This window comes from Lathyrus oleraceus, chromosome 5, assembly GCF_024323335.1.
Source record: "Lathyrus oleraceus cultivar Zhongwan6 chromosome 5, CAAS_Psat_ZW6_1.0, whole genome shotgun sequence".
Classification (NCBI taxonomy): domain Eukaryota; kingdom Viridiplantae; phylum Streptophyta; class Magnoliopsida; order Fabales; family Fabaceae; genus Lathyrus; species Lathyrus oleraceus.
In genome coordinates, this window is record NC_066583.1 from 541396004 (window position 1) to 541468092 (window position 72089).

Below are 72089 nucleotides of genomic sequence, written 5' to 3' on the forward strand. Positions count from 1 at the left end.
GTGGGCCTCTTAGGAACCATAACTAAGAAGGGTATGGTCTTGATGGACTTTGTGACTTGACTTTTCATCTATATAGCCCTAAACCTTAATTGCACCCATTGCTTTATCCTTGACAAGTTAGGTGCCTTTGCTTGATCCTTGTCCCCCATAACCTTTTGTCTTGGGTCAAGCCTATAGTCCCATAACTTCCATTTATCTGATCATCTCAAGTACATGGTCCATTCTTGGTTGATTTTCATTTGGTTATTGGTCTTGAATCTGATCCATCTTAGTCTCAACGTCTTGTTCTTTTGTCCATGGATTGTTGGTGCATTCACGACATTGTCTATCAAAACCACTAAAACCTATTGTATTACAATCCAAGTGGTGTTGGTATCTATTGATTCATGGTTAGTGTTTCATTCAAGCTTTAGCCTTATTCCTCAATTTATAGCCTTGTTTATAAACTATTCCATTTACAACTTTGTCCATGTTCATTTCAATTCAAATTCAAGCATATACATGTACAAAAAAAAACAATTTTGAAAACTAATTGGAAACCAATCTAACTCCCATTCAATCCATTAAAAATCATTTACAATCCATTATAATCTAGTACATTAATCATTACATAAAAAGTTACAAGTTTTTAGCAACTTCGACCAAGTGTTGACTTTGGTCAACAATCACTACAACAAACAAGACCTTAGACAGCGCTTTTTTTAGCCTTAGACAGCGCTTTAAAGCGCTGTCTAAACCTCCGCTGCTAAAGGTTTAGACAGCGCTTTTTTAAATCTTAAAAGCGCTGTCTAAGCCCCCCCCCCCCCCCTTAGACAGCGCTTTGGCCAAAAGCGCTTTATAAGACCCTTTTATTTTAAATTTTTTAGGTATACCTTAGACAGCGCTTTTGAAAAGCGCTGTCTAAGCCCCACCCCCTTAGACAGCGCTTTGGCCAAAAGCGCTTTCTAAGACCCTCCTATTTTAATTTTTTTAGGTATACCTTAGACAGCGCTTTTCAAAAAGCGCTGTCTAAGCCCCCCCCCCCCCCTAGATTAAAATTTATCCTATGTAAGCTTTTCTAAAAAGCGCTTTCTAAAAAATATGTGCATCATTCACAACAGAATAGGAACCTTAGCATAAGGTAATGCTCCATATAGCTTGTCTGTATTCCATGGAGAAATTTGTTTTTGTACATAGTTAGAGAGTATTATGCGGCTTTAAAAAAATAGAAAATGTAACACATGATAGGAAATAATTGTAGACAGTTGTTGAATAGAAAAATAGATTATTAAATTAGATAAAGTGTATAGAATCTATCATAGATATGGATATAATTAGCTCAATATTGTGCCAGCTACTGAAAATATTGAACAAAGTTTCATTTATGTCATAATCCCTAAAAACATAAAAGGCACAAATATGTATTCATCAGCATTCACCAAGAATCCATATATTAAAAGTTAGAACCAAAACAAAAGCTCATCTATTTCACTTCTAAAATAATTCCTAGAAAGCTCTCTGACTTGATTACCAAATTCACAATTTTCATATAACAGACTACCTACTAGCTATATGTTGGTGTTTTTCATTTCACACAAAATAAATGGATTCCACACAAAATCAATTTGATTTGTATATTTAGGCTTTAGAGAAATGTTAGCTTAAGGATATAATCAGCAATCTACCAAATCTCTTGAACTCTAGGAAACCCCGATACTCCAAAATAGTCAAAGTATCGGTGTCTAACATATATCTGACACCATAAACCTGTCCGATACAGAAAACTATATATCATGTTTGATTATAGCACACATTTTCAGAACTGTTAGACAAAAACACACTCAATCATAATAACATATCCTGTGAAATTAGTGGTCTAAACTTTGTGCCTATATACTATTTAAGACTACATGCACAACAAAAACTTTTGTGTTTCTCCCAGCTAATTCATTCATGGAAAATATACTGCTATCATAAAGTAATCCTCACATTATACATCAGTAATAACAATTACAATTTTTTGTCAAGAGAAAGGACTTAGTTCCAAGGAACTCATTTCATATCAATTTATTCAATCTAATGTGACTCACTTACAAGGCAAAACATAACAAATATGAATAAATTAGACAATTTAGAGAGGACTGCAAAACGCATCTACTCATATATGAGGAAATAACATAGATTAAACTTACAATATGAATGTATAATGATGGCGAGATAGGAGCACGAGACAAAGATGAACGACAATGAGAGAGTATGGACTGAAAATGAAAACTAGTGTTAAAGAAATGATAAGTGTGAAACATTTGTAGAATGAGGAAGGAACGAAAAGATTAAACTTACAATATGAATGTCTAATGGCGGCAAGACAGGAGCCGGAGAGAAAGATGAACGGAGGTGAGAGAGTATGCGCTGAAAATGAAAACTAGTGTTAAAGAAATGATAGGTGTCAAATGCACACGCAAAACAGTTACAAGATTAAAATTGTTAATTTGTAGTAATTAAGTAGCCTAGCTAACTATTCCAATTCAGATGATATGTGACAACAGTTACTAGATAAAAAAACTCATCTACTCCTATAACTTGTTCAACAAGTTCTCTAACCAAGACAAGTCACCACTTCATTTATACACACAAGTTATCTTGCAACATTATATACTAAAATCATATAGCAAAAAAGTTGTATACTCCTTAAAAAACACATACACATATTTTAATTAAATACATCCTAACTGTATAATAGACATCCCAAAGTATCTAATATATCAAACTGCACCTAAAAGCAAAATCTCTTTCTATTAATTCTACTTAACTCTTCAAGCTAGATAAGTAAGATAACTGTTAGAATTAAGTTGTTACATTGCACTTGGAGAAATTTAGACAACTCAATCTTTTCAATAAATTATATATTAATAGGTGAAAGTCATGTTGATCTCATTCAAATAAGAAGTTATCTCATTCATTTCATTATAATATTATTTGGGGAATGTATACAAATTATGAATCAATATCTTAAAGTGCCATAGCACGTTAAATGCCAACACAATAAACATACTTAACAAACAAACTTACACCTGGTCTCTTCCAACACCAACCGAAACATGCAATCTATCAATCATTCTTACATCTTTCAAATTAACTTTTTATTTATTGAAAAAGCCAAAAAGCAATTTATTAATTAAGGCACAAGATGTGCAACCAGGACACCACAGACATCACAAAGAAACTAGTACAAGAACCAACAAAACTAAACTTTCTGCAGAACACACAGACCCAGAAATACAAACCAGAATGACATAATCAATCAAAAGACAACAGCCTGACATCATCGTAACAGCTGAAACCATAGGGGAAGCATTTGACTACAACTTAGCAACATTAACTAAAATACAACATTGCAGACTTGAAGAGATTATTATCCAAATCATTAGTTGAGCTTATTGGTTATTCAAAAGCCTAAGTATTGCTCCCCTGTTATCCCAAGTTCACATAACGTAATAGAAAAAATATATTTCCTTCATGATTTACACAAACAATAAAGTAGTTGTGATTCAGATTTCATGCATCTCTATATGTTAAACAATAAACCCTAAAGTTGAGTCAACAAGCCCAACTGTGACTCCCACAACACCAATTACTAGAAATCTTAAACCCTAAAAAATCAAAAATTCAAAGTAACATAGTTTCAATTTATGATGTGATTCCAACAATCATTAGTGAGAAAAATACAATAAAAAATTAAACCCTAGCAAGAAAGCAGTCAAGAGAGATGAGAAAAGGGTACAACAGAGGAGCCAAGAGTAAGTTACCGGTGCGAGCTTCGATAACCCCCGTTCATGAGTGACCGTCATGTTCTTTGTTAACCTTCGTTCTCGAGTGACCAGTGTGAAAAAGCTTACATAGGATATACAATCGGTAAGGACAAATCGTACAAACTAGAGAGAATCGGTAAAATTTCAGTGTGAATTTTTATTTCTCATTCAGTTAGGGTTGGAAGAATCGGTAAAAAGCTTACATAGGATATACAATCGGTAAGGACAAATCGTTCGCTGTTAGGGTTCGCTGGAGGGGTTTAATCGCAGGAGGGAAAACAAAAAGAACTGAGAACGAAAATAGAAGTCTGAAATTTAATTTTAATTAGACCTTAGACAGCGCTTTTGTGGAAAGCGCTTTCTAAGATAAGCCTTAGACAGCGCTTTCCAAAAGCGCTTTCTAAACCCCCACCTTAGACAGCGCTTTTGGTTTTAATTTTTTTTTTAATTGAAAGACTTTAAACAGCGCTTTCTCAAAAGCGCTGACTAAGTGTCATACGGTGAACTGGACTTTTTGTGTTTTTTATCGCAATGTCGCGGTTAGCAAGAGTCGCCACCGACTTTTCTTTTATCCAATAAGGAAAGGTGGAAAAGAACAGGAAAGACCTTAATTTAGATTTTGGGTTCGGGAGGTACATTATACAAAGGGAAGGTGTTAGCACCCTTTGTATCCATGGTTATCCATGGGCTCTTAATTGCTCGATCACTTATATTATTTTTTTGTCTGAAAAAAAAGTGTTTGTGAATTGTTTGGAAAATTGTTTTTGGAAAGAGAATTTAACTTTGTAATGATTCTTGTATGAATGTATACAAAGTGATTATCTCGTTTAGTTTTGAAAATTGTTTAGAAAAATATAACTCGGTAATGATTCTAGTATGAATGTATACCAAGTGGTGATTTTCTGAAGGTATTTTGAAAGGTGTGAGGTGTGAAAAAATGTTTTAGGTTGTGAGCCAGCAATTAAGAGTTATACCGACCCAAGGTCTTTATGAGTATTTCCTATCCTTATGAGGGTAAAACTGTCCTTATTATTGAGAAATAAGTAGTTTTATCCTTTGGATGTAAAAGGGTCATCGTAGGGTCATCGATTGGTCATTGAAGGCAACAGTTACGAGGATACCTTAGCATTCGAAGGGACTATCATCTTTTAACCGTAGGCAACATCGGAGGGTCATCGAGGGACAAAGTTGTATATTCAAAGGCAACATCCGAGGGACTATAATTTATTTTATGATGATTTAACCGAAGGGTCTTTGCTAAGGGTATCCCCACGTTCGCGGGACATGACCGTAATATCGTAATCGTAAGGCAACAAAGAGAGGTCCAAGATCACTTATTCAAAGGCAAAGTTTTACAATTAATTATATCATTAGGATGAAACTCCACATTAAAATTATTAAAAATAATATATTAAAAAATTAATACATTAGAAATTAATACATTAAAAATTAATTTAGGGTGAAACTCCACAAGGGTATCCCACAAATAAAGTGGAATACCTAGCCAATAACCTTTTCCTGGGATATGTGAACCTTTACGAAACTCAAAAAAAAGAAACATGTCAGAACACCAAATCAGGGTGCAATCGAAGATTACACCGGAGAAATATCACAACAATAAATAGGATAGGATGAATAATGCATGGCTATGATAAAACATAAAAAAAAACAGAATAGAAAAGTCAGCTACTGTCTCGTTCGCCTCTGCCTCGCCTAGCGAAGGCCAGGCGAATACTCGCCCCAGGCTCGCCTAGCGAGGTGCTAGCGAGCGGCCACGGATTTTGAATTTGAAAACAGCCCCACGTTAGGAACTTTGAATTTTATGGCATTTTATCACAGGAACAACATGATCAAACATTCAGGGTATTCAAGCATATTTAAATTCCCATACGAAAGCAAATTATATATCAATATTTAATCACGATGCATTATATATGTAGATATGGCCAATTGAAAGTATAAACAATAGAGATACGCAAACCTGTTTGCCAATTCAAGGTTGAAGGGATTGACCACTTGTAGTATCGGAATAAGTTAGGCAGCGGGAATTGGACGGCGATGGCTTCGGTGCAGATGGGCTGCCTTCAGGGTTTCTTTACTCTGAATTCTCCGGGTAGGCAGGGTTCCTATGCCAAAGTTTCTATCCGTCCTTCTCTGTTCTCTCTCTTTCTTTTTCCTCAAAGTTTTGTTCCAAGGAAACCTCAGAGTGTTTTGCTTCTCTTCCTTCTTTCTCCAGTGAATCTCCCAGTGTAAACTCCAAGTCCCACTCCCCTACTGAAACTTCAGTATTTATAGACTAATTTCGTGGGTAATGGGCTTGGAATGAGGGAGACCCAAGTCCAAAATAATTTGTTATATTTTATTTATATATTTATTTTAATTATTTAATTAATTAATTAATTAATTAATTAATTAAATTTTTTCTTTTTTTTTTTTTTTTTTTTTTTTCGTTTTTTTTTTTCGGTTTTTTTTTTTTTTTTTTTTTTTTTTTTTAGGAAAAATGATGGGTAATTTTTGGGGTATGACAGCTGCCCCTGTTCAATATTCTTGAACCGAGAGAGTTAGGATGGCGTGTATGCCATTCGTGGTCTGGAGGTGGAAGATTATTGAACACTAGAATGCCCCAAAAATTTGCACTTGAGAATCGACAGTTGGTCTTGATGGAGATGGGCTTAAAGATGCCATCCGGGAGGTTTGATGACGAAAGCTTCAGATCGCGTCGTATATTAGGCCAATTTGAAGACATGGGTGTCACACTGGGTCGTACGTTAGACCGTATAATGAGTCATCCATTAGGCTGCCGACTTCGCTGGGGAGTCGGAGTGTGTCATATGCTGTTGGGGATAAAGGATCAGAATGGACCATACGCTAGATCGTATCTGAGTTGCAGAATGAGCCGTACGTTAGGCTGAATCTGATGACGAAAGGGGTAGTCGTACGTTAGACTACACTTCAGAAATGTACCGTATGTTAGGTAGCATCTGAGGGGATGGACATCCGAACGGGTCGTACGTTAGACCGTCGCAGAATGAGTCGTCTGTTAGGCCGCATCTGATGATGAAAGCGGTAGTCGTACGCCAGACTACACTTCAGAAATGTACCGTACGTTAGGTAGCATCTGAGGGTTGTAAGATCCAAACGGGTCGTACGTTAGACCGCGTTGGGGTTGTTGAAGTTCAGAATGGATCGTACGTTAGATCGTATCCGAGTTGTAGAATGAGCCGTTCGTTAGGCTGCATCTGAAAAAGAAAGTAGTCGTACGCTAGACTACACCCCTGAATGTACCGTACGCTAGGCAGCATCTGAGGATTTGAAGGTCCAAATGGGTCGTACGTTAGACCGCATTGGAGTTGCTGAAGAAGTCATATGTTGGGCTGAATCAGAATGAACCGTACGTTAGGCTGTATCTGATAACCTGTATATGTTGTACTTGCAATAAATGTCTGGGATGGGCTTAAAGATGTCATCGTTAGGAGGATATCGAAGTGTTGTCAGAATGAATGTTCCCATGAACTGTATTTGAAATATGTATCTGAATCTTGAATGTGATTGATAAAGGTGTTTGTCTGAATGAACCTTTTATTTTGACTATATCAGGAGGATAAATAACCTGCAAAGAAAAGTTAGCTTCATGCTATGTCATGATGTATGAGATGTTTCGTGTTATGCTAAAATAAATGCGAATGTTGTATGCATGCGTATGCTGTGAAATGATGTAATGAATGAGTTATGCGTATGAGAAGTTCTGCTTGGGGACTCTACTGGGGAAAATAAATCCCCATCTACTGATTGGAGATATTTGTAACGATGACCCTTTCTCGGCAGGGGGTTCTTGATTTCTGTCTGATGGTGGAAATATTCAACAGAGCCTGGCTGGGGATGGATGAGATGATCAATCTGTCTGGTGACGCCGACCTCTGTTGGGGAGTAACTGGCTGTGCCTGGGGATACTGCCATTTTCTGAGGAAAAAAAAAGGCTTGCTGGGGAAGAGAATTGGTAGAGGATTCATTGGAAGCATGATTAGACCTTTTCCTTGATCCTGAAGTCGGGTAGTAATTGCTATTGCTATTCTATGCATGTATTTTTGGTAAACATCAGTCATATTCAAATGCACATATTAATTCAAATTAAATCAATGGACATTTACGCAACCAAAACAGAAAAGTAAAAACAAAAGCATCTTTTTTTTGAAAGAGGGTTGTATTGATTTTGAAAGGAGGCCTATAAATAGGCAATTTGTGTACAAGGAGACAGAAATCCTAGTAAGAGGAAATTGTCGAAAACAAAGAGAAAGCTATGTGGAAGAAGTCCTATTGATTTTAAGCCTACTACTGTCATTATGTCTTCAAGCATCTCATCCCTTGCTGTCGGATAGAAGTGATTGGCTTGGTCAGTCCCTTGAACTTGGATGAAAGTTGACTGAGAACGGGACATAGTCATACGCTTTAATCCCTAATTTTTGCCTGGACCGCCTTTTCAGGTTTTCAGTCCACCAGGATACCCTTTTTTGCCCAAGCCGCCTTTTCAGGTTTTCGACTTGCCGGGTGTACATTTTTTTTTATATATCCCTAATTTTTGCCCGAACCATTTTGGTTCGCCGGGATGCCCTTACTTTTGCCTAGATACGTCGATCTAGCGGGTCTCTTTTATGCGTAGTATTTTTTAACTATGTCCGCGTTCACGGGATGTGGGAAGTCTTCACCATCCATAGTAGCGAGTATCATGGCTCCACCAGAGAATACCTTCTTAACCACAAATGGCCCTTCGTATGTGGGAGTCCATTTGCCTCTGGGATCACCTTGTGGTAGAATGATACGCTTGATCACCAAGTCGCCAAGTTGGTACACCTGTCTCTTAACTCTTTTGTTAAATGCCTGGGTCATGCATTTCTGATATATCTGCCCATGACAAACAGCCGCAAGTCTCTTCTCATCAATCAGATTTATCTGATCGAGTCGAGTCTGAATCCATTCATCTTCATCTAAGCCCGCCTCTTTCATGATTCTTAGAGAGGGAATCTGAACTTCCACTAGTAAGATGGCTTCCATTCCATAGACTAAAGAGAACGGAGTTGCCCCTGTCGTAGTGCGCACTGAAGTGCGATAACCGTAAAGAGTAAAGGGTAACATCTCATGCCAGTCTTTGTATGTTACTGCCATTTCTTGCATGACCTTCTTGATATTGTTAGCAGTCCCCACGGCGCCGTTCATCTTTGGCCGGTACGGAGAAGAGTTATGGTGTTTTATTTTGAACTGCGTGCAGAGTTCAGTAATCATCTTGTTGTTCAAATTAGTACCATTGTCAGTGATAACTCTTTCAGGAGACAGCAGGTTTCTCAAATAGGTATTTGATAGAATCCATCTTAGAAGTCAATAAGGTGGTATGATTCAACATATACTGTCTTAGTCGGCGAGCAGCCCAGGCCAAAGCACAGCAAGCTTTCTCGGGCTGTGAGTATCTTGTTTCACAGTCGGTACCTTTTGCTAAGGCAGTATATGGCATGCTCTTTTCGACCAGACTCGTCATGTTGCCCCAACACACCTCATTGAATTTTCTAACACGGTCAAATACGTAATTAAAGGTCTTCCTTCAACTGGTGGCATCGGAACTGGAGGTTCTTGGCGATATTTCCTGATTTTGTCATAAGCTTCTTGGCATTCATCATTCCATACCATCTCTTGATTTTGTCTCAGTAATTTGAAGATGGGTTTGCAGGTAGCAGTCAAGTGTGGAATGAATCGGGCAATGTAATTCGAGTGCCCCAAGAAACCTCTGACTTCTTTCTTGTTTATTTCAGTACCCAGATTTACAATTTCAATTGATTCCTCATGCGGCTGTATAGTCTTTTCTTCTTGCAGTAGTCGGGCAAGTTCTCCAGGGACTTCACAATCTTCCTCGCTTCCACCCTCGGCTTGGTAGATCGGATTTTCAAAGTCATAATGAACAGTAGCAGAGTCATTACCAACAGGATCCAGAGTGGATATGGATCGGCAAATTGTTACGTGAGTGTGTGCAAGAAACATAGCTTGTTTGAAAAATGACAGGAAAGATAAAGAGCGCAATATTTGAATGCAAAAAGTCCATTGATCTATTGAATATGAATATGCTTATGAAAATGACAAACCCCTAACAAATTAGCCATTGTGCCTCGGGCATAGACACAATGCTTTAAGAAGTTTGATTGTAAAAGAAAATTAAAATTTGCAATTCTAGAATAAACAATAACAATTACTCCTGACTAAAGGAAATCGGGATAATGTCTTCAGTCTTCCAATTGTTGAGTCCGTCACCAATTGTTGGGAAAATCCAGCTATCCAAGTCGCAATCACTATCAGCATCTTCCATAGCATTAATCTGATTTTTGACTATCTTTCCAGAGTTAAACCCCAGGCCAGCTTTATCAGACTTGTACGGTACATTGATCAGTTGACCCCAACCAGCACGATCACCATTTTCAATCGCGGCTTGAGCATCTTTCAGAGAGATCATGACAGGGGGAGCACGAACAACCTTGGGCACAAGGGGAGTTGGCTTAAGGACAGGACTGGGTGGAGGAACCACTTCAAATGACTAAGAAGGAGTCTCAAAGAATTCACCATCCATCTCGACGTATTTGAAGGCTTGCACACTACTGACAATATACTCTTCTTCTCCACATACAGTGACAACCATGCCTGCTATTGGATACTTCAGCTTTTGATGAAGCGACGAAGCTACCGCACCTGTCCCATGGATCCAAGGGCGCCCCAACAAGCAGGAGTAGGCGGGACGAATGTCCATCACGTGAAAGGTAGTGTTGAAGACTTGAGGTCCTATCTTGATAAGGAGAACCACTTCACCATAGACAACACTCTTCGCACCATCGTAAGCACGCACCACAACATCACTAGGTTTCAGTTCAATGCCTTTGTAGTCAAATTTATCGAGTACAGCTTTCGGGAGCACATTCAAGGAAGAGCCGTTGTCGATCAACACGTGAGCCAGGGTGATCCCCTCACACTCGATGGAGATATGCAGAGCTTTATTGTGATTCTTTCCTGCTGGCGTCAGGTCAGCATCGGAAAAGCCTAGGCCATTGTCAACAGTCAAATTAGCAACATAATGTTCGAATTGATCGACGGATGTTTCTTGAGGCACATGAGCGGTCTTCAAGAATTTCATCAACGCATTGGCATGGGATTCAGAAGATAACAATAAAGACAACATTGAGATTTTAGACGGAGTATGCCCCAATTGTTCCACTACATCAAAATCGCTCTTACGGATGATTTTCAGCATCTCTTCCATTTCCTGTTTGGCAACATCTTCAGAAGTAACTTCGACCGATGTCTCTGACTGAGGAGGATTGACTGGTCTTTTTCCTCGAATTTCGGGAGCGGGAGGTGAGATTTCTGGGGAGTAGATCCTTCCACTTCGAGTAACTTTACTAGTCCCCACAATATCATTAGGATTAGCAGAACTACCAACCTGCTTTATGCCATGGATGTAAACGTCGCCTCCATAGTTCCACGGAATAGCTTTGCTGGAGGAATATGACACGGGGCCAGGTGCGGTAATAATCAGGGGAGCCACTTTGGGCTCAGCGGTAATCTTCACAGGCACTCTAGTAGCGGTAATCTTCACTGGAGCTTTGGACCTAGCAATCACAGATACCTCTTCAATAGAGTTGTCCACCTTAGGAACCCTTTCAAATAGAATTGTACGATCATCCATCAGCCGTTGAATGCCGTTCTTCAACTTCAAACAATCATTGGGTCGGAGTACACAGAGATCGCAATCTTCAGCACAACCTGGAAATAAACCAGCTTGCAATAAATTCTTCTTAACGATCAGGAGAGGAGATGCTAAATCAGCAACGTCAGTAACGTGAGAATTGTCGTCCACAACATTAACATTCTGGTCATGATTAGGCATAGGTGCTGTGATGACATTGGGGGTCGCCGGAGGATCAAATTCAATTTCTCCAGCGTCGATCATATCCTGAATCTTGTTCTTCAACAACCAGTAATCATTCGTATCATGCCCGGGGCTATCGGAGTGATAGGCACACCTGGCGTTGGGATTATAACGAGGAGAAGTAGTGTTGGGATTTGCAGGAGGGCCTCTGAGGGTAATCAAATTGGCCTTTAACATACTCTACAGTGCTTGGGTTAAAGTCATATTGATCTTGGTAAACTGTCTTCTCGACCTGTCTTGTCTGTGTTGGAAGTTCTGAGATGGCGGTGCGGCAATTGTAACTGCCCCAACAGTATGGTCACGATTCTTCTTGTTATACTTCCTCTCACTGTACACAGCATTTGATTAACTCTTTCCCTGATAGGACTTTTTGGTGCTTGCAGAAGTAGCTGCCTGTATCTTTCCACTTCGAATGCCGCTTTCAACCCGTTCACCTGTCAAGATAAGTTCAGTGAAACCTGACGAGGAACTTCCCAGTAGATGGCTGTAGAATGGACCAGTCAGTGTACCCATGAACATGTCCACTAACTCTCGATCAGTCATAGGGGGTTTGACTCTGCCAGCTAAATCTCTCCACTTTTGAGCATATTCTTTGAAACTTTCTTTAGAGCCCATAGTCATATTTTGTAGCTGTAGCCGAGTAGGCGCTAACTCAGAATTATACTGGTAGTGCTTGTAGAAAGCTGTTGCTAAATCAGTCCATGTGCGGATGTTAGAGCTCTCAAGCTGATAATACCACTCTAACTGTGTGCCAGACAGACTCTCTTGGAAGAAATGGATCCACAGTTTCTTATCAGTAGTGTGCGGCTGAATCTTTCTCACATAAGCCCTTAGATGCATCTGAGGACAAGAGGCACCATCATACTTAGTGAAAATGGGAACCTTGAATTTGCGGGGAATGACCACATCAGAGACCAGACCCAAGTTTTCGAAATCCAGACCGGGCACTTTCTGCCCCTCCATAGCTAGCATACGTTCTTCCAGCAACTTGTACTTATCATCCTTCGGAGAGTACTGTTCATGTTCATAATCTTCATCGTCGTCCTCAGAATTGACGAGATTAGGATTCTCATCTTCCGAATCATTCTCGGTCTCTTCTTCTGAATCCTTCGGAATTCTAATCTTGACTCCTGTAACCTGTCCCTTAAGCCTTCTCCCCGGGTTGATGTAACCCACAGGTTTCTGGTCCTTCTTCTTCTCCATCAAAAGAGCTTTCAGTTCTTCCTGCCCCTTAGATAAGCTCAGCATCATTTCCTGGAATTGAGCATTCTGGGCCTGGAGATCTTTGACAGTTTGTTCGAGAGCCATTGTTCAATCTGTTTGAATCTGCTGGAATTTGTTTGATAGGAAAATCGTGAAAACACTGATCCTTTAGAATACCTGTTATGCGATGCAATGCAATGTATGAAATGTTTTCAAGGACTTTCGGGATTTAACTTTGCATAAACTAACAAAAAGAGCTTTTTTTTCTTTTCTCTTTTGTTTTTGCTTTTGTTTGTTTTTTTTTTTTTTAGCAGAGTTAAATCCCTAAATCCTTGAAATGGTTAGTACAATGCCATGATGTTATGATGTTATGTTGTTATGATGTCATGTTGTTAGATAAATAACAAGCACAAGCAAGTCACACAACAATCATTCCTAGGTTTTAAGGCTTGCGTGAGTTCCATAGGTAAATACCCTCCCCACTGAAGTTTGGTTGGTTCAACCTGTCTTAGAATAGTAACCGGGTTCTAGAAGGATCTCAAATCATTGACCTTTCCTTAAGTCCACTTCAGTGCAACACCAAGTGGTTGACCGAAGCTTCCCTAAAGTCCAATCTCAAAGAGTGTAGTATCGAGTCTCAACCAACTCCAGTCGGAACCGAAGTCAGTTATCTCACTACTTTCTAATGGCCAGGATGAGTCAATTAGGGTTCTAAAGGTCTGGTTAATGCTTTTATGACACCACGCGAATGCCAAATATTTCCTCAACTAACATGAGGAACATTAGGACATCCAAAGTGCCACATTAACCGTAGCCATCATTTTGACCATTCCAGTATACGCCGGACAGTCGCGATGATCTCTTGCTACTTACCTAAGGTACACTAGATCCGGGTGTAGGATCTTTCACTCAAGCATAACATACCCAAGCAATCCTTTAAAAACAAATCAGACAAATTGAATAAGTGATCTTGTTTTTAAGGTAACCTCTCTTTTTAAATATATTTACTCCCCAGCAGAGTCGTCAGTTCTGTCATACGGTGAACTGGACTTTTTGTGTTTTTTATCGCAATGTCGCGGTTAGCAAGAGTCGCCACCGACTTTTCTTTTATCCAATAAGGAAAGGTGGAAAAGAACAGGAAAGACCTTAATTTAGATTTTGGGTTCGGGAGGTACATTATACAAAGGGAAGGTGTTAGCACCCTTTGTATCCATGGTTATCCATGGGCTCTTAATTGCTCGATCACTTATATTATTTTTTTGTCTGAAAAAAAAGTGTTTGTGAATTGTTTGGAAAATTGTTTTTGGAAAGAGAATTTAACTTTGTAATGATTCTTGTATGAATGTATACAAAGTGATTATCTCGTTTAGTTTTGAAAATTGTTTAGAAAAATATAACTCGGTAATGATTCTAGTATGAATGTATACCAAGTGGTGATTTTCTGAAGGTATTTTGAAAGGTGTGAGGTGTGAAAAAATGTTTTAGGTTGTGAGCCAGCAATTAAGAGTTATACCGACCCAAGGTCTTTATGAGTATTTCCTATCCTTATGAGGGTAAAACTGTCCTTATTATTGAGAAATAAGTAGTTTTATCCTTTGGATGTAAAAGGGTCATCGTAGGGTCATCGATTGGTCATTGAAGGCAACAGTTACGAGGATACCTTAGCATTCGAAGGGACTATCATCTTTTAACCGTAGGCAACATCGGAGGGTCATCGAGGGACAAAGTTGTATATTCAAAGGCAACATCCGAGGGACTATAATTTATTTTATGATGATTTAACCGAAAGGTCTTTGCTAAGGGTATCCCCACGTTCGCGGGACATGACCGTAATATCGTAATCGTAAGGCAACAAAGAGAGGTCCAAGATCACTTATTCAAAGGCAAAGTTTTACAATTAATTATATCATTAGGATGAAACTCCACATTAAAATTATTAAAAATAATATATTAAAAAATTAATACATTAGAAATTAATACATTAAAAATTAATTTAGGGTGAAACTCCACAAGGGTATCCCACAAATAAAGTGGAATACCTAGCCAATAACCTTTTCTTGGGATATGTGAACCTTTACGAAACTCAAAAAAAAGAAACATGTCAGAACACCAAATCAGGGTGCAATCGAAGATTACACCGGAGAAATATCACAACAATAAATAGGATAGGATGAATAATGCATGGCTATGATAAAACATAAAAAAAAACAGAATAGAAAAGTCAGCTACTGTCTCGTTCGCCTCTGCCTCGCCTAGCGAAGGCCAGGCGAATACTCGCCCCAGGCTCGCCTAGCGAGGTGCTAGCGAGCGGCCACGGATTTTGAATTTGAAAACAGCCCCACGTTAGGAACTTTGAATTTTATGGCATTTTATCACAGGAACAACATGATCAAACATTCAGGGTATTCAGGCATATTTAAATTCCCATACGAAAGCAAATTATATATCAACATTTAATCACGATGCATTATATATGTAGATATGGCCAATTGAAAGTATAAACAATAGAGATACGCAAACCTGTTTGCCAATTCAAGGTTGAAGGGATTGACCACTTGTAGTATCGGAATAAGTTAGGCAGCGGGAATTGGACGGCGATGGTTTCGGTGCAGATGGGCTGCCTTCAGGGTTTCTTTACTCTGAATTCTCCGGGTAGGCAGGGTTCCTATGCCAAAGTTTCTATCCGTCCTTCTCTGTTCTCTCTCTTTCTTTTTCCTCAAGGTTTTGTTCCAAGGAAACCTCAGAGTATTTTGCTTCTCTTCCTTCTTTCTCCAGTGAATCTCCCAGTGTAAACTCCAAGTCCCACTCCCCTACTGAAACTTCAGTATTTATAGACTAATTTCGTGGGTAATGGGCTTGGAATGAGGGAGACCCAAGTCCAAAATAATTTGTTATATTTTATTTATATATTTATTTTAATTATTTAATTAATTAATTAATTAATTAATTAATTAATTAATTAATTAATTAAATTTTTTTTCTTTTTTTTTTTTTTTTTTTTTTTTTTTTTTTTTTTTTCGTTTTTTTTTTTTTTTAACGTTTTTTTTTTTTTTTTTTTTTAAGGAAAAATGATGGGTAATTTTTGGGGTATGACACTAAGGTCTATATTTAAAAGCCCTTTCTAAAAGCGCTGTCTAAGGGGGGGTCTTAGACAGCGCTTTCTAAAAGCGCTGTCTAAGACCCCCCCTTAGACAGCGCTTTCATTATTTTTTTAGAACATTTTCCGTGTTTTATTTTTATTTTAACCTTAGACAGCGCTTTCTTTTAAAAGCGCTGTCTAAGATGCGCTGTTAAAAAACCTTTTTGGCGTAGTGAATTGACTTTTTGGGCAACTTTGACCAAAGTCAACTCACCCTTTTTTGCCACCTAAGATCTAATCTAATCCACTTTTCCTTGATACATTATCTAAGAGTCATGTTTGGTTTGTTTTTGCTTTGTTTCTTCATTTACAAGTAACTCATATTCAGAATCATGTCCACCATGCCATGACTTGAACATTTTGCATTGCCAACCACAACTTTACCTTGCTAAGCTGGTCCTGCATTCACCAATAACCAAACACCCTAATCACATGATCAAACATTGCACATACATGAATAATTTGGCCAAACAATGCACATGGATTTTGGTTTTGAACTCACCATGATACACCTTGCACTAGCACCCTGCCATCATGATCCTGCAGAAGCCAGAACCAAACTTCCTGCAAAACCAAGAAACATCAATAATGCACAATAAATTAAGTGTTGTTGATGTACCATAAGCCACAAGCTTTTTGTTAATGTCCAAGCCCGAATCTATTGTGAGCATGAGCAAGCAGGACCTAATGCAAAGCCATAACCAGCAATTAACCAAAAGCCACCACAAACCAAAACAAAGCATAACAATCTGCCATTCCAACTTAGCAGTATGCTAAAAACAACTTAATCATCATTACATTTCAGATTCATGCCACAACAATTTCCCTTATTTTGTAGCTCTCTTGCATGCCAGATGACCATGACAACAACATACCAGCTAACTAGTTAACATGCCACACCTGAACATTTCACAAATATTTCATGACATAGCCAAGTATACCACCATACCATCTAACCTACATTAGTCACACATACATGAGCAATATTTGCCTTATTTTTGCAACAACACACCAGGCATTAGAACCTCTGCATAATCCTGCATCATGGTTTCAAAATCAGGTTCATCAAAGCCACAAGAAGAATATGAACAAATGACCCAAAATTTCAGCATAATTAGCAAGTCTTCATTGATCAAAAATTCCTTCTGCATCAAATTAAGGCAACCTCAATCCAAACTCCTGCAACAACTTCACAGATTAATTTACAACCATTTCACAAAAAGGCAAGCCATACCAATATACAATGGGACAAGTTCATAGACGGGCATCAACATAATTTAACATAGTTATGACCATAACAGTTTAGTTAATAGAAGGCATCATGATAACTCACAAGTTAACCTACTCATTCAATCCATACAAGTGCTAACAGAAATGGACACAAGCAAGATGCATAAATGGAGTTCAACAGATTTGGAGTTAGACAAGTTGTACATAAGTCCACTTGTTAACCTGCATTTGAGCTAACTAAATAACAAGCCAACGTCAATGCACAAGCCAGTTGTCCCCTCATCCTAACCAATTAACCAATTTGAATTCAACTAACTAACTTCTAACTCAGTGAGTTAACAGTTTGAACTCACTGAGTTCTTCTCAACTAACTGCTAACCAACTCCAAACCTGAATCTAACCAACTCCAAGCCAAATCCCGAACCTATTCTATTCCTAACCTAATGCCTATATATCATTTTATCCATCACCATTTCACTACCTTTGGCATCATTACTCTCAAATCCTTTCATTCTCTGAGTTTCCTTCATCTCCTTAAACCTCACTACACGCACAATCCCAAAGCCGTTGAAGCTAATCATTAGAGTTTCAATACTGCTTGTGCTAAGCTCTCCCGCACAATACGAAAGCACTCAGTTCACTCATTTTTGAATCCAGAAGAAGAAGAAGAATCAAAGAGAAAAAGAAAGCGTGACCAGTACAAGGAACAAGCTTTGAAAGACATTACCTAGAAGCTCATCAGTGGCGTCGGCAACTCCGGCAAGGTAATTCTGAAAACCTTCGCATTTCTTCATTTCTTGGTTACTGGTACGTATAGGGCGTTGAGAGGATTCAAAGCCCTCATCCCTGGGGCTTTGAATCGAGGAGTTCATAATTTTATTTGGAGATTTCGAGTTAGGATTCTTGGAGTGAGCAGTTTCGGTTAGGGTTATAGAGCTCCATTTTCGTGAAATTGACTGAAGAATCGAATAGAGCGTGAGGAGGTGAACTTGATGGTAGCTCTGGTTAGGGTTTTGGTGGCCTCTTCCTCCGAGAGCGACGGCCGACGTGGTGGCCCGTGGTGTGTCCGACGAGACATTTTAGAGAGAAGGAGCGTTTAATTCATTTTGAAATGTTGTTAGACCTATTTTTGGTGGGCCTAATTTGGCCATATCCAATTTTGCCTCATGTAAACACCCTGTTTCAATTTCTCACCCCCTAGCCAAAGTCATCTCCATATGGGCTTTCAGGATCAGGCCCATACATGAATCCCCCACTATACACTGCCATTCCTTTCTCACCCCCTTGTATAGGGGTTTGGGATTTAGGGCATTGGCCCTTTGGCCTTTTGTTTTGTTCACATACGAATTCCTGTTAGGTTTTTTTCCTCTCAAAATCCATACTGTTTCCACCTCCAACTCAGGGCCTAACACCGCCTTTGGCCCATTTTGGATTTTTATTGCATTTTTAATTTCTTTTCTTTTGATATATTTTGTTTTTCCATTTATTAATTGCTTTTTAGATGTTAAAATTAGGTTTAACTAAGCTTTAGATTTTGATTAGAATTTAAGGATTAAATAGATTTTAGTATAATTTTCTAATTAGATTTTAATATAGTTAATTAGATTAGAAATTAGAAAATAATTGGATTTTGGTTAGTTTTAGAATTTAGTTACTTTTTGAACATTAGGTTAAAGTAGATTTTATGACTTAACCAATTCGTAGGATATATTTAGACTTTAATTGAAAATAAATTTGTGTTCATGATTGGATATTATGGTGAATTGACCTTTTTACCCTTAGGGATCATTTTGTCATTTTTACCGCATAATTGCATGTTCCCTTAGAATTTTTTGACATAGATTTTTGATCAAGTCCATGAATAACCTATATCATGATCCCTTAGGTTAGTTTGGTTATTTCTGACCATTAGATTCAGTTTTAACCTAGTTCTCAAAAATCAATCCTAACCCTATGATTCAAATTGATCAAAAGTAATTTTGATAAGTTAAACCCTTTGATATTGTATAATCCCATTGTCTAAATTTTAGTGAACAAAAGACCCCTGGTCACTTAATGAGACTTTTTTCTGTAAGTTGTGGAGCTCAAGGCCTCAAGTCAGATTCTCAATCAAGGCATCCTTAGTCATACCAGGAAGTGGATAATACAAACTACATCAAAGGTGGCATCTTTAAGAGTTTGTGAAATCAAAAGTTAGAATTGTGTGGGATGAGCCTTAAGTAATAGAGAAGGAATGAGACTGGAGAGTTCCTACCCCCATTCTGAATATGTTTGGGTATGGGACGAATGACCTACTGCTCATTATATTTACCTCTATTCATAGACTTTAGCATAATTCAAATCATATGATTGGAAAGTCTCTCTCTCTTCACGAAGCATCATGCTAAACAAAGGACTACATCAACAACTTATCCTTCAAGATTCAAGTTGTATGACACGAGCCTTAAGAAATGGAGAAGGAATGGGACTGGAGAATTCCTACTCCCATTCTGAATACCTCTAGGTACGAGATGTTTGGCCCAGTTTCTTATCGTATCCACCTTTACTCATAAACTTTAGTGTGGCTATTATCTAATAACTATCAAGTATATTCCACTCTTTCATTAAATCAATCATCTTATTTTGCCTCACCAATCGTCTTACTTTCAGCCCTAGTGGGCTGAACTACGAAAGCTCTGATTTCCTTATTGCACTATAAGGATACGTAGGCAGGAGAACCTTGTTTCTCTGCGAGCTACCCTATTTATCAATCAATCATTCTTTATTCATCAATCACGAACATCTTTTTGAGATCAACTATACATCTCCTTGGACTCCAACTACATCCTTTTAGGACGATGTAGCGACATTCCACCTCATCAATCGAGAGTTGTTTGGATCATACCCAAACATTTAATTCATACTTTTTGGGTTTAAACATCACCTTGCTCTTCGATTTAGAGTCTATCTCCTTCATGGATCCAAGATACTACTCTTCTTTGATCTCAAACTGTTTGTTCCCTGGCTAGTGATATATTGTTCCTTATACACAACAATACTTTCTCTTGGGCCCCGCCTATACCCTTTTAGGATGATATATCGACAATCCATCTTGTGAATCAAGAGTTGTTTGGATCATACCCAAACACATAATTCAACCTTTATTTTTGGCTTTACCCTATAGCGGAAGCCATGCTAGCCCATATACTAGTAAATGCTTGTTTACTCTTTAATTCCAAGTTTTATCCATTTGTGGGTTCCCTTGATACCATTATGATGGTACAAGTTATACTTTTCATCACTCTTCTCTCTCTCTCTCTCTCTCTCTCTCTCTCTCTCTCTCTCTCTCTCTCTCTCTCTCTCTCTCTCTCTTCTCGTGGTTCCACGAACTACGATTGCTTTGATTTTCTTATCGCGCAGTGAGAATACCTAGGCACGAGGATGTGAATCCTTGGCGAGCATACTCCTAATTATTCCTCCTTCCGCCTTAGGGCATCTTCATGATCCATTATCCATCTTCGATCATAAACTGTTCACCCTAGTGACATATTATTTCCTTGACACCGGAATATAGTTTTCTTTGGAATTCCATATACACCCTTTTAGGACGACATAATGTCAGTCTGCATTTGTCCCTAGATTTTCTTGGCTCATACCCAGACACTTAATTCCTTCTTTTTGGCTAAATATCAGATAGTGGCAGCCATGCTAGTCCACGTATCAGTTAACCTTGTTTCCCTCTACAATACAGATCCCATTTCCCCTATGGATATGGGAAAATTAATAAGTAAGTATTTTATATTCTTCATGTATAACTTATTGTATGTTATAATTTCCAATGATATTATTTTCTAATAACTATTATTATTTGAAATTATAGGTTTATAAAGTCAAGACACCAAGAGACAAGACACAAAGACAATAAGATAATATTATTTAATGTAATGATGTATACATTGTAGGTTATTTTGTGCCATATTGGTTTTGATGTAATATACAATTTTTGGTTCCTAATAGAATTGTGTCATTGATGTAATACAATTTTTTGTCTAATTCAATTCACAAATGGGTGTACTATTGTTTCTGGTATGATACGATTCAGAAATATTCAGGTTAAAAATATGAGAATGCTGTAAAATTGAAAAATAAAATAAAAAAATAATATCACAACGGTTTTAATTCAACCATTGCTATAAGTAGAGCGCACTATTAGAATAATAAAAGGAAAGAATGAAGTTTCTAGGTTTCGAACTCAAGACCTATAAATTATTTCACAACGAGTGTTTTCTGTAATCGTTGTTATAAATAGCGCACTACCTAACTTATATCCACAGTCATTCACCCGTTGTGGAAACCAACATACATACAATCACATTCTACCTAACAACGGAAGTAAAACCGTCATTATGTGTATCGCAACCGGGATTATATGTGTTTTCTGCAACAATGACATTGTAAGGAAATATATGCTCATAAAACACCACATCCCTTGATATGCAGCATTCACGAGACTTTGGATTGTAAACTTTCTATCATTTTTGTCCTTGTAGATAACCAATAAAAAAACACCTTTCAGCTTGGGAATCAAATTTAATGATTCCCTTTGAGTCATTTTTCTTGTAGCATAAGCAACCAAAAGTTCTCAAGTGTTCATAGTTTGGTGCTCTCTTAAAAAGTAACTCGTATGGAGTGATTTCCTTATTTGCAACTGTAGGGGTTCTATTGATTAGATATGTTGCTGTCAATACACAATCTCCCCAAAAATGAAATGGGGGATTTTCTTGAAAACACAAGGCTCGTGCTATGTACAAAATCGTTATATCCTCGCGTTTCACACGTCCATTCTGTTGAGGTGTGGCAACAGAAGAAGTTTCATGCATGATCCCTTCTTTTTGAGTGAAGCACTTGAAATCAGAGTTAGTTAACTTTGTCCCATTGCGACTCATAATCCTCTTGATATGCATATTAAATTCCCTTTTGATTAGATTTCTAAAACTAATCAAATATTGTAAAGTATTTGGCTTGTGCTTCATTAATATACCCATGTGCCACAAGTGTAGACATCTACAATGGTTAGAAATTTATGGAATTCATTGTTTGTGGCAGTATGGTATTTCCCCCATAAGTCACATTGAATCAATTCAAAAAGTACTTCAGCTTTATTAATACTTAAAGGGAAATGGTTTCTACATTGTTTTTCCTTGTGGCATACATCACAACAGTTTTCTCTATCAATATTGAATTTGACTAAATGTGAAATATGTTGAAGAACTTGATTTGAGGAATGTATCATTGATGTGCCATAAGGTCGCCATGTCCTTCTTAGTTGCACACGTGAAGGCTTGTTGATATTTCTTTGTGAACACATATACCCCTTCATGCAGGTCACCTGATCCAATCTTCCTCTTTGAGGTTTGGTCCTACATTGTGCAAGAATTTCACAGGCGAGGTAACGAAGGGCGTCATAAAAAGTGCACACTTTACCTCTCGGTTTTTAAAAAACCGACGGGTATGTGTAAAGATCACGAGTTTGATCCCCAGGGAGACCTTTTTGGAATTTTGAAATGGAGAAAACATGTGTCCCCTTGATTTTGTCATTTCACGACAGATATACCTATTTATTAAATCTAATGTGTATTTCTTATTTCACTAAACTATATACTAAACATGTAACTTCTCAAAATTGGTTAGGAAAATATTTATATGAACAACAATGTTATATTTGAAGAACAAATTACGTTGATAAGCGATTTTAAAGCATTCTTTAACTCAACATCCATCTCACGTTCGTTTATAGTTAAAATCTATCAATGTTTTAAGTTCTTTATTAAACATTTCCTTTTATACTAATTCATTCTTTAAAGCATTATATTTTATGCTTTAAAAAAGTAAAAAAATATGGAAGAAAGTTGAACGAAATCTAGAAGTATTGGAAAGAATTTAACGATAAAACAACATGAGATGAATGATGAGTTGTAGAATGCTAGAAAATCATTAATCGATGTAAGATAAGGTTGAGATACAACATAATTTTTCATATGATTATTTTCAAAATTAATTTAATAAATTATTTGTTCAAAGAGGGGTTAATGAACCAAACAATCCACATTATATATAACTAGCGTTCAGACGGGCACTCTCGTGCCCGTCTGCCCGCTTTTTTTAATGTGCACAGCAGAGACAAATAAGTGTCAGTTTTTCTTTTTATGAGGTTTCTATTGTAGGTCGCATTAAAAATAATATTATTACATTTTGAAAATGGTAAACAAAGATATTCAAAATTATATCGAAGCATGCAAAATACTATTGATACTATGTAATCAATGACGTTCTTTAAGAGGAATGCCGAACATGAAATCTTTATTCGAAGTATTTTTTTTTCCTGCAATTGTTTTCCGTAGTAAAGAAAAAATGTAAGATTCTCAAATTAGAATTTTTTTTAGAGAAAAAGATAGTAAAATTAATAGTAAGTAGTGTAATATAATTTTTTTTACCTTATAAAGATTCGAATCAATTATTCGTACATCCCTTTATCAATGCGCTATTGAGATTTAAAAAACTACAAAGACATGACGAAATCTCATATCATCAAAGAAATACATTTAAAACATTTGACTCGCTTGAATATAATATGGGTTATTGTGACAAAAAAATGTATACCTGGAGAATGAAAATACTTTGTTTTAGTTTATATTTGGTAGAACAACAACTATGACTTGTTTATGAATTACTTTGATTTTAGAACACGTGCACGTTTGTCCGCTTTTTTTTATTACGCTAACGCATGAAAATATTAACAACGTCTTTTTTTATAAGTTTGATTTTAATATAAATTACTTATATGATAAAAAATATGATATTTATTCATATGCATATTATATTTTATTTATAATATATAATATTTGCGCATTAAATTTTGTTTGAATTGAGAAAATTGCAGTGTGACGTGACTTTACTTAACCGTTTTTTTCAAGCAAATCAATAAATAACTCAATGTATAAACTTAAATTCTTCTTTAATGTTTTTGAATTTGAGTTCTTTAATGTTTTTGGTATGAGGATGTAATGCACAATACATACACATGGAAACAATTAAACTTCTCTTCAACAACAGAGTACTATATTTTTTGTGTAGTCACCATCTTCTCCGTTCAATTTTTCTTCCCTAGTTAAAACTCTTGTCGTAGTCTGTAAAACATCCCTGAATAAAATCACATACAACTGTCCATGACTAAAAACATGTCGTGAAAGATATATCCCAACATTTGGAATGGTTCGTCCTTGTGATTTACTTATTGTAATAGCAAAACTTAGTCCCACAGGAAACTGCTTTCTACTAAGGACAAAAGACAACCCATCACTTGCAGATGTTTTTATTTTAATTCTGGGCAAAAAAGCTCATTTTCCTGCATTGTTTCCTGCCAAGATTTCCACATCCAACATATTCATAAATAAACCACGACATAATAACCGCGTCTCATTACACAATCCATATCTAGGATCTAGATTCCGTAACAACATCAATGGTGCACCCTTTTTTTATCTTTAGAATATGTGGTGGAAAACTACCTTGTATAATTGAGTTTAAGAATTCTTGCTGGTATAAATTATGATTATCACATCTTTAGAATATGTTCTTCTCCTGGAAAATGGTCGATAATCATATCATTCAATTTCTGGACATCATCATTTGGTCGTGTCAAAATAGCTCTTTGTACCATATATGGGGCATGCCAACCATGCAATTCTAAATTAGGAAAAAGATGTTGGATAAGTACTTGTATGGAATGTTCACTGTCCCATGGGATTGCAATCTGTGAATGTAATCTCACCATATCATCTGCTTTGGTAGGTTCAACACCATGACCAATACGAATAAGAAATTCTGCAAACTCTTGATCATGCAATGATTGCATATTTTGATGCAAACGCAAAATCTTAGTATGATCCCATAAATGAGACTGAACAATACATGCTGAAATCATTTGTGCCTTAGTACCTTTTCTTACAACAGGAAGAACTTGACAAAAAACTCCCCCCATGATCAGAACTTTTCCACCAAATGGAGCATTGTTGCTATAAATGTCTTGTAATGATAGATCCAAGGCTTCCAAACAGTTTTTGTTTGTCATTGGTGCTTCATCCCAAATTATTGCGGCAACAACTCTAATGAGATTTGCAAGATCTTTTTGCTTTTGAATACTACAAATGAAACTCGGTTGTATATCAATAGGTATCTTAAATCGAGAATGTGCAGTCCTACCACCGAGCAATAATATTGGGTTGGAACATTATGCTAATGTTTCATCTTACATGTTGGCTAATGTTTATGATGACATAATTATTTAGATTCCAACTTTTTGAGAATTATAATTATTTTATTAAAAATTATCATAAACATTATTCAAAAGAATCATTCCATTATAAACATTAGTAATTACTAAAACTTCCAGGCGTGAAATTATGCTAATTACCCAAAGAATGATCCGAGCATATTGATAATTACTCCAAAAAATTATGCTATAAATTAGGCTATGATAAACATTATTAAAAAAACTGAACATGAATAGAACAATTAAGTTATGATTTTTCAAAAACACATTCTAAAATAAACACAAATAGATATAAACAGACTTTTTTACACAAATAAATATATTTCACCTGCCACTTATTTTCTTGACATTATAATTAAGAGTTGAGGTTAGCAAAAAATGAAAAAACTATACACTTGTAGTAATATTATTGTTATTTTCTAATATGTTAAATAACACCATAAATGATAAGATGATAATTCTTCAAGACATGTTCCTTATATAGAAACTTCATGTAAACATATAATTCTAAATTTCTTTCATTAGTTTTTGGATATTTACATGACATGCAATAAAAAAGAAATGATCATTTACATGATATAAATTAACTAAGATAAAACCTTAAAAAAGATATGCAATAAAAAAGAAATGGTCATTTACATGTTTAGAAAACAAAACTTAAAAAAGGGAGATGATTTTCCGATGCTTTAATTACATGTGCAGTTACTTCATGAAAAAAATGACCAAATAGAAAATTTAAAAATATCAAACTTAACCAAATTCAAAATCGAAATGATTCAAAATGAAAATGACCATTTTCAAAACAAATAAAAATAAATCAAACAGAAAGGAGAAGAATTATAAGAGAGTTCGGGGTTGTTATTCATTTGAAATATATTTTTCTAAGTAAAAGAGATAATAAAAATAATATTTGAAAGACATGAAAAAGAGAAGAAGTTTTAGGGTTTGCCTTCATAGTGGTATATTGCCTTTGTTAATTGTTGAATGAGTAAAACAAAGGATTCCCACTGAGTATACTAAGTGTACTTTTCAAAGAAAATTAATGACGAATTATATTTCAAATATAGATGGAATGATCAGTGTATACTTGGATTAAAGTGTGTTTAGTGGTTATCCTTGGGTATCCTGACAGTGAGTCGTCAAATAATCTCAATTGGAAATGAACAGAAACTGATTATCTCAAGTGTATGCAAAGAACCGAAACGTGGTATGCTTGGGAGTTAGTTAACAGCGACTACCAATTATATTGTAACTGAGTTAAAACTACTATATTTATGTGTGAGATAAAAACAATTTGCCTCAAGGGTAAATATGGAAAATAAATAGGTCATGCCAAAAGGATGTATCCCCTTTATCTATAGGTATAGATAGCCTACTGTTTTTATATAACATTACGTGCCCGTTTGTCCATTTATTTTAGTGTGCACACGCGTCAAAATATAAATGAGTATTTTTTATTTTAATTTACTTCATAAAAGATTTTAATAAGTGTTTCATCAAAGTCTTTGTCTCATTTTCATGTTATTGTTATTGATCTTAGATGTGCTCATGATCTAATTACGTGTGCATTTTTTTAATGGACCTCGGGAAAGTGAAGTGTAATATTTCATTGATTATATGATCTAATATTTTATTTTAATACATGTTATAATATCTAGGAACATATCATCATGTAAACGTTAATTTAAATCAAAGAAAACAACAACAAATATAATAAATGATAAAACATTTAACACAAATTAAAACTAAAATATCGCTATTCATCAGTTTTTTTAAGGTTTATTCTATTTTAAATAATAATATTTTTTTAAGGTTTATTCTATTTCAAATAATAACAACCTTTTGACAACAATTATTTTAAAAGTTTTGAGTAGCTTATGTCATTTTTTAGGACATTTCTTTTTCAATAGGTTTTAATCTAACATTCTTTTGAAAAATTAAACAATAAAACATAAGAGAGTTGAAATTAGAAAACAAAATTAAAAAATATAAATTATAAGTAGAATAATTTACACAATGTTCTTCTTTAAAGATATTAATTTAATGTAGATCTTCTTTACCTTTCTTCTTTTATGATAGCAATTTTTACTAATCTTGTATAACATGAATATTTTCTTAAAATAAAATATATATTTTTACACTACTAAAGAGTTCCCGGGTATTTTTCTTGAAAAATATGAAAAACACATATAATAAATGATGTTAACACGTTTTGCTTTGGCTGACCAATAATGATGGTGATTTAAATATATACACCATTTAGATATAAACAATAATTGTCATGGTGAATTTAGATATAAGAACAAAATTAATTGTCACCATTTTTGTTCATTAAAATATAAATTATCACCATCATTTCCATACAAATTTAGAAACTATCCTAAAATAGACACAAAAATATATAAATCATCATAGAATGCACGTTCAAATAATATATAAACCATCATAAAATATAAATAAACCCACATAATCGAAAATCACCACATGATAAAAAATCATCATCATTATCCCATCAATAATTATTAAGTATTTTTCTGCAATTCATGCACACAAAAAAAGGTTTATACTATAATGATTGTAATTACATAAAACAAATTTAATTTAATTTAATGATTGTAAATAGGATGGAAAAAAAACCACCCATAACTTGAAGCAGTTTTTTTTTTTGCAGTTATTGGATTATTTTTTATTTATTAAAAAGTATATCAAATAATTATTTATTTATTGTAATTACCTAAAAGATAGAGGGTATAATAGGAATCAAAAAGTTGGAATCCCTTTATATATACAGAAATGGTTACTACCGAGACATAATAATATGGTTCCATTATTGCTATAATTGTTTCTTCTCATCCTAATTCTAAAGTGTGGGTAGTTATTGTTGTTGTGATTTTTTATTAAATATAAATTATATAAAGGGCAAAGTTGGAAGAAAAATAAGCCATACCAAAATCCCCTATCCCCTTTATAGATAGTAATAGATAAACTCAACTCGATGGAAAAATATGAGATCTCCACAAAGAACAACAACAACAAAATCAAGAACAACAACGTTAATAACAAAAATCAACAACAAGAAAAACAACAACATCAACAACAACAACATTAAGAACAACAACGTCAATAAACAACCTCTAGGGTTTAGGGTCTCAACAACAACAAAAACAACATCGACAGAAACAACATCAATAACAACAACAAAATTAACATGAAAAACTCTAGGATTTTGGATCTCAACAACAACAACAACAACATGAGTAGTGATGTTTGATGAATCAGGTATCTGAAGAAGAAGTAAAAGAGAATGACTTTGGATCTCTGAAAAAGAAACGAGAGCGTTAAACACATAACATCTTCGTATTGAAGATGATATGTATTAGGGTGACTTTTGTGTTCTTTAGACAAGTGAAGTTGAAAGCTACAAGTTAAATATATATATATATATATATATATATATATATATATATATATATATATATATATATATATATATATATATATATATATATATATATATATATATATATATAAAAGAAACATATTCACCTCGGTTGGAAAGAAAACCGAGGTGAAAAGTGGCATAATTTTACACTCCAAAATAAAATATTTAAGAAGGTGTCACTTTCAATTAGATAAGAACATAAAATGAAGCTGTTGAGATTTGAAGCATGTACAATGAATAAATTTATCCCTCGATTTTCTAAATAACCGATGGAATATTGTATATATTTTTATTAACAAATAAAAAATAATGCGTTCAGGAATTATACCTCGATTTTTCGATACGTGAGATAAAATTGTTGTCATAAAATATATTATTTGTAATAATAGAGATCAAATAGTGGAGCATAAACTCCAAAGATTAGGAAGTTAAATATGAAAACTAGGAAGGGAGTTAGCATCCATCCAAGACTCATTTTCTTAAATAATAAGTCTCTTAAGGGCCCATTTTTTTGGTTTAGCCAGGCCACTTACATTCCAAAATATGAACTTCATTGACATGATTTGGAAGTCACAACCTTATAATTGGTACTATGTTTAGACTTGCTGAAGGCAACAACTTTATTTATTTATTTGAAATAACAAGATTAAATTGTTGATTACTTTCCACATGTAGAACATATAAATAATTGGATTCATCTTTCTCAAACTTTACCATATTGGACCATGATTCATTCAAAAAATCATTATCTCTTTGAACTATTGAAGTAAACAAAATTAACCCATAAATGATTAGGATCAAAGTTCTTTTCTAGGTGTTCTTCATGATCTTGTAGAGTGGCGGATATATACAAAAATCCATAGTTGATAGAGCTAAGAGTGTCATAAGAGTTCACCAGATTCATGTTTGGAATGCAAACGGATGACTCTATCAGCTCCTTCCAAGGTTTCAAGAATAACATGATCTATGCTATGTGATTCATTTGATATTTGGGTAACATATTGTGACACACACTTTTAGTGACGACTTATTTTTTGTCATTAAATAATACTTTTAGCTACAGTTTTGTTACCTACATTGCCTAATTGTTATTTCAATATTTGCATTCTTGTTAACAATGGAATTAGGCATGGCAACATAACCCATACCCGTGGGTACCCACCCGAACCCGCCCCGAAGTTGACGGGGAAAATCCGCTTTGACTGGGTTTGGGTTTGGGTTTGGGTTTTCCCCGATTATAAAATACAGGGACGGGTCGGGTAATGGGGACACTAGTACCCACCCTGAACCCGCCCCCGAACCCGCCCCGTTTATTTTATTATGTACATTATTATTATTTTTTGATAATTTAGAATATTAAATACGTGGTTAAAGTTTTGATATTTTAATTTAAATTTATTATTTAAAATATTTGAAATGTATGTATGAAATTTTTTTAGATTGTTTTATTTTATTATTTGTAATGTAATTTTATTTTGGAAAAAATAAATATTTCTATTTAAAAAAATGATTTCATTAAATGAATGGTGGCGGGGCAGGGATACCCGAACCCAACCCAAACCCGTTTGCGACGGGTTTGGGTTTTGATTCTCCATCCCCGTTTGGGTTTGGGGCGGGGAACAGGGATTGTTTTTGGATTCGGGTTTGGGTTTGGGGGAGGTAAAAATCGTCCCCGACCCGCCCCGTTGCCATGCCTAAATGGAATTGTTGTATTAGTATTAATGCTGAGATTAAGAGAATATGTTTTTTCTTGTCAACTGATTGCTTATGTTTTCTATCTTGCACAGGTTTATGGATTCTCATGGGTTGTGTTGGCAGTGTTAATATCTAAATATCTCTTTGCTTGTTACTAGATAGGAGATGCGAATATGATGCTGACATTGTAGATGACTAAGAGGCTTTACATATTAATGATTTTTTGATTTTATTTGTTAGAGAAATTAATAGTTAAATCAGTCAAATTATGATAACTCTGGACTAACGAATATGGTTTTCCTCCTGCCGTTGTTTTAGTCAAATAAGTCAAATGTTTCTTAATTTTTTACCTCCTCCGTTTTTTATTATAAGCCATTTTTTATTTTTCACACGTATTAAGAAATGTAATAATTATTGTATGAAAAAGATAAATTATGAAGGGTTTTACAAAATTGTCCTTCATTAATGGTATTGAAAAGATAAATTAACATAATTGAAAGGAGAGAGAATAATAAATATTTAAGGGTATAATAGGAAAAATAACATTAATGAATCATTGGTATTTAAAACGACTTATATTGTGGTACAAAATATTTTTTCAAAGAGACTTATAATAAAAAACGGAGGTAGTATTTATTTAGTTAAATTAGTTTTCTATTTATTCAAATTGAATGACTGAATTGACTATTATACTTGTTGAGGACTTGTATTGACCCATTCAGAATTTTTAAATGACTTAATATAATTACTATAATTTCTATTATAATTTTGAACAAAGTTACATATATTAAGATTAACTTGACAATTTAGTCAATGTTCAGTTGACTGGTATATTATAGAAATTTTTCTAATGACACTTATACTTTGGATTCTAGATGCTTGTTGCAGTTGTTCATCACTTGATTTAAATTCAATCAGAAAATACTCTGCCATACATGCTCTGAATTTTTTTTCCTGATGTTTCAGAATTATGGTTTCCCCTACTTCAAAGGTTGTCTACTTCAAAGGTATATTATGGCACTCATATGCCCCATATCAGTTGACTATCCTAGACAATTGATGATCCCATGCCTCATGCGTAGTATACACCTATGTTGTACTTACTTTGACTAATATACCATATTAAAGGTTGTGATATAAGATCCCTCTGATTATGATCAGACGCACCCCAGAAAGGGTTAACCGTTGACTCTGTCTTGTGATCCCTCCCTCCAGTGTGGGCTTCAAACCAAATAGGCCCTTAGCTCCCTTACTTTTCACACCCTCCTTTCCCAAGCCCATTACTATTTGAACATGGCATGCTCTATTTATTTAATTTAATTAGTTTAACTTATTTTCTTAATAAATAATATTATAAATTAATAATTAATAATTACCACCTAGACAATAATTAATTAAAATAATTATTTTTCATAATCAAGGGTTTATTTCATTTTATCTTAAATTACAAAAAGTACAAAAATATGTTTTAATAATTAGAGTTTATTAGTATAATTTTAGGATTAATTTTAGGGTTAATTTTTGGGACATTATTAAGGATAATTAGGGTCCAATCAAGATAATACTAATTTTTCTACATAATTATGTTTAATATCTCAAATACAATTAATTATGTATATAGTTATATCATTTAATTTAATTTCTAATTAAATTAATTATAATATTTTTGCAATTAACAAATTAACTAAATTCAACTCCACACATTCAAATCTTAAGTCATTTTCCCTTGTGCATTGATGCATTTGCAAAATCAAACCTTTCTCAGCCCCTGATGCGGTGAGAACTTTCAATAATCTAAAAACAACCAAAACAAACAAACATTTTTTAGATGAACTACGATGCTCTGATCCTTCAACAAACTTGAAGGTACGTAGGCATAAAATTGTAACGCTCTAGCGAGTACAATAAGAAAAAACGTTTTCTTTGTTCTTCTTTTCAATCAAACTTTCTTTTAATAATGACCTATCCCTTGTAAATAAATAAGTCAAGAAAGATTAGTAACATAAGCAAACATTCCCATTAGGAAAAAACATTAACCCTATATTTAGAGAAGGATCTCATTGAGTACAATAGAGGTGATGGGTGTCTAATACCCTTCCCTTACTTAACAGACTCCCGAACATTAGTCTCTCACCTTTAACTTTATGTTTTATCATTATTTCCATGTTCCTTATGAACAAATAAAGGACGATGGTGACTCTGTAAAGTTTCTAACCGCGACAACAATTTTTGGTTACTATTCAAATAAATTGAATGTTATTATTATTTTTTGTCATTTCAAATATGTAACTCTTTTGAACCTTAACATCATTCCTTCTATGAAGATGTTAAAGATTTAAAAAACCATAATGAATGTATGCATGAATTGTAGATGTATGACAATAAAGCAATGAACTCATTATTCAAAACAAAAACCCTAATGAACTAAAAAATATGAAAAAACAAAAGATCAATCATGCAATGAAATGCTAATGAGACCTTACTTGTCTTGACATGGAATTCAAGATTTGACCATTCAAATGATCAGATGAAAAGTACACGTTTTTTACTTTATACACCAAATCAATGACTAAATGAAATTATCAATATGTAATGATGCAAATGAGATACTAATGAATCATGTGCAGATGAATGAATGCATATGAATGACTTTAGGTGGGGAAAATTTTAGGGGATGACCCTAACAAATAAGAATTCCATAATTAAGCGTGCTTGACTTGGACTATCATTTGTATGGGTGACCTTTTGGAAAGTTTACCATAAAGTGTGTGAGTGAGGACAACGTATGCTGAAAAGATCTGTGTTGGTTTGTAGGGTCAGTCGATAATCCTAACAGAAGTCTTAGGCTTTACAAATGGTATCAAATACAAACCTCATCTAGTACAATGTGGTTCGGGGATGAACCAAGCAGAAGCTAGTGGGCATGTAACACATGAGGTCGAAGAGGGTGGAGAATAGATGAAACACTTGAGGCCGAAGAGGGCCGAGAATGGTCGTTGAATTCCCATCAGAATGTGAGGAACATTGAGGCTATCATAATAGTTACTTTAAACAATTATTGTTGTATGTTTCATCCTATCACAAGGGTGATTTGAAACAACCGTTATTGTATGTCTTTTAATAAAATAAAAATATACAGCGGTAGAACAACAACAACAACAACAACAAGAACAAAAACAAGAACAACAAGAATAACAAGAAAGACAATAACTACAACAAGAACAACAATAACAACAACAATAATAACAAGAACAAGAACAACAACAATAATAACAATAACAACAACAAGAACAATACTAAGAACAACAACAACAAAAAGAACAAGAACAACAACAAATAACATTGCTAACTTGAATCCATGTTCTCCTTGTCTCATTCAAGTTATAGAAGACGTGATAAAGTTCTGAAATTTGTTAATGAAAGAAATGATGTTTTCGAGTTTTGTTTATGGAAGAAATGATGTTTTTGAGTCTAGTTTAATGGAGAAATAGAGTGTAGTAAATGATAGATGATGTTTGGAGACAGAAGATGAAGTTCGTCTAAGTTGGAAGTTCATCTAACTTTTAGGTTTCACGTCGATCATTAATGGTAGTGTCTTGAGCGTTGATACAAACTAAAAGGACGGTAAAGATTTGTTTAAGGAAGATGAAGAAACTCAATAAACACGCTTATATTTCCCCATGAACCTTAGTGTCTTTTCACCACGGTTGGAAGTTCCAACTGTAGTAAAAAGTGTCTTAAAAATAAATAAAAACAAAACCGTAGGTGCTAGGATTCGAACTCATTACCATGTGCCACTTTTCACCATGGTTGAAAGTTTAAACCATGGTAAAAAGTGGCTTAAAAATAAATAAAAAACAAAAGTGTGGGTGCTAGGATTCGAACACATGACCATGCGCCACTTTTCACCACAGTTGGAAGTTCCAACCATGGTAAAAAGTGACATAGAAAACAAAACTATAGGTGCTAGGATTCGAACTCATAATTAGACGCCACTTTTTACCATGGTTGGAAGTTCCAACCGTTGTGAGAAGCGGCCTAAAAATGAAAATAAAAGGAAAACGACTAAATGAATAGATTCTACCACAATGGATACATTGACTGAGGGGAAATGGCATTACAAAAGGTACTTTTTGTAGTAGTGTTTGATCAAAGGTAATTTTACTTTGAGGTCCACATGGCGCCTCCACGCCCGTTTGATCACAACTTAACGGGACCATGTGCAAGCGTCCCTGAACAACACTCTCTAACATCCCAAACCGCAAAAACTTATAAATAAAGCATTACTCGACAATTTAAGATGTCACCAACGACAATCTTTCGACAACACATCAAATCATTTGAAACTACGCAACGGAAAACATTTCATAAATAAATTTATAAACTTCAAATGAATAAATTCAACACCGTCATCAAACCATAACAACTCCCCTTCGCAATGTTACACGACCAGAGCACTAAAAACCACTAAAGTATTATAAAATGGATAAATAAAAGCGAATAGTAGCTCCAACAAGCCACCTTCCAACACACAGAAACAAGTATTACTCATGAGTATCTGGAAGATGTCCATAGTGGACAACATAAAGCAAAGGGGGTGATAAAAACCATTCAATATAAACAATGTAAAGAATGTAAAGGTGGAGAACATACAACTAGCACACATTCATTACACAATCAACAATAACATAGTCGCACACCCATTTATAACAATAAGCACATATATGTATATGGAATATGACTGATGACTGATGACACAACGTGACACTTATGCATGTGGTATCATTTATGGAAACTACAGGTCCATCTCGCTCTTGAATTCCCACCATAGGACCTAACAACACAAGAAAATTGGAAAATTGCGACGATTCATTTTAGTAGGTTACAAAGGTTAGAACAGCCACAATTTGCATGTTACGACGATTGCAACTTCGTCCCTGAAATGTGCATCATGAGGCTGTATTGCGACGATTTATTTTAGTTATTCTTAAATAAAATATTTTTAAATATAGTATTTTTAAATATAGTGTTTTTTTTCTTTAAATTATTTCTACTAAATTATTTTTATTTATGGTATTTTTTTAAAAATTATTTCTTTATCTTTTTATTTGATTTTCTTATCACTTTTTAACATAGTAAAACTAATTCCAATAAAAAACATGTAATATCAAATAAGCATCATTATATAAAAAAATGTGAGTTCCATAATCATGTCATGTAGTAAAAAAAATCAAAAAACATATCAAATCTTAATCTTATAATAATAAGTATCATAATGCCAAAAAACCAAAAATAGTTCAGTGAATATATTATATACCAACCAACCAGCATCAACCTCGACAAATAAAATAAAAGAATAAGACTACATCTAAATAGGAAAATAAGTTTTTGTTAGACTAAGGAGCCAAGTGATCTATTTTTTTTAAAAACCAATTGAGACATAGAAGTATAAAAAAAGAAAGAAAACTAAACTAGATTATACTTTCAGGAACCTCAATTAAAATGGCACCGCCAATCTATGAGACATCAAGAGTAATAGTAAGTGTGTTAGGAACTTAAGAAACAAAAAAAAACTAAAATTTCATTTCTTTCTAGGGCAATATTGTACAACTTAATTTATATAATGGTGCAAGCTGGGATCAACATAACTAAACACAGCCTGCACATCAAATATGCTAGAGAAGTTGAAATTTTAATTTAAAAAGAAAAAAAACTAACAATACTAAGTGTGTTAGTAACTTATACTATGGGACTTCAAAGATCATAAAAGTATATAACTTCTTCATGAATTAACAACATATGATGTAGAAATCTAAACAAACAATCTCCAAATAATCTTCTACAAAATCAGTCAATAAATAATATCATAAGTTAAACAAAGATTCTGCCACTTTCCACACAATTTTGATGTGAGGACTTAATAAAAAATCTGTTACATAAATTGGTAGTGATAAAAAATTGAACATTAACAGAAAGAAGAAATTATGTTACCAGCAAGGTAAGAACTTGGTGATTATAGTTGTTTAAACATGAAATTGGATATAAAATTCAGCAACCTAACAGAAAAACCAGAAATTAGTTCAATGTAGATAGAATGTAGTAAAGAGTTCTCATATTCTTTTACTTTAGTAGCTTTAGTCTCAGGTTGAGCTTCTACCATGACAATTTCAATACCAACTTGTATAGCTAAAAAAATTTCCAGTTCATTAATTATCACCTGTAAAAATTATGCTTATGATTTTCATGGATTTTAGAATTGAAACAACTTCTTTTGCATTAGGTTTCAATGCATCAAACACATCCAGAACTAATCTCTTTCTATAATCTCCGTATTAATCTATTGCTTTTGTTTGGAAAATATCAAAAATAGTTTAAGATATACTTTTCCATATTAGTACAATCACTAATAAGAACAAGAAAATAATAATATATGATAAATAACTATTGTCCAAGAACAACAATAGCAATTAATGAGGCCACAACAACTTTGCTGTAACTTTGTTGCCTGTGCTGATAGTGTTTTCAATTTCAGAGAAAATGGAATACGATTCATATTTTGGGGAAGAGGAAGGGGTCTCAAGAACCGAGGGAAATTAATATTTTATGGTAAAAATGCTTGAACGAATGGGTGTGAGGGTGGTTACAGAAGCGTCGCGGGATTTGGAATGTTAGTGGTATGAGGGCAGTTACGGAATTGTCACAGGATTACTTTTGAAATAGCGTTCTCTTTATTTGAAGAAATTAGTTGAGGCGGTTACTCATACCCCACTATGCCAAATAAGGGAAAAGAGGACGCTTATTTTGGCCTATAACAGCGCTTTTAAGCGCCCTCTAAAGTGGCGCTGGCATAGGTAAAGACAGCGCTTTGTTTTCCTGGAGAAAGCACTGTCTAAAGTGGCCCTTTAAGGGCCACATTATAGTGCGCTTTCAGAAAAAAACGCCCTCTGGAGTGGTCCATAAAGGGACACCTTAGAGGGCGCTTTCTGGAAAAAGCGCCCTCTAAAGTTGTCAATGTAAAGTGTTTAGAGGGCGCTTTCTGGAAAAAGCGCCCTCTAACACTAGTGCAGAAAGAAGATTTTACACCCGTTTTTTATACATATTACACCCGTTATGATAGGGTGTAAATTCAAAGGGTGAGATATGTATGAAGAATTTACACCCGTTTTAAAACGGGTGTAAAAAGAGAATATATTACACCCTATTTTAGATTTAAAAAAAGGGTGTAATTGGTAGATATATACATTAAATTTTAAGACATTTACACCCTATTTAATATAAAACGGGTGTAAATTGTCACCTATTACACCCTGTTTTAGATAAAAAAAGGTGTAATTGGTAGATATATACATTGAATTTTAGGACATTTACACCCTATTTAATATAAAACGGGTGTAAATTGTCACCTACATACATTGAAGTTAAACGAATTTACACCCTATTATAATTCAAACGGGTGTAAAATGACAAATATTTACACCCTATTTTTGATATATCAAATGTAAAATATCTTATAATTACATTTAATTTTAACACATTTACACCCTATTTTGTGTATGAAGGGTGTAAAATATCTCAATTTTTTTAAAAATATTTTATTTGAAATTTCATTAAACCAAATATTTTTATATATTCCTGGATATTCAATAAAAAACAAAAATAACCAAAACAAACATTTCTCTAATCTTTAGAATCTTGCACCAAGTCATACATCAACAAAAATTGTATTCATGTAAGAAAAAAATTCAACCACTTTGTTCATGTAACTTGTACCAATAAATCATTCATGGAACAAAAATATATCTATATATAAGTTTTTTTTAATCGCTTCTGTTTTGTCATTAAATCTTTCTTTTCCTGGTTCTCTTGCTCTTCAACCTTTTGCAAAAAGAATTGAGCCCAAAGTTGTCGGATGTGATCAATTGACTCTTTTTCATATGATGAGGTGTCTGTGAATATCTGCAAGTTCAAACATATAATAAATTAAACAACTACATGTTAAAACAATAATTTACATGTTTTTCATTAAATATATGTAATATAAAATACCTCATTGAATCTTTCAACAATACAAGCATCAATAATGTCAAACATATTTTTCATGACATAATATCCACATGCCCATCCGTTATCTTGTTGATGCCCCTGCATATAAACTCCTAGTTACATTAAAGCCACCAAAAACAACAACATCACAAACTTTTTTCCTTTTTCACAAAATTTGTACCAACACTAACTTTCTTCACTCGACATAGAAACACATACAATTTTAGTTGGTTCAGAGCATGTACAACTATAATTTTATCACCATAAGTGCAATTCAGTAATAAATATACTACATGTTTATAATGATAACTTACAAATATATCACTTGCAATTATAAAATCGGAATTTTCTTTTTCTTTATCTCATTTATAATAATATAAATAATCAAGATATATGGGCATTTAATACCTCTTTATAAATGGTATCTTTCAAGAACTAAAAAATCAAGCCAACACACCAGTATTCTAAGAAACGACAATATAGTAAAACAAATCTTACCATAATATTCTTCCAATTAGGCTTCTTCTTCTTAATACCTCTTAATAAATGATAACCTTCTAGAGCTCTGATAAAAGAGTTGTCAACGAAGTAAGTTATAAATATAAAGACTATGTGTACAAAAATTTAGTATAAATGATATCTCTCTATTTAGGCTTCTTACCCCTCCAATATGACCTTAATATTTTTCTTAGGAGATCTGTTTAATGAACAAAACCAAAAAATAATATTATCTTCAGGACAAATGACAAACAATTGCCAGTGATTGCTGTAAATTTACAAAAAAAAAGTGTTAGAATCAATAAAATTTAAATATTACAAAATAACATATGAAAAACGATAAAACCTTGAAGGAAACATGTACTTACCTATTTAGCAATGGTCCTAAATAACATTTTTTTGGCTCTCCATCCAACTTATTTTGTATGTATGTTTGAATAACTTCGGCCGGTTTTGTGTGAACTAGTATCCTATTTGGATCGAGAAACCCAAATAGTTTGTTGAAATTCTTGGAGATACACATGCGATGTAGATATCTAAATTTTTGAAACAAATATTAATTATATTTGATACATAAAAAAAATAACTAACAATAGAATATGATACTTACGTGCACCATAAAGACAAGATAGATGTGGATAGCCATTTAATACCGGAAGTTAATTCATTAAGATCCACCCTATCAATAAAAACTGAGAGTTCACTTGTTTCATGATCCAAATCTAGAGAGAATGAATTTTCCTTGAGATTGTTAATCTTTTTGAGGTAATCTTCAGAAGCATCCATTTTTTTAGTTAAATCTTCAGTAGTCATAACCTTTGAGCAACTTCCGTTAGTGCTCGTACCCACAGATTCTACATGCTGTATCAAGTGAACATTAATTAAATTAATTTTTTTCTAATTTTTAGTAGATTAATTGTATCCAGTTACGCATACCTCTTTTATAAACATCTCTTTAGGCCTCTCGGAGCGGAGCTCCAATTGCATCTGTTGTAGGAGTTTCATTCCTTGTTGGATTTGAGCTCTCTCCTCTTGCATCTCTTTTTGCATTTGTTGTTGGAGCTCTGTTCTTTGTTGTTGGAGATGTTTTTGTAATTTATGTTGGAAATCTATATTCATTTTTTGCTCCAAGGCTTGAAGGTGGGCTAGAAGGTCATCTTGAGAGACACCTCCTAAGGTGGAGCGTGAACTTTTTCCATAAAATTTCTTAAAGCCCACACCCCTAGGAGCAGTGCGGATCCGACCAGGGTGTTCATTTATTCCAAGGGCAACAGTCAAGATATCGTCACGCCCTTCAAAGACAATAGTACCTTGTGTATTTTTTTCCACTAACTCTCCCTAAAACATTTAGATACATATAAAAATGATGTAAAATGATTACTAAGTTATGAATGAAATTTAAATTTATCAATAAATCTTTTATTACTTACAATCTTAGATGCTACTAAGTTTGTTGCCTCAGATGTAAAATTTCCCGATGGCTTCTGTCGAGCCATCAACCATGCCTCATATCGCTTTAGTTCGGGAGGGTCAACCATCAAACTTTCATCACCTTTGGCCTCTTCAATCACTTTTTTCCTCCTCTCTTCCATTACGGTGGCCCTAAGTTTTTCATAACCACCACGAGACAAAATATGAGGGTGGATATTCTTTGATGCATGTGTCTTTCCTTTTAGCCTTTTCTCCTATTACAAATAAATCACATTAAACTAAACGTCAAAAACCAAATCAATTTAGATAACATAAAAATAAATCTACAAATTTAACTAACTTGAAAATCTTCTTTTTGTCGAGTCTGGACAAACAAATCCCAATCTTCTTCTTTGATAAATTTATACTTTTCAAATGGAGTTGTATTTCCATGCTTATCTCCTTTCCCAAATATATAGACATTTGAGAGCAATGTCTTAAATTGCTTCAATCGTTCCCCCATATAAACAAACCAATGCTTCCTAAATTCTTTATCAGTGGGGCAAGTGAACTTACACTTCAAAACATAAGGAGTGTTAGTAATTGAAGCAATTATAGATAATAACTTTAAAATAATTAATTAAAAATGCATACCGTGATATCGTCCCATATCACGTCCTTCAACTTATCGCTTATCTTTTTCCATTGCTTTTCATTTATACTAACCTTGCTACGTGCAATGAATGACAAATAACTTTTAAACTTTGCAGCATACTGACCAATGGGTTGGAAGGTATCAGGATCAAAATCAATTTGGTATTTTTCACCATCAGGAAGTTTGGCAATGAAACGTAGCAATGCTGTGACACCTCTAGTCTTCTTTTTTTTTGGTGAAGAGCTAGATGGTTTATCCATAATTCCTGTTTAGAGAGAAAACAATATTAGTCAAAACTAAAATTAAAATGAATAATAAACATAATAACAATTTATTAACTAAAATATAGTTATTAGTAAAATATAGATGGTTTTTCTTGGTTATTTGTTATTATCCTCCAAAATCCCTTCTTGATGATCATAACGAATGGCATAAACATCATCAACTTCATTTTCATCATTAAAATAAGGCCTTTGTGTTGAAAAAGAAGTATTATGATCAATGTCTAGAGTTGAATCTTCATTTTCATCACTATAATTCATGTTTCTTCTTTGGAGGACAACAGACCACCTAGTGTTCGAGGGATCCTTTACATAAAATACTTGTACTGCTTGAGCTGCCATGATAAAAGGTTCATCCTTATATCCTACCTTATCAAGGTCCACCAATGTAAATCCTAATTCATCAGTTTGCACACCATTGTTACTATTAACCCATTTACATTTAAAAATAGGAACTTTAAACTTAACATAATTGAGCTCCCATATCTCTTCTATAACGCCAAAGTAAGCTGTGGATGCCAAGACAGGGTTTTTATCCTTTGAACTAGAAAAGTGCATTGAAGAAGCTGTTATCATTACCCCACTATTTTGCATGGTACTCTTGTCATCCTGTGATTTTGTACAAAAAGAAAACTTATTTATATCGTACCCACTCCAACATAAAACATTAAAGCTAGGCTCGTATGCTAGAAACCTTAATGTATCAGAAGCATTATCATCATTCATAATCTTGGTTTTAAACCATTTTGAGAATGTTCTGTTATGCTCTTTCAACACCCATTTTTCAGTCATACGAGGGTTTTTAGCTTTGACAATGGTTTGATGTGTACTCAAGTATGGATGAACCTCGTCAGTGTTATTCAATATATACAAATGTGCTTGAAAAACTTCCCCTTCGCCCATATGCTTAACCTTTAGACGTGTACCCTTACCGTCACATCTTCCATCATGACGAGACTTGGGTAGTCCTACAGGTTTTGCATCTGACAAATAGTCTGTACAAAATTCAATGGCTTCTTCTGTGATGTACCTTTCAACAATAGATGCTTCAGGACGATAATAATTCTTCACATAGCCTTTCAATATCTTCATGTATCGTTCAAAAGGATACATCCACCTTAAATAAACAGGACCACACAATCTAATCTCTCTAACTAGATGAACAATCAAGTGAACCATGATGTCAAAAAATGAAGGAGGAAAAAACATCTCCAACTGACACAAGATAATAATTGACTCGTTTTCCATCTCGTCCAATTTATCAGGGTCAATCACTTTGTTACAAATATCATTAAAGAATAAGCACAATCTAGTTATGGCATGTCGGACATTTTTTGGCAAGATGCCACGAATAGCCACAGGTAGTAGTTGTTGCATCAAAATGTGGCAATCGTGAGATTTTAAACCAATTAGTTTGAGATCTTGTATTGACACGAGACTTTTGACATTTGAGGAGTATCCATTTGGCACTTTCACACCTTGTAGACACTGGCAAAATTTTCTTTTCTCTTCTTTTGACAATGTATGACACGCCGGTGGCAAATAGGTTTTGTTACCTCTTGGTTGAGGAGCTAACTCCTCTCTTATTTTCATCTTAACCATATCTAAACGAGAATTTAAACCATCTTTGGTCTTACCTTGAATATTAAGAAGTGTTCCGATTACACTATCACACACATTTTTTTCCACATGCATTACATCAATACAATGTCTTACATCAAGACTGGACCAATATGGAAGGTCAAAGAACACTGAACTCTTCTTCCATATATTATTACTTGTAATCTTTTTTTGTTTTTTTCCAAAACTAACACTTATGTTCCTCACCCGATGATAGACTTCTTCTCCAGTTAAGGCCTTTGGGGCAACTTTATACTCCTGATATCCATTAAAAGCCTTTTTCAATCTTCGATATGGGTGATTATGATTAAGAAATCTTCGGTGTCCAAGGTAAACAGTCTTTTTTCCTTTCTCTAATTGATGGTAGCATGTATCTTTTTCACATATAGGGCATGCTTTATGCCCCTTAACTTTATAACCAGACAAGTTACCATAAGCTGGAAAGTCATTGATGGTGCAAAATAACATAGCCCGCAATTTGAAAGTTTCATTTGAAAAACTATCAAATACATCAATTCCTTCATCCCACAACTTTCTTAAGTCATCAATCAACGGGCTTAGATAAACATCTATGTCATTTCCTGGTTGTTTTGGTCCAGAAATCATCATAGATAACATAACATGTTTCCTCTTCATGCACAACCAAGGAGATAAATTTAGATAATCAAGAGAACGGGCCATGAACTATGGTTACTACTTAAACTACCATATGGATTCATTCCATCAGTAGAAAGTCCAAGCCTAAGGTTTCTTGGTTCAATGCCAAAGTCTGGAAATAAAGTATCAACCTTCTTCCATTGCAAAGAGTCGGCTGGATGCCGAATTTTTCCATCACACTTCCTTTCTTCTGCATGCCATCTAATATTCTTCGCATCATTTAAATTACCAAACAATCGCTTAAACCTTGGAATAATTGGAAGGTACCATAACACCTTTGCTGGAGGACCCTTTGTGGTCACATCACAACCTTCATCATCACTCTTCTTCTTATAGCGTGATGTCATGCACTTGGGACATTTTTCTTTCTCTTCATTATCTTTCCAATACAATATGCAGTCATTAGGGCATGCGTGTATTTTCTTATATTCTATACCCATTGGACATAATATCTTTTTTGCCTCATAGGCCCGGTTCGGCAACATGTTTTCTTCCGGTAACATTTCCTTCAACAACTCTAACAATTGTGTGAAGCTTTTATCTGTCCAACTATTAATCGCCTTCAAATTGAACAATCTTAGCACAGCCGACAGTCGTGTGAAGTTTTTACAATTTGGATACAAAGGGATTTTACTGTCATTGCAAAGAGTATCATGTATATTTGCCCGTTGAAAAGAGTCTTGTCCAATATCACGGATCATATCTTCTAGACGATCACCCATCTCTACATCAAACTCTTCTTTAGGAGAGGCCTTTGGCGCGTCAGACAATTCACCATGCCATATCCACTTTGTATAATTTTGACAAATCCCGTTAACTCCTAAGTGTTCCCATACGATGTGAGCCTCTAAAGGTGCAATATTTACACACTTAGCACAAGGACAGTGAAATCTTCCATTACTTTCAGGAAGATTAGTTTCAGCAAATTTCAAAAACTCTAACACTCCTTTCTTATACTCCTCGGATAGGCGATTTTTTTGCATCCAACTACGATCCATAACTATGTAAAGAACAAAAAGAATTGTAGTTAAAAGATGCACTTACAAGTATAATACAACTAGTGTTTCTTATAAATAATACAACTAGTCTTGTGAGGAAACCATAATTTTGATCATAAATGTGTTAAGTTAGTGACAACTAAATTGACAACTAAAAACACAGTTAGCAAACTAATTTTACAAACTCAGAAGCAAAACTAGCGAACAACGCTGAATTATAGCAGAGGAGGACAAAACCAAATCAAATGCAGCAGGTGCACTTAGCAATCTGGTTCGCAATTCTGACAGACTTTGTGGAGACATTGTGTCTAAAGGAGCGGTTCAGGTACGTACACACAACATTTTTGAAAGAACTGACGGTTTTTCTCCATATTTAGCTTCCAAAGTTCTAATGAATATTTAGTTTTGTTGGCATTTGTTAATGAATATTTGTATGATTAATATTTTATTTTGTAGCAGTGAACAAAGTGGATGCTCTGAAGCACTACAAATTTAGCTTAGCATTTGAAAATTCTAATAAGGAGGATTATGTAACTAAAAAATTCTATTTGCAAATGGGTAGTTGTTTGATTTATCTTGTAATGTATCTGACAGTTGACATTGTATATGCACACTACACTTTAGGATGTGACAACGTTAACATCTAAAATTGGAAAAAAGAATTATCCAAATATTGCTAATCATTAAACAACTCCAACCATATTGTGATATAACCTGTGGTTCTTTTACAAAGATTCCCCTTTAATTAGGTAAACAAAACCAATCTAAGTGGCAAAAATCACATTCAAAGAAAAACACCTTTTTTTATTTATTTATTTTTGCTCATTTTCTTTCTATTGATTCAATTTTTGACATATCTTATTTCTCTAAAAGTGAACCGTTTTGAGCTAACACAACTCTTAATATTTAAAGAATGGAAAAAATGAGATTGAATATATATTTATTTACAAGGGACAGTATGTAGACAAAATATATATTAAAAGAAAGGTTATTTTTGAAATCCTTTTGAGACTTGAGGCTATTGTTGGTATGAGTTCTAGCTTCCTGGTTGTCCTTTTTTGAATCTAATGAATCTATGTATTATGTATAAATTATGAGCAGAATGTTCCTGGAATTTTGTTATAAGTTTTTAACCATTTAGCTCAATTTTGAATAACTTAAAAAAATTTAAATAGATTGGCACTTTTAACCAAATTATGTATTATGTATTATGTATAAATTATGAGCAGAATGTTCCTATATGTGAGAGAGCATTGTCAAACATCACAATTATAGTATTCCTTATCAGAATAATACTACTTTAACCAAATTTAGAGAGTAACACTACAGCATGGTTATGAAATAGAAAGTTCATGAAAGAGCAATTTGCCAAACAACTACTTACAAGCTATAAGCAGTACTTCATGATTAAAATTTCAAGTTTCATCAACTCATTACTGGAAATCAAAATGGTTACAAACTTATAACAATAAAACTCTAGCTTCATATCAGGCATGTACATTTTAGCTAATGTCAACTACAACTGAGCAATACTATGGCTGCGAGTGTAAAACCTACCAAGAAACAGTTCTATATGGAAAGACACAAGGCAACCCCTAGCTTGGTTGTTTGGGTGATTGAAAAGTAAATTTAATTTAATTCTGAAGCATCAGTATTTCATAATGGATGAAGAGGAAAGTTCAACCGCAGTATGAATCAAAGCATATTGCAGTCAATTAAACAATTACTATAACTTCTAGGTAGTTTTCATCTTTCAACAGAGAAGCAAATGCCACACAAAGAAAGTATTGAGCTTAAATAGATTGGCACGGAAAATAGAATCCTACAAAGAAAGTATTGGGCACTGGTGCTCGGATGTCCTAGACGTTCACGGGGTTGGTTACTGCTCCACTAGGTAAGGTTGTATCCATATTGACGCTTCATAACTGTTTATCAGAATTGTTCAGTTGGCTAATCCTTTAAGCTATTTAAATCCATCTCCACAAAATATAGTTACCTATAATAGTGTCTGCATAATTGAGAAAGTTTTGCAATGGAGACTGATGCCATTCCATTGCAGCCCGTGTTGGCATTGCCAAAATTCTTATAACCATATATTGGAGACTGATGCATCGGGCATTTGAGTGGGGGAAGTGTTGGTTCAGAATGGACACCCTATAACCTATTTTTCAAAAATATTAGCACCTAGAATGTAGAAACATTCAGTCTACATCAGAGAGCTATTGGCAATTACAGAAGCACTAGCCAAGTTCAAACACAACTTGTTGGGAAACAAGTTTATTACTAGAGCAGATCAAAGAAGTATGAAAATCCTGATGGATCAATCACTGCAAACTTCTGAACAACAGACGTGGTTACAGAAATTTCTGGGGTACGATTTCAAGATTGAATATAGACCAAATAGCTTACCAAATAGCTTACCATATGCAGACTCATGAACATAAAGAACAGGCATGCTCTGTTAAGCAGGCTTGCGACAAATCCAACAATCCTAATATAAAAGAACAGGCAGGCTCTGTTAAGCATGCCAGCAAATTCCAATGAAAATCCCATCTTGGAATTGTCGTTGGGCTTGGGAACTCGCGGAAAATGCCCTAAACGTTCAATCATAACATTGATACTACAATTTTAAATGAAAATCAAACAAGAAGCTGAAACATACTCAAACTGTTTCAGCATTACACAATCTGTGAAAGAGATCAGAATAATAGAACCATACGAAAATATACAAAAACTGTTTCAATGTTAATTCCAAACAGAACCAATGCACAAAACAATCAACACAACCAATGCACAAAACAATTAACACAACATTCAAAATCAACCATGTGTTCAAATATTATAGAGGCAGTGGGAAAAAGATTTACCTGAATGTCTCAAACTTGCAAATCAATAACCCGTTGTTGATGTTGCGTTATGTTTCTATGGAGATGAAAAAACCTTCTTCGATGAGTCGTCGAGCAGCTGCTAGTAGCTTTCGTAAAGATCGTCCAGCACAATGGTTAAAATAATTTTGATGAGTAAAGATCGTCCAGCACAATGGTTAAAATAATTTTGATGAGTAGATGAATGAAAACAAACGAATAAATGAATAAAGTACCTTCCAAGCGAGTTCGAAACTGATGGAATTAACGATGAAACTAGAAGAAACCCAGCAAAGAAAAGTAAGAACAACAACGAATGAATCAACTTTAATATCCAAAGCAGCGTAAAAGAGAGTATAGAAAACGGTAAAGAAGAATGATGAAGCCGTTGTGGGTTGTGAAGATTTCCGAGCAATCACGTTCTTTGTTCCTTTTTCACTATTTCTTGCACTTCATCGATGATGAAAAGTTTCTAAAATGTGAAATGAAAAGAAAATTTGGAACATGAGAAGTCATGGTTATATTTTAGGCGGTAATGATAAATTGTACTTAGGGATTCCTAAATTTACACCCTATTTTAATATAACGGGTTTAATATAAATTTAGTCATTTATATTGTTATAATTATACACCCTATTTTTAAATATAGGGTGTCTATTGTTATATTAATATTCCAAAATTTACACTCTATTTTAATATAACGGGTTTAATATAAATTTAGTCATTTATATTGTTATAATTATACACCCTATTTTTAAATATAGGGTGTCTATTGTTATATATTAATATTAAAATTTATTATTTTTTTAAGAAAATTTAAGATTAAACAAATAAGAATAATAAAAGTTATTGTTTAAGGCACGAATATTTTATTTTTATTTTTAAATTTACACCCTTTTTTTGAATATCAGGTGTAATATAGAGTTGATAATAAATAATATTTGAATTTACACCCGTTATTTAAAAATAGGGTGTCTATTGTTACGTACTAAAATTCAAAATAAGACTTTATTTACAAAACTGCCACCGCATTTGCTTTTTACACCCGTTTTTTGTAAAACGGGTGTAAATTTACAAATTATATTATTCTTTTTGTACTAGTGTAAAGTTGTCAATGTAAAGTGTTTAGAGGGCGCTTTCTGGAAAAAGCGCCCTCTAAAGTTGTCAATGTAAAGTGTTTAGAGGGCGCTTTCTGGACAAAGCGCCCTCTAAAGTTGTCAATGTAAAATGTTTAGAGGGCGCTTCCTACATAAAGCGCCCTCTAAAGTTTTAAGCGCCCTCTAAAGTTGTCAATGTAAAGTGTTTAGAGGACGCTTTCTGGATAAAGCGCCCTCTAAAGTTGTCAATGTAAAATGTTTAGAGGGCGCTTCCTACAGAAAGCGCCCTCTAAAGTGTTAGTTGTTTTAAAAAAAATTGTTTGAAAAACAGTGGATATTTAATTGGTAACCTGTTCGCATGCTGCAAAAGTGTAAAATTCATATTGATTTCATCCTTTAATCCAATGTTATACACCATTAATCCATTGATATATACAACATGAATCCATTTATATACAACATTAATCCTCCATATATACAACATAATATATGATTCTTTGATCAACAATATACAACAACATATTCATGAGTTAGTAAAAGTACAACAACAATATACAACATATATACAACAACAGCATACAACAACAACATTCCATACATATATGTACAACAATATACAACTTAGCTATATGATTCTTTGATCAACAATGAATTGACACAATTCATCCTTCATTTCATCCAAATGAGCTCTTGAGTAAGATTTGTATTCCTCAAAGTACTACAATTAAGAGAATAAAACATATTCATGATTTAGTAACAAATTAGATGAAATATCCGATAATATTAAAATAAACCCTAAGTTATTATTCCATACCATTTTTGGGATGTCTATACGATTCAACGCAATGATATCTCTCATAAATCTCAATACAAAAAATCCGCAATCGACCGAATTATTTTGCTGAGGACACTACACAGAAAAACAAACAATATATATATAGTTAATTTCTTACAAACACTATTATAAGCAAAAAAACAAACACTATTATAAGCAAAAATAAGATACTTAATATATACCTGAACTCTGATCCAGGTAATGTCCTTCCTATTGCGATAATTCTTTTTCGATCTAAATTTTATTATTGCCCTAACAAAATAAAAACGTATATTGAGATCAATCTGACAGACATAATTAAATATACAAATACACACGAATATTTAGGGGAATTTCACTTACGCGTCAACCGTCTTCTTCATACTCGGATATTTACTCCAATCACCCGATAACAAATCGAGATAATACACTATTAGTCTCGAAAGATCCATAGCAACCAATACCCAGTGACCACTGTAAAATAAAACAAAAATTTAGATGAATGAAAATTTTCTACATAAAAGATATACATAGATTAGAATGAAATTATTAGAAAGAAAATCTAACCCGTTGCCAGAATTAAACGGTAAAAAATACAAACTGGGTGTAGTCTTATCGTCGGCCGCCATGAATCTATCGACTAGATCATTCTTTACGGATGTTGGATTTTTCGTTATTAACGTTGCGTTGATACGGGAAGCAGCAATAAAATTGAAACGGTTACACAATTCAGTTCCCCGCAGCAATGTTACATACATATACCTTAAATAGAAACATAATAAACATTAGACTACTCATTGAAATGTGTAAATAAATTGTTCAACTAAGTAAATTATAGATTGATTGGAGTACCATATGTATGTATGAATGACAGCGATGCCCAATTCGTCGTGTTCAAAAAGTTGTTGCATGTCCTCCTTTGCAATTATTTCGAAATGAGCAGCTCCGAAAACACCTTCATCAAAATCTATAGTACGAATGGCCCCTTGCATAATATCGGACTCATTCACCATTTTCTCAAGACGCATCATAATTTGAGATTTTGTCCCGGACGTCGTTGGAGGAATATCGTTACCAGCTTTTTTCAACTTTCGACCGGGAACCTAAAAATTCATATAAATTAAATCATGACTTTTTGTGATGCAACAGAATCGTTGCGTATATAATTCAATAGGTATATATATTTGTACCTCTTTTAAAGATGAAACCGACTCGATGCGTCTTGAAATCCCTTTACCAGCTTTATGCGTGGGTCTTGTAGGAGTCTAACATTACCATGTAATAAGGATTGATTAAATATCATAATTGTAGCTGAATTGAAATGTGAATACTAAAGATTCATAATCATTTAGAACATATATACCTCGGCATCTGGGAAAATTAGATCTGACGGCCATCCAACAAAGGATCCGACTGCTTCTCGCATCAACGTTGTCTCTGAAACAACGCCAGGTAATGGTAGAAGCGCGTCGGTATCTAATACAAGGTCAACCGAAACTTTCATATATCCCACCGGGAGGGGATTATGGTGAAGTAATTCACCCGAAGTGTTGTGCACTTTTCCCTTGCCAACCATGCGATAAGTTGGTGACGATAGATACAGCTGACAAGGTGAAATGCCCTAAACCAATAATAAATGTTATTGTTAACGTGTATATGTGTCAAGTAAAAAAGTGCTATTTTAATTTCATAATAACATATATAATTACCTCGGGAAATTTCGGTTGACAATTGATACTAGCTCGGTCACTAGTATCTTTTGCCTCGGAGGCGCACCTTTCCTCTCTATACCTTGCATTCTCGTTTTGCAGTTGGAGTACTTGTGCCCTTAACTCCGCCAAGGTCTCCATCACCTCTTTGTTGGTAGGATTTTTTGTTTTTGGTTTTTTATAAAATGACGACGGAGTCACACCAAAACCCTTACCCCTCACACGACCGGAATACTCAGGAACATTTAGTACTCGACTAAGTACGCTCCTGCAATCCTGGACCTCGGTTGAAGGTACGGTTTGGGATAAAGTCTCCTGAAATATTATTAGAGGAGATTAAAAATGAATTATATGTCTAACAAAATTTTCGATATAATTAAAGAAATAATGTTACATATACTTACACATTCGTCATAAACAGTTTGGACCGCTTCAACGACAGACCCATCCTTCCCAACCCGAGCAGCCTTCCATAATACGTGCTCCGGAAGAGATGTTGCGTCACTTTTCTCCTCGGCTAGCTACACATTGAATTAGATTATAAGATCATCAATTATAACATATTGTGACAATGTATAAGCTCATAGCATTTGAATATACTCACAATTCTTTGTTGTAACCGTGCATATCCCGTACGCCCTTTTTTGTACGGATACGCGGGTTTTGATGCCCTTTTCCGATTTATGTCGCTTACTTCCTGGATAAAAAAGTTTAAGGCATATTAGAACCAAGTAACTTAACAATTGTATAATACCATAATTAATAGACATTACATGGAATTTTTTGTTTCTTCGTTTGGCGACAAAGTTATTCCATTCATCGGCTGAAATAATCTCGGCATACTTCATTGGCCGTTCTGCTTCAACAAATTTTCCTTCCTCATCCTTGAGAAATTTGTTGGACAAAAAGGATCGAAATCCTCGGAGTCTTTTTCCGGCCAATTGAATACAATATTTTTGCCGGCTTTCATCGATGTGAAAGGATCTCTAAAAAACATACACATGGAGTGTGTTATTATAAAGTAATATTATAACAATATATGGTCAACAAATAGTCAACAAAAAAAACATATAACAATATATGGTAAGTACCTGTATCTCCGACCATATTTTTTCTTTGCCAACCTTCAAGTCCGGACTTCTCCAATTATCACATGTAATCGGAATATGTTGTCGAACAAGGAAACCAATGTAACTTGCCAACATTGAACCGTTAGGCTCAATTAGTTGGTCTTCAGCACTCCAATGTACTTCAAATTTTACACCCTTGTCTCTTGCACGAATGATTGACTTCATAACAGTCAATCCTCGTTTGATTTCTTTTTCAACATTGTTACGTGATCCATTCGCGTCATGGGTATCGTCTTGGTTAGCCATTTTATCTGTAATATAGAAATGATTCAATAAGACCCAAGTAAGACAATGATTCAATACGTGAACGCATTCATATACCTTCCATTTCTCATGCAAAAGACCTACTGCATGCAAAAGACCAATGCAAACTCACACACACCTACTGCATGCAAAAGACCAATGCAAACTTATGGTGTTTGGAACATGAACAAACTTGCATCCATAATCATCAAACTTCCAAGCACAAGCTCAAACACACTTCAAATGATATCAGTTTTCAATCAGAAATAAAAAACTCAGTTTGCCCTAAACAACATTAATCAACATAATGCACAAAATGTAAAACTAAGTTTAGAAAATGCCCTAATCAAACACATGAAGAAAGTGAACGGTAAAGATGGAGAAGAGAAATACCTTCAAGGTGACGGTAACGATGGAGAAGAAAGTGAACAGTGACGGTGGACGTGAACGTGAACGCAGCAGCAGAAAAAGGCGACGGCGACGACGACGGTGAGGGAGGGAGAACGAACGGAGGACGAGAGTAATCGCAGTAGACGGTGGACGCAGTAGAGAGAAAACCCAGTAACGTAAACGAAATAGCTTGTAGAGAGGGAAAATAAAGAGACATGCAGTATATGTTATAATTTTAATGTTTACTAAAGGGGACCTTAGAGGGCGCTATTGTAAAAAAAGCGCCCTCTAAAGGGGGCCTAAGAGGGTGCTTCTGAAAGCGCTCTCTAAGGCTTTCCAAAAGCGCCTTCTAAACTGGAAATGTACATGGACTTAGAGAGCGCTTTTTTAAAAGCGCCCTCTAAGGGTAACCTTAGAGGGCGCTTTCACTAAAGCGCCCTCTATTGTTGTCCCTCCATTTCCTCATTATTATTTTTTGACTTCACTTTAGAGGGCGCTTTGTTACAAAAGCGCCCTCTAAAAGGGGCCTAAGAGGGCGCTTCTAAAAGCGCTCTCTAAGGCTTTCCAAAAGCGCCTTATAAACTGGAAATGTACATGGACATAGAGAGCGCTTTTTCAAAAGCGCCCTCTAAGGTTACCCTTAGAGGGCGCTTTCAATAAAGCGTCCTCTATTGGTGTCCCTCCATTTCCTCATTATTTTTTCGCTTCACTTTAGAGTGCGCTTTGTTACAAAAGCGCCCTCTAAAGTGCGCTGTCTATTCCAATAGTATGCTCCTTATTTTTTCTCTTCACTTTAGAGTGCGCTTTTGTAATAAAGCGCCCTCTAAGGGGCGCTGTCTATTCCAGTTTTTGGCGTAGTGTCCGTTGTGGCACCTGTCACCGATGATAAATAAGGGCAATTTTTACATAACTGTCGCAATCCAAGGGTCCGAAATCAACAAAAATTTGGTTGTGAGAGCACTCGCTCCTGAGTTCCCACCATAGGACCGGGACAGACCAAAACTAGATCGAAGCCCGTACACCATGATGCATGACTCTCATCAATATGCATATTATAACCAAAAGAATCACCAAAATTATCACCATGCATATTTCACCATTATCCCCAACATCATTCACAATACACAACAATTAATCGATGTTACCACAATTAAAAAACAAAATCAAACAACAACGCATCATGAAATGCATATTCACAAGCATTGAATCATGTTAATTCATTATAACATCAACTCACCATTAGGAAAACACAATTATTCGCTAATCGATCATACATGTCATCACATACATCCCTACAGTAGACATAGGACTACAAATTAATAAATTCACCAAGCACTACCATGTGGTAGCTCTGCTCATTAGCATTCCAATGTTTCGAACGACACCTCATTTGAACCTACATAACGAAAGTTACGACCAAAATCGTCGGATAATGCAATAAAAAGCAAAACATAAACTTTCACAATTTGGCCTAAGACAATCGATTGTCATAGGGTGAAAATCGATTGTCATCAAAGATGATTAGCTACTGAATTTCAAAAAATCACGTTTCCAAGCCAAACAATCAATTATTTTACTGTGACAATCGATTGACATATTCTTTTTTTAAAAATTTACACTAGTACAATTTATTGTCATTGGAAGACAATCGATTGTCATTGTATTGTTTTCCAAAACACCCAGTTTTTCCACATGTTCTTAATCTCCTTCATCCCTAAACCTCCATACATGACTCCAACCAATTTTCCTCAAAATCAAGTGACTCAAAATACGAATTTAATAGTGAATCGTATTATCACACCCATCAACATATTACAACTTTTCACGTACTGACAAAAGGGTTCTCTAAACCTAATTTTCTCTAACTTTTAAAATAAATAGTATTCTAATTACTCCTTCCGAATTATAATTATTGTCCAATTAACTTTAATATTCTCTCCTCTTACCACATACTTTCCTCAAATCACACAATTGACTCATTTTCTCCTATTCACCAATTTTCTCAATTTATTTTTAATAATAATTTAAAATACTAACTATTCTAATTATTTTATAAATTATTCTACCAAACTCCTATATACTCATCACACCTTACCATTATCATTACACCCCAACAACACATATAACCATCAACTTTATTTTAAAGGCACGCCAAACACTAAATAATTAAATAAAAAGTTGAAATAATTCAATTAAATTAATCAACCGAATTTGGGTTGTTACGCACTCACCCTCCTTAACTGTTGATCTTGGTTAAACCCCTTGATATGCATATCTGACGCCTAAGAGTGAGTCAACAATTTGACTCTGAGCCTTTGGCCTCCCTTTGCGTTTTGGGTCTTGCCCCTTGTTATTTGCAGTGTTTTTCCTTCTCCTCACACTCCCTGGTGGGGTGAGGGAAGTGTCTATCAGGCCTAGACGTGTTTGCTTTACTTGCCCTCTATTTCTCTTATCTGCACCTATGTTTCTTACTAGTTTTATTTTATTTTTGGGCCAAGCCCATGCTTGTCATTTTATCTATGCTTTCACCCATGTGCATGCTTATACCCTTCTTTTTGTTGTTTTTATATTATTTTCATTATTTCTTATTTCATTTTTTATTTATTTTTTATTTTTTTATTTAACTAGTAAATAAAAATTAATTAATTAACTAATTTTTAATAAAATTAACATTTGTTTCAAAGATAAAAAAATTCAAATACTTGATAAACATCAAGTAGTTTTCAAAAATATCTCACCACTTCACCATCAACCTAATCAAATCAATTTCAAACCAACGTGAATCAAATACTTGATCAACATCAAGTCTTTTCCAAACTTAATCGAACACAATTCAAAAATATTTTTTGCGTATAAATCGGATGAAAAAGGACGTTGGAGTGCGCACTCCTTTGAAATCCCGAATAATCGGCCTCGAGGCACACACCTTGGTCTTACCGAGCATTCGTCTTCCGCGAACGATTTTCTATAAGAAAATAGATGAAAACGGGCATTGGGATGCACACTCCTTTCATTTTAATAATTAGAAGAGAATAATAATGAAAGCTAATATTCTATTTGTAAAACTAACTAAACCATTCCCGTTGAGTACAACATATATGAGAGATGCTAATACATTTCCCTCATCTAATCGACTCTCGACCCGAATTTGATTGCGGGAATAATTTTCTTTTCCTTTAAGGGTTCTAACGATAATGTTCCCTTTCTTTTTGGAATAAATAAACTTTGGTGACGATTCTATTATTATTTCGGACGTGCGAACACCCGGGTATTTTTCCTGCCGCGACGGTGTTAAGGATAAGAACTAAGGCAAAGCCAAATAACTGAAACTGACAACATGATAAGAGAGTTGAAATCAAACAATAATTGTAGTATCGAGAAAAACTCAAGTCCCTAGTAAATTCCAAAAGTAGGCTAAACAGAATTTATAAAGAGTGACAATTTTCAACTTACATTACAAATCAAATGAGTTAATCTGAACTCAAATTTTAATATGCAGAACAAATTAAATGTAAAATTGAGATAAACATTTTTTTCAAAATAAAATCACTTAAAAAATATGTGATTGACAAACAGAAATTTGGACTTTGCATATTTTGGTTTCTCTTTTTGTAGCGTCTACTGCATGAATGTTACATAAAGTTAGAAGTTGACTGCAAGAAAATAGTATTCTTTTAACAAATTTAATATGACTAAAATTATTTTAATTTTTTCGATTTGATCAAGACCATTCCATATTTAGAGATAGTGTTAGTAGTTATTTTGTTCAATATAAAGCATTTATATTTTTATTAACTTGAAAATAACTTTCCCATTAAAACAATCAAACTGTAAACCATTTATAATGAGATTATTAATAAAAGATATCGCTTTAACTTGTCCTCAATTTTTAATTTAATACAATAATTATAGTAAATGTCGTATAAAAGTGTATAAATAGTTTATTTTTGGCATTGTTTTTTTCATCTCATCACGCAAGACAAGATGGCAATGACAATCAACAAAGTGTATATTTTCATTGCAATTCTATGTGTTCTGACTCCAGGTAAAAATTCATTTATTCTATTCATATTTTATTTTGTATGTATTTTTGGAGGAATAATTAATAATATATACAATATATGCAGAAAAAAGTATGTTGATCGCAGGAGAAAACCAACCTATCCCTTTTGATTATTGCTATGGAAAAGGACCATGTCCAGGTAATGATAATCTGTGTGCTTCTGTTTGTAAAGTGGAAAAGGGATATCCTTTGGGTGGTAAATGTGGCTGGACTGGTCTATGTTGTTGTAAGGGTTGTTGTTAGGGGGGTTGGTTATATCATTTTCAAGTGCTTGTAAAAAAATAAATACATTGATTTTCATTTTATCATATATTTTAATAAATTTTGATACGTTCACACATATTTGTGTTATGATATTAAATTATACTCTCGGAAGCATGGATACTTCTAAAATGATCGAGTACTGGTATTGAGTACACACTCGTACCTTACCTATTGTATTTCATTTTTCTCACTCTTCAGTTTTGAATGAAATTTGTATTTTTCTCAAATATCAATATAATATATTTAGAGATTAATTGTTATGCACTGTTAGTGTAAAAAGTTTTACAATGTCAATGCATCACAATCATCCGTTTGTATTATTTTTTAAGTGGTTAAAATAAAAGTCAAACATATTAAATAAATCAATGGTTATGATTAACTAACCGTGTAAAAAATCTTTACAATGTACTTTTTTTTATTGTATCTTAATATTATTTTTTATTTTTTCCATTTTTTACAATGGTGTATTGTTATGAACCTAACAATTTAGTTCTCTACTCATACATTTTATAAAAAAACTTCTTATTTCTTATTAATGTACCTTGATTTTTTTTTAATTTTGTATACTGAACTGATACCAGTTGCAACCTCAATTATACTTAATAAAAACTCAAATTCAACAAATTGCAACCTCTATTATTTTGTTGGTCTTTGTCACAAGAGAAATCTGATTGTAACGAGCCGTATAATATATATCTAAAATAATATCATACAAGTGTTATTATTTGGTACTGATACAACATAAGAGCCTAAAGGCATCATTTACATACTTAACCAAAATAAAAGATACAACATGTGGTACAGGATATGGAAAGTGCCTAAATAAAAGTCTAAGATCTATGTGCAATATCTGTCATTGTACAAAATCCACAACGGAAGATCACAACATCACAACAATGTCGAAACATCATCAAGCAGCTCCTCTTAATCAAACCTGCAAAAACACTTGAAAAACAGCAACGTTAATGGGGTGAGATAATAATTTCAGTGGGTTCCCCTATCATATGAGTCCACTCGGCTCTACATGGTTGCTACCTGATTTCTAATTCAAGTATTCACCTTCCGTTACTTGTGTATTGATCCGCTATCGCACACGGGTCAGAACGAGTAATTAGAAAACTGTAGTTTAGCGGAAGCGACAACTCGAGTATCGTATCGCAAGGATTCTTGTATTATTCTTAACCTAATGAAGTCGATTTAGAAAACAAAGCAAAAAAAAGTTATTAAAATAAGCGATTATAAAATAAGTCAATCTATTCGATTCAAATTCGATTGACAAGCACAATTGCTATATGACAGATTTATATTCCTATATTATGAATTAAGCAAACAGATAAATACAATCATGAATTAAGCAAACACGATTTACAAACACAATTTAATGACAAAGCGACGAAAGCGGCGATAAATAGTTAGGAATGCAATCATACAAATTTTATCAAAACCATTCCACAAAATACAGATTAAGAAAATGAAATTTCATAGAATAGAATTGAAAGAGAACAAAATTAAATTGATAGAATAAAAACCTCAAAGCCTTGGAAATTCGGTTACAGCAGATTGACTCTAGGAGATTAGTTCTTCTTCATGATCGCACAAAAGCAAAAAGTTATCGTGAATAATGTGTAATTTCTATAGTACCGCGGATGCCCTTTTAAACAGAATAAGGGTTTCACTAATAATTCAAACTGGGCCAGAAAATCTAAATTCGGCCCAACAAATGGCCAAAAAGAAAATATTTCCTAAAGTACGAAACTTCAACGAATTATTTGAGACGTCTTCACTCCGAATCAGATTTTGTCTTTTACATAAAAGTTGTAGCTCTTTCTCTTAGATTTCGAACACATGTCAGAACTTGCAAAACGGCATCTCATAGCTCAAGTTATGATTCGAACAGTGGACAGGTATCAAATAACCGCTAAAACTGAAAATAGCAAACGAAAATAGATTAAAAGCAAACATGAACTTAAATCTAAAAACATAATAAAATATTAAAATAAGTAAAATAACCTAGATAAATGCCTAAGTATAATTATAGAAGAATGTGCATTAAAATGCATTGATCAAATTCCCCCACACTTGAACTTTTGCACTCCGAGCAAAATTACAATTTCAAAACAAAAGGAAAGAAAATAGAGTCTGCACTTCCAAAAGTTTTCAAGATACAATGTAAAAGCATAATTCTAAGTCTAAGCTTCAAGAACATGGTGTTAGTAAGCAACTTTTTGTGACATTTAAAGCATATAGAAAAACAGAGTACCAAAAAGTACATCAACAGCAGTAAGATCCTCAGAGGATATAATTCACTCAACTCTCAAGTGTTTAGATTAATTATTTACACTCAAAGCACAACATGAAAATTAATACTACCATAAGCTTGAAAAGACTCTAACATCCACAATTGAAATACATGCACACAAAGATCAAAAGGACTTTTATTTGGTTGTAACGTGGCCAAAGTAAGGGTGAGATAAATCCTAAGAGGTACTAGGCTAAAATTCAAAGAGATAAAAGAGACTTCAAAGAAACTGCGGGAGTTGAATTTATAAAATATTTCATTCACTTGAACAATTTTATAGCAATTGTTTTCTCTTCTCCTTCCTCTTTTTATTTATTTATTTCGAAGGAGTATGTATTGACATGTATTGAAATATTACAAACATAATTCCTTTTTTTTCTTCCTCTTATCCTTCTATTTTTTCTTCCTCTTATCCTTCTATTTTTTCATTTCTATTTTCTTTTTCTATTTTTTTTCTTTTTCTTCCATCTTCTGAAATATTACAAACATAATTATTCAACCCCACACAACTCCAAACAAGACTCTTTCAACCCTTTGAATAGGGTGATAATATTGTTTTTCACTTCTCGGCTTGTAATGAGTTTTAAACAAAAAAGGGAGAATAGGCTCAAGGGGGTTTCAAACAAGGGATGAAATTATTTCAGGGTTGGCTTTTTGACTAACTGGCTAAAAAAAACAAAAACAAAATTGCCTTTATCATATCAGTGTACACAAGTAAACAACAACATCAACAAGAGTCAACTCAAGTTCTAGAGACTAACAAACATGAGTGAATCACACAAGAAAGAAAGAAATGGATTTTTGTATGTTATCCATATAAGGCTCAAAGCTCACTAGGGTTAATGATCTACTGCTAAAGATATACAATTTAGAGTTCAGTCATACCTATCATACTAAAAATGCACAACAATTTTTTCACATCACACCACAAGACTTTAGTCAAGAGAACTAAGAAAAATACTCATAATTGTAACTCAAAAAACCAAAGAAAAAAAACATGCAATTTTTTTTTAAGAAAGCAAACAAAAACCAAAACAGAGAAAAAAAAAGAAAAAAAAAACAAATAAATGGTTCCCTCCCCCACACTTAAAACATACATTGTCCTCAATGAAAGAGCATAAATATAAAATAAGAGTGAGAGAAGGGAAAGAACACACCCGAGGAGTTAAGGCGGATAAATGATCGCATAAGCAGCATTTTCCAAAAAGAGCTCTTCTACAATCTCTTCTTCCAAAGTCGAGTTCTCATGGAGTAGCTTTGGGTAGTGTCCATTGACCTTGAAATTTTTATTAGTGTATTTTCCTTGTATTCCAGGATCAAAAAAGTATCTTCGATAAGTAAAAGTGTTGAATGGGCACGTGAACATGATCTCCTTTTTCACAACATCAAGAATTAAAGGATTACGGGGTTGCCTCACTATTTTTGTTTCATCTTTAAGTGAGATTCTATGCATACATATGAATGAGCTAATATCACGAGTGTCAGCCAAGGTCCATCCAATTCCTTTCTTATATTTCTGCTTAAGTTGAAGCTTTGTTGAATCATATGAATCCTCGGGAAGTGGTTTATGTAACACCCCGATAAAAATAAGATAATTATTTAATTTAAGTTAATACTATATTTATTAATTTAATTAAATAATTGGAATTATTGGATTATTATTATTATTATTGGAATAATAATTATTGGAAAATATATATAAGTTGGAAATAAGGAAAAAGAGTTCCATTTTTGGTAAAAAAGAGTTTTCACGTGAAAAACAGAGAAGCGGCTGAAAAGAGGAAAAGGGCAAAGAGACAGAGGAAGAGGAAGAAGGTTGGAGAAGAGAAAAGCTTGAAGCTTAAAGATTCGCCGGAGTAACTCAGGTAAGGGGGGTTTATCGTCGTTTAATGGGTATTATGGGTTAACATGTAATGGGTAGTGATAAACCGTGAATTGACCCTAATTGGGATGTTGGATGCTGGAAAATTGTGATGAATAAACTGTGTTAAAGCCGTAATTGAATCTGTAATTGGATGGGTAGTGATTTTCCGAACGTATAGCTTTTTACGGAATCGGAATCGGAGGTCCGGAAGTCCCCCAACGGCGGAAAATACGGAGAATTCTGCATTCTGCTTCGTGTTAGCGCAGGAACAGCTTTCTGTCTTGCGTTAACTGGTTAACCCAGGGCGTTAACCGGTTAACACTGTTGTGAATTATGAAATATTGCTGTTTTGCTTGCGTTAACCGGTTAACCCAGGGCGTTAACCGGTTAACACTGTTGTGATTTCTGAGAAATTGTTGTTCTGCTTGCGTTAACCGGTTAACCCAGGGCGTTAACCGGTTAACACTGTTAAAATTGGCCAGGAAGCGTGTTCTGTCCTGCGTTAACCGGTTAACCCAGGGCGTTAACCGGTTAACACTGTTGGAAATTGGAAAAATTGATATTTTAATGTTGTGAACATAATTGGGGATTGGCCTATATCGGTGTGTGATATAGTAGGGATTATTTCCCGTTGTTTTGAGTAGGATAGGTATTAGTAGAGTGTGCTAATACTCTGATTGAATTATTTGGCATGACATGATATGATTATGTGATAAATATGCTGATGATGTGTGAAAATATGCATAATGTTGTGAATGTATATATTATGTATGTAATTGTGGATGGACTGTTTTATGGCTTAGAGTGTGAGCATATGTCCATTGTGGATTGTTGTTGATGTTGCATGCTAGGTGATTTGGCATAGCATAATGTGGCCTTTATGGTGGTAGCTAATTCCCATGGTGAGGAATTAGTGATGTTAGTCATTTTGGACTGTTGTTGATGTTTGCATGCTAGGTGATTAGCGTGCATAGCATGGCCCTTGGGGTGGTAGCTAATTCCCATGGTGAGGAATTAGTGATGTGAGTCACTAGGTCTCAAATGAGTGGGACTAGTGAGCTTGGTAGCCGTACCTGGATTTGGTCGGTGAAGTTGAACTATATGTTCACGAATAGTCGGTACCGCATGCATGGAGTCTCATTGCATAATGTATGTATGGCGTATAATATGAATGGATGTATTCCAATATTATACGTGTGTTTGTGTTGGTATTGAGTATGAGTATGAATTGTGTTGGTATTGGGTATGATAATTGAGTTGATGTGCCGTTACTGAATGTGTGATATGATTAGGGTGATTAATGTGTTATTTACTTAGCATTACATGATATTTTATAATGCTTATTATATCGACTGAGGAACTCACCCTTACAACTATTTTTCAAGTAACGAGCAGTGATTGAGTAGAAGCTAGTGCTTGGAGTCTAGTGTAGTCTCCTTAGTGGGTCATGCTCTGATAGATGTAACATCGGGACGGGATGTTTTACCTTGTTGAATAATTTTACATGTAATGTGTTACATGTTTTGCAATGATTGATTTGATTTCTATCCGCTGCGTATTGTGCAAATGCTTTATGTTTTGAATTAATAAAAGAGCATGACAGTTATTATGGTGAATGGTGAAATGATTGTGTGACACCCTTAAATTGCATAATTACTCTGATTGATATATTGCTATTTTAATTAAATATTTGGGGTATTTTAGAAGGGTGTTACATTAGTGGTATCAGAGCATAGTCGGTCGAGTCGAGTCGTAATTATTCTGTTTCCCCTGTACGGGATAGGTGTTGTGTAACCCTATCAGTACTTATTGTTTTAGCTTGTTTGGGTTTTCAGAATAGAGATGGCTGGAAGAGGTAGAGATGATGCTGCGATTGCTGAGGCTCTGGGTATGCTAGCTGGAGTACTTGGAGGGAATCCGAATGTTGTGGGAATGGGAGCTGCTCGTCAACTGAGTGAGTTCCAGAAGAACAATCCTCCAATGTTCAAGGGAGCATACGATCCAGATGGCGCTCAGAAGTGGTTGAAGGAGATCGAGAGAATCTTCCGAGTGACTGAGTGTGCCGATAACCAGAAAGTCAGGTTCGGTACGCATATGCTGTCAGAGGAAGCAGATGATTGGTGGGTTGCTACCCGCACTGAGTTGGAATCTGCTGGGAATGCTGAGATCACTTGGGCTGTGTTCAGAGAGAGATTCCTGAGGAAGTATTTTCCAGAGGATGTTAGAGGAAAGAAAGAGATATAGTTCTTAGAATTGAAGCAGGGCAACCGGTCTGTTACTGAGTATGCTGCTAAGTTCACAGAGCTGTCGAAGTATTACACTCCCTATGATGAGGCTACTGGGGAATTTTCAAAATGTGTGAAGTTTGAGAACGGGTTACGTCCCGAGATTAAGCAGGCTATTGGGTATCAACGGATTAGAGTGTTTTCTGATTTGGTTGACTGTTGCAGGATTTTTGAACAGGATACCAAAGCCAGAGCGGAGAGCTATCAGCAGAGGGTTGATAGGAAAAGCAAGAATCAGAATGATCGTGGGAAACCGTATGCAGCTGGCAAAGGTTTCCAGAGACAGAGTGGGATGAAGAGGCCTAGTGGGGGAGACTCCAGTGCCCCTGCTAAGTGTTATAGATGTGGTCAGGCTGGACATCGTTTCCATGAGTGTACCAGTGCTGAGAAGAAGTGTTTTAAGTGTGGAAAAGGTGGTCACTTGGCTGCAGAGTGCCGGTTGAAGACTATGACTTGTTTCAAATGTGGAGAGGTGGGTCATATCAGTCCACAGTGTCCTAAGCCGAAGAGAGAGAACCAGTCGGGAGGCAAGGTCTTTGCTTTATCAGGTTCTGAGACTTCTGCAGATGATCGTTTGATCCGAGGTACGTGTTATATTAATGGCTTTCCTCTTGTAGCTATTATTGACACAGGTGCGACTCATTCCTTTATATCTTTGGATTGTGCTGTGAAACTTAAGTTAGAGATATCTGAGATGCTTGGAAGTATGGTGATTGATACTCCTGCGAAGGGTTCAGTGACTACTACTTCAGTTTGTTTAAATTGTCCTTTGAGTATTTTTGGTAGAGACTTTGGAATGGACCTAGTGTGTCTTCCACTAGTGCAGATTGATGTTATTCTGGGTATGAACTGGTTGGTGTCTAACCGAGTTTATATCAACTGTTTTGATAAGACTGTGATCTTTCCTGAGATTGAGGAAGGAAAGAGTTTGTTTCTATCAGCAAGGCAGGTGAATGAGGCAGTAGCAGATGGGGCAGAGTTGTTTATGCTGTTAGCGACTTTGGAGGCTAAAGATAAACTGGTGATTTGCAATCTAGCTGTGGTGTGTGATTTTCCTGATGTGTTTCCGGAAGAAGTGAATGAATTACCGCCAGAGCGTGAAGTTGAGTTCTCGATTGATTTGGTACCTGGTACTAGGCCGATATCGATGGCTCCGTACCGTATGTCTGCTGTTGAGTTAACTGAATTGAAGAGTCAGTTGGAAGATCTGTTGGATAAGAAATTTATTCGTCCGAGTGTGTCACCGTGGGGTGCACCAGTGTTATTGGTTAAGAAGAAAGAAGGTACTATGAGGTTGTGTGTGGACTACAGGCAACTGAATAAAGTGACGATCAAGAATCGGTATCCTTTGCCGAGGATTGATGATTTGATGGATCAGTTGGTTGGTGCGAGTGTGTTCAGCAAAATAGATTTGAGATCGGGTTATCATCAGATACGTGTGAAAACTGAGGATATTCAGAAGACTGCTTTCAGAACAAGGTATGGACATTATGAGTATTCTGTAATGCCTTTTGGTGTGACTAATGCGCCTGGAGTATTTATGGAGTATATGAATAGGATTTTCCATCCGTACCTAGATCAGTTTGTTGTGGTGTTTATTGACGATATTTTGGTGTATTCGAAATCTGAAGAAGAGCATGCTGAACATTTGAGAGTGGTTTTAGAAGTTCTACGAGAAAAGAAGTTATTTGCTAAGCTGTCAAAGTGTGAATTTTGGTTAGAAGAGGTTAGTTTTCTTGGTCATGTGATTTCAAGAGATGGTGTTGCTGTTGATCCTTCTAAGATAGAAGCGGTATCTAAGTGGGAAGCTCCGAAGTCAGTTTCTGAGATAAGGAGTTTTCTTAGACTTGCAGGATATTATAGGAAGTTCATTGAGGGATTTTCTAAGTTGGCGTTACCGTTGACGATGTTGACTAGAAAGGGGCAAGCGTTTGTTTGGGACTCAAAATGTGAAGAAGGTTTCCAAGAGTTAAAGAGAAGGTTGACTACTGCTCCTATTCTGATATTACCGAGTTCGTCGGAATCATTTGAGGTTTACTGTGATGCTTCATTGTTGGGTTTGGGTGGTGTGTTGATGCAGAATAAGCAGGTTATAGCTTATGCTTCGAGACAACTGAGGGTTCATGAGAGGAACTATCCGACACACGATTTAGAGTTGGCAGCTGTGGTATTTGTTCTGAAGTTATGGAGGCATTACTTGTACGGGTCAAGATTTGAGGTTTTCAGTGACCATAAAAGTTTAAAGTATTTGTTTGATCAGAAAGAGCTGAATATGAGACAGAGGAGATGGTTAGAGTTTCTGAAGGATTATGACTTTGGTTTGAATTACCATCCGGGTAAAGCAAACGTAGTGGCTGATGCATTGAGTCGGAAATCATTGCATATGTCTATGTTAATGGTTAAGGAATTGGATTTAATTGAGCAGTTTAGAGACTTGAGTTTGGTGTGTGAGAGTACTCACAATAGTGTTAAATTGGGAATGTTGAAGTTAACAAGTGGTATTCTGGATGAGATTAGAGAGAGTCAGAAATCCGATGTGCTTTTGATGGACAAGTTGACTTTAGTAAATCAAGGTCAAGGTGGTGAATTCAGAGTTGATGAGAATGGTGTTTTGAAATTTGGTAATCGGGTGTGTATTCCGGATGTTACCGAGCTTAAGAAGAGTATTCTTGAGGAAGGACATCGTAGTGGCCTGAGTATTCATCCTGGGGCTACGAAGATGTATCATGATTTGAAAAAGTTATTTTGGTGGCCGGGAATGAAAAGAGAAATTGCGAGTTTTGTTTAATCTTGTTTGACTTGTCAGAAGTCAAAGATTGAGCATCAGAAGCCGTCTGGGCTAATGCAACTGTTGGCTATTCCAGAATGGAAGTGGGATAGTATCAGTATGGATTTTGTTTCTGGTTTATCGAGGACAATTAAGAATTTTGAAGTTATTTGGGTGATTGTTGACAGATTGACAAAATCGGCTCATTTCATTCCGATCAGAATGGATTATCCGTTAGAGCGATTAGCTGAGTTGTATATTGAGAAAATTGTAAGTTTGCATGGTATTCCGTCGAGTATTGTTTCGGACAGAGATCCTAGATTTACATCGAAGTTTTGGGAAGGTTTGCAGAAGGCTTTGGGAACTAAGCTGAGATTGAGTTCTGCATATCATCCGCAGACTGATGGTCAGACTGAGAGGACGATTCAGTCACTGGAGGATCTTTTGAGAGCTTGTGTTTTGGAAAAGGGAGGTGCTTGGGATTGTTACTTACCTTTGATTGAGTTTACCTACAACAATAGTTTTCATTCGAGCATTGGTATGGCACCGTTTGAAGCTTTGTATGGTAGGAGATGTCAGACACCTTTATGTTGGTATGAGTCCGGTGAGAGTGCTGTAGTTGGACCGGAGATTGTTCAATAAACTACGGAAAAGATTAAGATGATTCAGGAGAAGATGAGAATTTCTCAGAGTCGTCAGAAGAGTTATCACGACAAGAGGAGGAAGGCACTTGAGTTCCAAGAGGGAGATCATGTGTTTCTTCGTGTTACTCCGATAGCTGGGGTTGGTCGAGCTTTGAAGTCGAAGAAGTTGACACCTCGATTTATTGGTCCTTATCAGATTTTGGAGAGGATAGGGGAGGTAGCCTATCGTATCGCTTTACCGCCGTCACTTGCGAATTTGCATGAGGTTTTTCATGTGTCTCAGTTGAGGAGGTACCTTCCTGATCCGTCGCATGTAGTCCAAATAGATGATGTACAGGTGAGAGATAACCTGACTGTTGAAACATCACCTATGAGGATCGAGGATCGAGAGTTGAAGCAGTTGCGGGGTAAAGAGATTGCTTTGGTAAAAGTAGCTTGGGGAGGACCAGCAGGTGGCAATGTGACTTGGGAACTTGAGAGTCAGATGAAGGAGTCTTATCCGGAGTTATTCGCTTGAGGTATGTTTTCGAGGACGAAAACTCTTTTAGTGGGGGAGAGTTGTAACACCCCGATAAAAATAAGATAATTATTTAATTTAAGTTAATACTATATTTATTAATTTAATTAAATAATTGGAATTATTGGATTATTATTATTATTATTGGAATAATAATTATTGGAAAATATATATAAGTTGGAAATAAGGAAAAAGAGTTCCATTTTTGGTAAAAAGAGTTTTCACATGAAAAACAGAGAAGCGGCTGAAAATAGGAAAAGGGCAAAGAGACAGAGCAAGAGGAAGAAGGTTGGAGAAGAGAAAAGCTTGAAGCTTAAAGATTCGCCGGAGTAACTCAGGTAAGGGGGGTTTATCGTCGTTTAATGGGTATTATGGATTAACATGTAATGGGTAGTGATAAACCGTGAATTGACCCTAATTGGGATGTTGGATGCTGGAAAATTGTGATGAATAAACTGTGTTAAAGCCGTAATTGAATCTGTAATTGGATGGGTAGTGATTTTCCGAACGTATAGCTTTTTACGGAATCGGAATCGGAGGTCCGGAAGTCCCCCAACGGCGGAAAATGCGGAGAATTCTGCATTCTGCTTCGTGTTAGCGCAGGAACAGCTTTCTGTCTTGCGTTAACCGGTTAACCCAGGGCGTTAACCGGTTAACACTGTTGTGAATTATGAAATATTGCTGTTTTGCTTGCGTTAACCGGTTAACCCAGGGCGTTAACCGGTTAACACTGTTGTGATTTCTGAGAAATTGTTGTTCTGCTTGCGTTAACCGGTTAACCCAGGGCGTTAACCGGTTAACACTGTTAAAATTGGCCAGGAAGCGTGTTCTGTCCTGCGTTAACCGGTTAACCCAGGGCGTTAACCGGTTAACACTGTTGGAAATTGGAAAAATTGATATTTTAATGTTGTGAACATAATTGGGGATTGGCCTATATCGGTGTGTGATATAGTAGGGATTATTTCCCGTTGTTTTGAGTAGGATAGGTATTAGTAGAGTGTGCTAATACTCTGATTGAATTATTTGGCATGACATGATATGATTATGTGATAAATATGCTGATGATGTGTGAAAATATGCATAATGTTGTGAATGTATATATTATGTATGTAATTGTGGATGGACTGTTTTATGGCTTAGAGTGTGAGCATATGTCCATTGTGGATTGTTGTTGATGTTGCATGCTAGGTGATTTGGCATAGCATAATGTGGCCTTTATGGTGGTAGCTAATTCCCATGGTGAGGAATTAGTGATGTTAGTCATTTTGGACTGTTGTTGATGTTTGCATGCTAGGTGATTAGCGTGCATAGCATGGCCCTTGGGGTGGTAGCTAATTCCCATGGTGAGGAATTAGTGATGTGAGTCACTAGGTCTCAAATGAGTGGGACTAGTGAGCTTGGTAGCCGTACCTGGATTTGGTCGGTGAAGTTGAACTATATGTTCACGAATAGTCGGTACCGCATGCATGGAGTCTCATTGCATAATGTATGTATGGCGTATAATATGAATGGATGTATTCCAATATTATACGTGTGTTTGTGTTGGTATTGAGTATGAGTATGAATTGTGTTGGTATTGGGTATGATAATTGAGTTGATGTGCCGTTACTGAATGTGTGATATGATTAGGGTGATTAATGTGTTATTTACTTAGCATTACATGATATTTTATAATGCTTATTATATCGACTGAGGAACTCACCCTTACAACTATTTTTCAGGTAACGAGCAGTGATTGAGTAGAAGCTAGTGCTTGGAGTCTAGTGTAGTCTCCTTAGTGGGTCATGCTCTGATAGATGTAACATCGGGACGGGATGTTTTACCTTGTTGAATAATTTTACATGTAATGTGTTACATGTTTTGCAATGATTGATTTGATTTCTATCCGCTGCGTATTGTGCAAATGCTTTATGTTTTGAATTAATAAAAGAGCATGACAGTTATTATGGTGAATGGTGAAATGATTGTGTGACACCCTTAAATTGCATAATTACTCTGATTGATATATTGCTATTTTAATTAAATATTTGGGGTATTTTAGAAGGGTGTTACAGTTTAGGCTCTAAAGAATGTGGTTGTTTAATGGATGGTATATTTGGGGCAGCCGGAATGTCAAGAGCTTCAGCCACATAAACAACTTCATTTATACTATCATCCTGCAAGGCAGCATCAATCTCAGCACAAATAACACAAAGGTTAGTGTCAGTACAATCATCACATGAATAAACATCATCAAACTCAGAATGCTCCTCCGAGGGATGTTTCATGGCATCGAAAATGTTAAATTTTGCGACAATGTCACCAAATTCCATGGACATGGTTCCATTGTCGACATCAATTTTTGTTTTCGCCGTTTTCATGAACGGTCTACCTAAAATGATGGGCGATCTGCTTGAATTTGTTTCTCCATACATGTCCAAAATGTAGAAATCTCCAGAAAAAATTAAGTCATTAACTTGAACAAGCACATCTTCCACTACTCCAATAGGGCGAGCATTACTTCTGTTCGCTAGTTGAATGATTAAACCTGTATGTTGTAAAGGACCAAGATCAAGGTTATTATAAACAGAAGTAGGCATAATATTAATGCCTTCTCCCAAATCAAGTATGCAATTGTCGAATTTACTATCCCCAATGGTACATGGAATAGCAAAAGTTCCTGGATCCTTACACTTTTGGGGTACGGCCTAATTGAGGGATGAAACAGTAGCTTTTTCAGGTGAATGTTTAGGCTGGATAAGGGCTGAAATATTTCTTCCCAAATTTACTCTCTCATTGCCCTTCAACCTTTTCTTACTTTTGCACAAGTCTTTTAGAAATTTTGCATACTTTGGAACCTGCTTAATAACATCAAGAAGCGGAATGTTTACCGCCACTTTTCTGAACACATCTAAAATCTATCTCTCTTTTTGTCTCCATCACCAGTCCTTTTATTTTTCAGTATTCTATGTGGGAAGGGAACTGGTGGCATATACTCCTTCTCTTTTTCTTTTTCAGTTTCAACTACAACAGAGGGTTCAGTTTCTATCACAACGGAAGAAGGTTCAGGTGTTACCTCAAGAACTTTTTTATTTTTTTCTGGGGCTGGTTCTGTTACCTTCTCGGATCTTAAGGAAATTGCACTCACATTAGCATTAGGGCCTTTTGGATTCACAACTGTTTGGGAAGGAAGTTGGTTTGATCCTTGGGCTTGCTGCATGGCATTCATCGAAGTGGCAAGCTGTCCAATCTATGTCTACAAAGTCTGAATACTGGAATCTGTTTGTTGCTAAAATTGGAGATTATTAACAGCCATTTGTTTGACAAGATCCTCCAATGAAAGTCTGGAAGGTGCAAAGGTGGAGACTTGGGGAGTGGTCTGTGGTTGTGGCAGGGGTATGACTAATTATTGTTGGGTGGGCTGCTGATTTCCATATCGAAGGTTTGGATGGTTCCTCCAATTGGGATGATATTTGTTGTTGGACAAGTCAGGAATGTTGTACCCTCTCTAATTGTTGCTTTGGTTGAAAAAGTTAGCTGCATATGCTTGAGGCAACTGAGTGACCGAATCATCTTGAAGAATATGACATATGTCAGTTGGATGTTCAGTAGAAGTATAAATACCACACAACTTTGTTGTTTGAGGTTTACTCACTGCCATTTGTTTCACTAAAGAAGTAAGCTCTTCAATTCTGGTTTCTAAAGCCTTATTGGAAGAGGAAACCTGAATGTCATTCACACCTTTTGTTTGGACCATAGAATTATTTCTGGTTGTGAATTGTTGGGAGTTGAGTGACATGTTCTCAATCAGAGCTTTAGCAGCAACTGGAGTTTTATCGACAAGTGCTCCACCACTAGCAGCATCAAGAATGTTTCTATCCATTGGTAACAATCCCTCATAGAAATATTGAATAAGCAGTTGTTCGGCAATTTGATGTTGAGGGCAGCTGGATACTAATTGTTTGAATTGTTGGTGTAAGCCCTAGAGGCCAATACTTTTGGTACTTGTATTGAATTATTTATTAATAATAAAAGGCTTTTTCTTTATTACGTTTGTTTAATAAAGTCCCTAGAATAGCTAGTCTGTTTAATGTATCAAGTATGACTTAATCATGAGATCACATTAAACATAAGGACACTATTCTTAAAGTATCCGTAGTCGAGCTTTATTGTGAAGTGGGATAACATTAAAGTATTAAGACTATTATGTTTGTAGACTGATGATCACAT

General features: G+C 35.0%; 6 protein-coding genes across 6 annotated transcripts; all 6 read right to left on the reverse strand.

Annotated features, from left to right (window-relative positions):
• Positions 1 to 24914: 24914 nt before the first annotated feature.
• Positions 24915 to 25430, reverse strand: LOC127081949 (uncharacterized). The gene has a single exon (XM_051022175.1). The coding sequence runs from the start codon at positions 25428 to 25430 to the stop codon at positions 24915 to 24917; it is 516 nt and encodes a 171-aa protein (XP_050878132.1).
• A 13068-nt stretch (positions 25431 to 38498) lies between these two features.
• On the reverse strand, positions 38499 to 40498 carry LOC127086225 (uncharacterized). The gene is made up of 7 exons (XM_051026942.1): positions 40246 to 40498; positions 39920 to 40170; positions 39678 to 39845; positions 39473 to 39577; positions 39310 to 39376; positions 38815 to 38910; positions 38499 to 38724 (listed from the first exon to the last, which is right to left on the reverse strand). Exons 1-7 carry the CDS (start codon positions 40426 to 40428, stop codon positions 38569 to 38571), a joined length of 1026 nt encoding a protein of 341 aa, XP_050882899.1. The 5' UTR covers positions 40429 to 40498; the 3' UTR covers positions 38499 to 38568.
• Positions 40455 to 41634, reverse strand: LOC127081950 (uncharacterized). Its single transcript, XM_051022178.1, has 5 exons — positions 41374 to 41634; positions 41081 to 41296; positions 40740 to 40994; positions 40528 to 40647; positions 40455 to 40481 (listed from the first exon to the last, which is right to left on the reverse strand). Exons 1-5 carry the CDS (start codon positions 41632 to 41634, stop codon positions 40455 to 40457), a joined length of 879 nt encoding a protein of 292 aa, XP_050878135.1.
• A 120-nt stretch (positions 41635 to 41754) lies between these two features.
• On the reverse strand, positions 41755 to 43881 carry LOC127081951 (uncharacterized). Its single transcript, XM_051022179.1, has one exon. It carries the CDS (start codon positions 43879 to 43881, stop codon positions 41755 to 41757), a length of 2127 nt encoding a protein of 708 aa, XP_050878136.1.
• Positions 43882 to 43931: 50 nt separating this feature from the next.
• On the reverse strand, positions 43932 to 44930 carry LOC127081952 (uncharacterized). Its single transcript, XM_051022180.1, has one exon. The coding sequence runs from the start codon at positions 44928 to 44930 to the stop codon at positions 43932 to 43934; it is 999 nt and encodes a 332-aa protein (XP_050878137.1).
• A 3429-nt stretch (positions 44931 to 48359) lies between these two features.
• LOC127081953 (uncharacterized) lies at positions 48360 to 50804 on the reverse strand. The gene is made up of 3 exons (XM_051022181.1): positions 50558 to 50804; positions 50303 to 50467; positions 48360 to 48366 (listed from the first exon to the last, which is right to left on the reverse strand). Exons 1-3 carry the CDS (start codon positions 50734 to 50736, stop codon positions 48360 to 48362), a joined length of 351 nt encoding a protein of 116 aa, XP_050878138.1. The 5' UTR covers positions 50737 to 50804.
• Positions 50805 to 72089: the final 21285 nt, after the last annotated feature.

Bases quoted from the DNA above. Each gene is read 5' to 3' on its own strand.
- LOC127081953 (XM_051022181.1), bottom strand. From the start codon at position 50,736: ATGATGCGTCTTGAGAAAATGGTGAATGAGTCCGATATTATGCAAGGG. The intron at 50,468-50,557 runs GTACTCCAATCA...TTTCTATTTAAG, and splicing joins GTCATTCATACATACATATG to GTATATGTATGTAACATTGC.
- LOC127081952 (XM_051022180.1), bottom strand. From the start codon at position 44,930: ATGGATCGTAGTTGGATGCAAAAAAATCGCCTATCCGAGGAGTATAAG.
- LOC127086225 (XM_051026942.1), bottom strand. From the start codon at position 40,428: ATGAATATAGATTTCCAACATAAATTACAAAAACATCTCCAACAACAA. The intron at 39,846-39,919 runs GTAAGTATCATA...TCAAAAATTTAG, and splicing joins ATCTTGTCTTTATGGTGCAC to ATATCTACATCGCATGTGTA. The intron at 39,578-39,677 runs GTAAGTACATGT...GTAAATTTACAG, and splicing joins TTAGGACCATTGCTAAATAG to CAATCACTGGCAATTGTTTG.
- LOC127081950 (XM_051022178.1), bottom strand. From the start codon at position 41,634: ATGGATAAACCATCTAGCTCTTCACCAAAAAAAAAGAAGACTAGAGGT. The intron at 41,297-41,373 runs GTATGCATTTTT...TATGTTTTGAAG, and splicing joins TGATATGGGACGATATCACG to TGTAAGTTCACTTGCCCCAC. The intron at 40,482-40,527 runs GTGGGCTTTAAG...GCTCCACCTTAG, and splicing joins TCCGCACTGCTCCTAGGGGT to GAGGTGTCTCTCAAGATGAC.
- LOC127081951 (XM_051022179.1), bottom strand. From the start codon at position 43,881: ATGATTTCTGGACCAAAACAACCAGGAAATGACATAGATGTTTATCTA.
- LOC127081949 (XM_051022175.1), bottom strand. From the start codon at position 25,430: ATGACAAACAAAAACTGTTTGGAAGCCTTGGATCTATCATTACAAGAC.